The 72,089-nt window shown below is 38.0% G+C and overlaps 2 long non-coding RNA genes and 6 pseudogenes across 2 annotated transcripts; 7 read left to right on the top strand and 1 right to left on the bottom strand.

Annotated features, from left to right (window-relative positions):
- Positions 1-20,040: 20,040 nt before the first annotated feature.
- Positions 20,041-20,842, bottom strand: LOC132915584 (uncharacterized). Its single transcript, XR_009659920.1, has 3 exons — positions 20,715-20,842; positions 20,349-20,523; positions 20,041-20,275 (listed from the first exon to the last, which is right to left on the bottom strand). It is a non-coding gene; the product is annotated as an uncharacterized LOC132915584 (long non-coding RNA).
- Positions 20,843-29,570: 8,728 nt separating this feature from the next.
- Positions 29,571-29,689, top strand: LOC132915588 (5S ribosomal RNA; annotated as a pseudogene).
- A 576-nt stretch (positions 29,690-30,265) lies between these two features.
- Positions 30,266-32,219, top strand: LOC132915585 (uncharacterized). The gene is made up of 2 exons (XR_009659921.1): positions 30,266-30,297; positions 30,873-32,219. It is a non-coding gene; the product is annotated as an uncharacterized LOC132915585 (long non-coding RNA).
- A 5,514-nt stretch (positions 32,220-37,733) lies between these two features.
- On the top strand, positions 37,734-37,852 carry LOC132915598 (5S ribosomal RNA; annotated as a pseudogene).
- Positions 37,853-45,896: 8,044 nt separating this feature from the next.
- Positions 45,897-46,015, top strand: LOC132915587 (5S ribosomal RNA; annotated as a pseudogene).
- Positions 46,016-54,059: 8,044 nt separating this feature from the next.
- On the top strand, positions 54,060-54,178 carry LOC132915601 (5S ribosomal RNA; annotated as a pseudogene).
- An 8,093-nt stretch (positions 54,179-62,271) lies between these two features.
- LOC132915600 (5S ribosomal RNA) lies at positions 62,272-62,390 on the top strand (annotated as a pseudogene).
- An 8,047-nt stretch (positions 62,391-70,437) lies between these two features.
- Positions 70,438-70,556, top strand: LOC132915599 (5S ribosomal RNA; annotated as a pseudogene).
- Positions 70,557-72,089: the final 1,533 nt, after the last annotated feature.

Below are 72,089 nucleotides of genomic sequence, written 5' to 3'. Positions count from 1 at the left end.
GCCTCTCTAAGACCTTATTAATGGATATTCTGCATACAGCAAACTCATTGATCCGTACTTGGCTGGATTTGGTTTATTCTTATCCTTCCCCAGCAAGAGAACTACTTTCCCATCTTCCATATCTTAGAAAAGTATGCAAGTTCAAGAGATCATTGAAGATTAAGGTGAAGAGGAATGTGTACCTTTGCGGGAGCTATATTGGAACTGCGTTGAAAATATCGAAGTCAGATTACCTTGTGGCGACACATGAGTCATAGGACGAGGCGAAGCGAGAGCGACGCATGTTGTGCCTCGAATCACGGGTAGCGCTTCTACACACGAAATCTAGCCAAAAACATTGTCGCCGTTGAGGGCAACCTTCGTTCCAAACGGCATCTAAACCATCTGACTCCTCCCGACCAGTATAAATAAGCGGATACGATCGCGAACGAGATAATTGTCGAGCGATTACCAAGTTCTTTTCCGAGTTGTACGAATTATTATTAGAGAGATATTATCGAGTCATCCTCGAGGTCCATTCTATCTTGGGGAATACGTTGTACGAATGTCTATTGACGGTATCAATTATACTCATATTTAAATTATTTATGCTAAATAAACTTGACAGTTGCAGCAGAAATCATTCTCGTATTAGAGATATCGATCCATTCCTCATCTGCCATAATCTTTTCTCATTCAGAAACTTAAATTGAATCGTTAATGAATCTACCGATGTGAAATAATTTTCTGAGAGATCGGAGCCGAAGCGGTTACTAGCAGCGGTTACTACTGTTTCCTCGGGTGAAGATACAGACCTTGTTTCAGCGGCCCCGACTTAACGAAGATCCGAATTTTCCAGGTTATGAAATTTGGAAATCTGAGAAGACCATCATACACATTTTGGTGTACAATTCCAAAATTTGCTCCTAGTAGTCTTGTAGGATTCACGAAGCTTATCGCGCGGTAGAAAGGAGATCGGACAAACAATACCTCGCTACATACAAATAATAGGTGCTAAGTAATAGAAGTAACGAGCGATAAAAGTTTAATAAGTTTAAAGTGATAAAATAGCACGCGAGCACAATAGTAATTAAAGACCTGTTCGAAGAACAGTTTATAACTTGAAAGGAAGTCACGGCACACGATCGTGAGTAACAGAAGCACGTGTTGCGTACACGTTTATTCTTGGCATGTAATCGCATTACTAGTAAGTTCTGGGGAGCCGGCAACACCGGAGACGTCACGATCTCGACTCATTTGTCAGTTTGGTACCAATAACGACGCATCCCATGCTTTGTCAAACTAAGTTATTCAACTGTGAAAGACGGTAAGAATCGTCTGAAGAAAATTTGAGGGCGCCGATCAAGAGGTTAGCCCTGTTGCCTAGCACTCGTCTAACTTGCGGAAACATACTTTTGGAATCTTTAATTCTCTGGATCCAGAGAACTCAGGGATCTATCAGAATCCTTTCTGATACGTCTTTTTATGGTTGCATAGCACTTGTCGTGTTCAGTGAATGATGGGATACAGTAACATAGTTTGCAGAAGCGCTTCTTCAGATATTTGGTGTTTGTCTTGTAGCAAACCTCCGAAGTGGGAATCCAGATATCTCTCAACGTAACTGAAATCCCATGCGAGAGCTGAAATGGAGGCTCCTAGGACCGAAAGAATTTTATTATTTGTGGTCTGTAGGACGATCTCTATTTTGTGACTGTTGTCTCAGTGTTTTTATCCTCGTGGACAAAGGTATCAAATTCTGACAGCTCGGTGCAGAAAAACATCCATCTTTTCCGCGGGTACCAAATCCAAGAACGACTGCGCCTTGACAAATCAAATACCATCAAAATCAGTGTCAGTGAACTGGAGGACCATGTCCATCTATTATTCGTTACATCCATGTCACAGGTTCTCGTTTCTGTTATTATTTAACTTGCTGCTCCAGGGAACGTGTCTCGCGTTATAATCACCATCAAGCATGAAAAAATTTTATCGCACAGATAGAGTTTTTCGAAAAGCGTGTCTCATTCCGCGGCAAAGACGTAATAAGACATGTAATAAGACACAAGCTTAAGAGCCTGCAACGTAAATAGAGTAAACATAATATATGAAAAGCCGCGTTTTGTTTGCTAGGTTTATCGTGACAACTGAAAGATCCATTTTCCCTTTGTCTGTATGACTAGTGATTATTACTTCAAAGTTAAATGATATCGAAATGAATTAAATGATAAAGCGGTTCCGTCCCCGAACTTCGAGTTCAGATGGTCACATTCTTTCGAAATGAAAACCCTTGAACTGCACCTTATGCCTCTCCGTAATCTTAGTTTTTGCCAGCAGGGCCACCTCAAACGAGTGAACTTGCAAGGGCTGCAGCAGTAGTAACCTACGATTATTACATTACGAGACAATTAGTTTCAGCGCTTAGGGTCTGGCTACTGGCCGACCGTGCCATACCTAGAGTGGAAACTCATACTGGCGGCGCGTCAGGATGTTAGCGACTGTTTACTACTTTCTAGCGTCCATCGCCTCGGGTACGGCGCGCTGATGGTCTGCGCGCGGCTTGGAAAAACCCTGCCCTCCCCTTGCGGGTCACTGGACAAGTTGAACCTACCCTTTCGGGCGACAGCTCGCTTAGCCGGCGCTTCGCGACGCGTGCAGACGGCAACGTTGGAAGACCAGAAAAATAAAGCTGTTCTGTCTCACAAAAGAAAGATACGTACATATGTGTTTCCTTATTCTTTCAAATTTTGGCGCTGCTGCGCCAATTTACGGCTATTAAAATATGGAGAGGACTTGGAGAGGTATTATAAGGAACTTTATTCTAATATTCACGTAATTGCTCGCCACGTGTGATACTCGCCAGAGATCTAGGGCATAAGATTTTCACACTGCGCTTCTCTCTTTTCTCTCAACGGAGTCCTAGGCCATCGTACAACGCTCGCATACATACTACGAAGGGGATACATACTTGTGTGTGGTTGTGCTATACGTTACCTCCCTCTCGCGCGTACAATACAAATGTACCGTATGCCGCTCTTAGTTTGAAAAACCTGACTATGAAGCGGGAAAGGTGATAAATGATGAACTTTTGACAATACTGATAACGAGTCAACAGTTCAGTACTTTCCTCAGAATCTTGAGGGAGAAAAATTACCTAGAGAAAATAATAACAAATTTGTTAAGTTTATTAATATATTCACATCGTAGACCGTAGGCGATACATTGTATGTCCCCTGAGACATGCGACATGCCGCGAGACCAAGCGCCGATTTTCAAATTTTATAGTTGGACATGGATACACAACTATCTTGCGACTATACTATTATTATCAGTACCAGAAATGCGTTCGGTTGCCGTCGATCGTTTGGTAGTCGACATATTATCTTTGAAGAGAACGCTTTGTATATAGTAAGTATCTATACTAATAAATTACATGTATGCCTTTAACATTATTATTTTGTATAGTGCTTCTCCCTATAATATATATTAATATATAATATAAAATTTAAAATTTATTTCTGGTGAATTAAAGGACATAAGTATAACTTGTATGACTTGTGTATGGCTGTGCATTACGTTATTTGCAAATTAATTAACAACAGTAATTAATTTAAGTTTCTAGTATTATCGTAATATTAAATGATTATTCTTAGGAAGAAAATTACTCTGTACGTGCACATATCTTAAGTTGCTAAAAGTTAAATTACAACAAGACATGTAATGGATTAATAGTGTACGATAATTAAAAAGAGTGTCATTTTTTATAAATTACGAAAAAGTTACTTCTATCTGAACTAAGAAATGTCATAAATATCATAAAACGGAAGCAGAAGAAATAAAATTGAAAGATAGAATGAGAAAGAGTAATATTTTAAACTTGAAGGTTAGGTGTTAAATTCTACTCAAATCAAATAAAATATTTAATTAAATATGAAAAAAAGTTAAAGTATTTACTTAGTTATGTTTATTCCAAATTGTTTGTTTCGATATAATTTTTGCAAAATATTAAAGAATATATACTTATGTAAATAAGAATATTACTTTCAAAGTCGAAACAATCATATAAACATTGATGTACGTGCATTATAAATTCATAATTTTATTTTATATACTTTGTTTCAGATAGAGAAATGAATATTTTTTTGCTCATTAGCAGTTGGTAGATAATGATGTTAAATCATGTGACGTAATTTGATATGCTAGTTCCCTTAGATGGGAACACTATCATGCATGTATACAACTTTCCAGTGAAGCAAATAAGAAGAGAAACCTTTGTTTGAGTTAATGAATTAAAAACTATTTGAAAGTGGTCTGTAGAACAGTATAAATCAGAGAGATGACAACCGAAGTTACATAGTCACAACCTTTCGAAAACTTAAAAGAATTATTCGATAACGTGGGTAATTTGAAACCATGACCGGAAATTGAATAACTACGAGATTCAACTGATTATGTGTACAGTGGTTTAGAAATAAGCGCAGAAAGAACGCAGTTAGAAAAATTGGATAGAGAAGTACATCCTAAAACGTTGCTTCGTCATGATATGAAAGGTGGCTGCCTAGAAGACAGGTAATAGAAATCGCTATATTTATTAATTCATATATTATACATAATATACCCGTGATTTTTCAGATTTATATATCGATCAGAATCTTATGATTCTTACCTATTTTATCACTGGAGTGTTATTGACACGTTTGTGTATTCTAGTCATCATTTCATAACTGCGCCACCTTTTGTTATTTGTATGTAGCGAAGCATTCTTTATCCGGTCTCCTTTCTACCGCGCGAAAAGTTGCGTGAATCCCACAAGACCACTCGGGACAAATTTTGGAAGTGTGCGCCGAAATGTGTATGATGATCTTCTCAGATTCCCAAATTTCATAATCTTGAAAATGCAGATTTTCGTTGAGCCGCTGGAACAGGGATTAATGTAGCACATAATCATGGTGTAAAAGTTCTTGGTACTGTAATTACGGAAAGAGAAGGTATCTGGGATGTAATACTTGAATCTCAGGAAGAAGTAAGAAGATTTGCAGATGCACTAATACTTGTTGCAAAATTTTATAAATTCGATTTTATAAGTCTGGTTATTAAATATTGAAAATACCATTAAAAGTGAGCAAGTTAATAATTTAATTTATTTTGTAAAATATCTAACAGAAAATATTCATGAAGCAATTAGAAATTCTGAAATTATATGGTACGACGGCGTAACCAATGAAGGAAAATTAAATTGGCAAAATGAGCTTAATTACAATTGTTTCTGTTTGTAAATTTTATTTAATGTTCTGAATACAATGTTTCAGAGATTTCTTTTTAAACTGCGATGGCATTTACTTGAATTATAACTGGACGAAATCAAAATTGGAAAACGGTTTGGCACTTGCAAAAAATCACAGCAGAGATATTCATGATATTTATGTAGGACTTGATATTTGGGGAAGATGTTGTCCTGGTTGTGGTGGATTTAATTCAACATATGTAATTACAATATTACTTATTTTATTGTAGCATATAGTCATTTAATATTTCATTAAACCATTATAATCTACAGGCTTTACAAAAAATACGACACGAAGGACTTTCTGTAGCGCTTTTTGGTCCAGGTTGGACTCACGAATTTTTCGGATCTAAGACATTCGAAGAAATAGAAGATCTATTTTGGGCACAGTTGTTTCCTTGTTTATAGCAAACGGAAGTCAACACGAACCAATACTAGTTCTCGGCAATAATACCGGCTTAAAATTCATCGTTCATTATAAATCAAGGGAGTTGGTTGCCAACTGGAAAAGATGGTAAGTCTACAAAATATAAATTGAAATATTTGTAACATAAAAAACAAAAAATAATTAAACCTAAAAAACATTTTATTAGAAGAATAAAATAATTGTAGGGATATGTAATGTCATTACATTACATTATTATATTAAATATTTATATAGCATGAGTTATGATTATACTCTAAATAAATGTACCTCACACAGATATATTTTTCTTATTTAGAAAGCAGATATATATGTGTCTGGTTGACATTATGATTAGCTGCCTGTAAGGAATCTTCATTTGGACTAGACCAACCACAGTAGCCATACGGACGACGATGCGCTAGCCACTAGCACTGCAATCGACAAGCAATACACCATACCCAAAACAACAGCACAAGAAATTAGAAATATAATCGAAAAAACAAAAAACAACAAAGCACCAGGAATCGATCTAATCAATGGCAAAATATTGAAAAACCTCCCTCCAAAAGCGATACGACTAATCACTATAATATTCAATGCAATACTAAGAATACAATATTATCCTACATTATGGAAACAGGCACAAATCATAATGTTACCCAAACCAGGCAAAGACCCACATGAAGCAACATCTTACAGACCAATATCACTACTCCCCGTGCTCTCCAAAATACTAGAAAAAGTAATATACGCCCGACTAAAACCAATAATAGAGAAGGAAAAATTAATACCAGACCATCAATTTGGATTCAGAAACAAACACTCCACCATAGAACAAATGCACAGACTTGTCAACGAAATAATACACACAATAGAAAACAAACAATATTGTACAGCCCTATTCATGGACATAGAGAAAGCATTCGACAAAATAAACCACGAAAGCCTAATTCAAACAATCAAGAAACAATTCCCGGAAAAATATACCAAATAATAAAATCATACATAAGCAACAGAACCTTCACAGTAAAAATCAAGGACGCACACTCCGAAGCCAAAGACATCAAAGCAGGTGTTCCACAAGGAAGCGTCCTAGGACATATACTATACACACTATACACAGCCGTGCTAGTCTTATATGCTAAGTTTCTACCAAATAGGAGAATTCTTAATTTTACTGGTTGTTGTATATAATGAATTTCAACCAAATAGAACAGATCCACAATTTTTAGGTTCTTGTACATGCTAAGTTTCAAAATAGAACAGAACCCTAATTTCGTAGGTTCTTGTATATGCTAAGCTTCAACCAAGTAGGACAATCATTAATTGTAGTGATTCTTGTATATACTAAATTCAAACAAATAGAACAGATCCATAATTTTTAGGTTCTGGTACATGCTAAGTTTCATAATAGAACAGAACCCTTATTTCGTAGGTTCTTGTACATGCTAAGATTCAAAATAGAACAGAACCCTAATTTTATAGGTTCTTGTACATGCTATGTATCAAAATAGAACAAAACCCTAATTTCGTAGGTTCTTGTATATGCTAAGCTTCAACCAAGTAGGACAATCCTTGGGGAGCACGAGGCGGGTATGGGTTCTCAGTGCGCAGCATCATGCCCTGAGAAACCCAGATGTATCTGATGTTCACCTATAGTCGGGTGGCGGCTGGTCGGCGCTGTGGCGCCCGTCAGATCGCTGATCCGGTGCGGAGAACTTCGGAGAAGTTGGTGGGCCCATATCTGTCAAGACCACTCACCTCACCTTCACGTGGGACTCCCCGTCACCCTGCATCGGTCCCGACCGGGGTAGGGTGCGAAAGAGTGAGTGGCAAAGGAAACGAGGGCATTGCTCGTTAACCATGCAAACGAAGAAGGAATATGAATATGGAGTGCAAAGAGGAAGAAGTTTACGGTGCAGGGGAGGGATACTACAGTACCGGCGCAGGTGTGGGTGGTCAAGCGGGCCCCGCTGCGTCGTTAACCAATGACCGCGGCCGTTCGGGGGTAGGCCACCAGGCCCTCCTACGTGTCAATATGACTGGTGAAGAGGAAGGTACCGAGATGGAGGTGGTTCCGATGGATGGAATCCCCCTAGGGGTAGAAAACTCTGCGGTAGATAGCAGAGAGCGAAGCAAAGAAAGAAAGACGTAGAATGAAAGGACAAGGGATAGAAGCGGAAGCAGTAGTCGAGGGGGGAAAACATCATCATCATCCCTGCCCGCGTCCAGGGCACCTGTAGTCCCCTCCTCATCCTCCTCCTCTCCGTCTCCAGTCGATGATAGCGAGGTTTTCCGGATCCCCAGGGGGAAAAAGGAAAATCTAGAGAGGGAGGACGATCTAGAAATAGCTCTAGAGAGCATTCCCGGACAAGGAAAGGGTCGCTATCTGGAACCCGGTCGGAGGACGAGGAATCGATGGCCTCGGTTACCTCCCGCGGGAAGAAGAGAAAGATAACAAGCGTAACTCCCGAGGTGTCAGACCGCCTGAAAGCCACCATTCAGGGATCCTCACCGAGGGATATCAATGTAGAAGTGTTGCGCCACCAAGCGGAAGTACCATGGGTTGCTGTTACGTTCTCCAACCTGAAGGGGACGTATATCAGGACCCTAAGGGATGCGGCGGAGTACACGGTAGCCGCCTGGTCCCATCAAGTTGCATCTTCTCCGAAGCCGGATATGCTGGAGGAGAAAAAAGGAAGAGATGCCCTGGAAGCGGAGGTGGAGGCTCTCAAAAAGAAAAACAGAGAGCTGGAAAAGAAACTGGACAAGATCTAGAAGGACGTGGCAGGGGCAGCAGCTCCTTCTACGACAGATGGTCAGGCCAGCCAGGCGCAGGGCAAAGAAGACATGAGGTCGCGGATGGAGGCGCTTGAGAGGCAGGTCAGCGGCCTCGGCCCCTCTATTCTGGGAACCTTAAGGGGAGAAGTAAGGGCAATACTTGGGGAGTTAACGCAGTCGAAACAAGCGGAGGGAATGGCCGGGAAAGCAGGCCAACTACAACAGATCTCCCAGGCGACCTACCCCCGACCTCCGCCGCCCGCCCCAACCACAACCTCAGGGAATCGGGGGGACAGAGGAAACCGAATGGCAGACAGTGGTGTCCAGAAGGGCCAGAAGGAGGGCGAGAGAACCCGCACGGCTAGGAATGGGTTACAGGGCGCCTATCCCTATCACACCATCGGCGGCAGGAGCAGGAAGAACAGTAGTCCCAGCGGTGCTACCACCTCCTCTTCTCTATGGTCGAAGGAGGAGGAGAAGAAGGAATAGAGGGAAAGGCATAAGCTACGCGCAAATCGCAGGCACAGAGGCAAGAAGGGCAGCTGCGGCATGGCCAGTGCTTCCGCAGGCACCGAGTTCTTCGGCGGTGACCCTGACGCTCAACGACGGGTCCCCCAGATCATATTTAGAGATCCTGGCTAAGGCCAGAAGAAGCAAGGCCCTGAGAAATGCGGGCTTGAAGATGTACAGGTGAGGAAGGCTGTCACCGGGGCGATTGTGATCAACATCCACAACGACGCCAATAAGAGCAAGGCCACGAAATTGGCCTCTCACCTGACAGGGATATTAGATTCCTCAACAGTCAGAGTTTCGGCCCCAACAACCATGGCCGAACTCAAGATAGTGGGGATCGAAATTGAAAATCGAAATTGTTGACAATGTTCACCTGAAAATTGCGTAATGCTTGATGCAGATATGCGGGAATCGCTTGAAGAATTTATAATTTTTAATCGTGACCAAAAAAAAGAAAAGGATGAAAACCTCTAAAAGCAGAATAGTAATTATCAGCGCTTAATAGCTGTAATAGATGTCTTCTGTGTGATAGCCTTCGTCTATTAAACTTTTCTTGAAGAATTTATAATTTTTAATCGTGACCAAAAAAAAAGAAAAGGACGAATCATCACGTATAATTCATATCGATCAACAAATTCCGAATAAGGAAGAAAAGCTTAATAGGTAAAGGCGAAACACGTAGAAGACCGCGATTACGTGAAAGCCGAGTCTCTCGCGAGTCACGCGTTCGAAAATTTCATGAAACAGCCGATAATCTTTCTTTAAAAGTTCTCGTCGATTTCTTGATCCCTGGCACGGTTGAAAATATCGAAATCGTCTTCTGGTGCGTCCGATATATCTGATGCAAGTGGTATCTCGGGGAGAAGGGGCACGCAGTCCTCTGGCGAACACTCAGCGTGGCCCTCGGATCCACAGCTGCACTCATTGCAGTTTCCGTTCGAATGCGGAAGTGGCTCGCCCACACGGTATTCCCTTCCTGTAATCAGTGTTAAGGTTATTCGGTGTATGTGGAATTAAAGAAATGCGTGGGTAAATTGTAAGGTATTGAAAGTATATATATTGTGAGTAATAAAGTACAAAATGTGAAATACAATGTAAGCCGATCCAGATCCTCTCGCTAGCAACGTTACCCTGAGACTAAAAGAACCGCCGAAACCAACGTCGCACGTGTACCGCTTATGGTCTGTCATCGACGCATTCTTTTGTGCGCTATCTACGCGCTATCGATGACGTTAGCGCTTGAGAAACCGAAGACCAGATGTAGAGTTTTCTCAGAAGTGGCGATCACTTCAACAATAATAATAAACGAGAAGCATTCGAAACAGGTGATCCATCTATCTCCCAATATTACATTTATATTAGCAGAATGCGGAATTATTTTTTTTCTCGAAATAACTCTATTGTAATTTGATTGTAACTAGACTACTGAAACACCGGAATTACACAGAAGAAAACGTAGAGACGAATTAACATCTTCAAAAGGGACTACTCCTATATATGTATAATACGTATCGTAAGTGATTAATGTGCACTTGAGATTAGGAATGTCAACTATCCTCGAGAACTCACTCCGATTCTATGCTTCTGTTATTTAGACATTCGTTAGTTAATTCTTTCATTAAATCGTTTATCGTAAAAGATATAACTTAGAAAAAACGAAGCTGGCACCCCGCTGGGGGTAGCCACCCATATGCTATATTTATTTTTATTTTATTTTTTTTCACCAATAAGATATAACACTTCGCCAAATGTCCATAAGGACAAATTGTAAAAAACCAAAAAAAAAAAAATTTAATCGTTTACTATACTAACCGATTCATCTTAAAACTCTGGTATTTTCTCGCTGATAGTTTATTCATTCATGATATGATGCAAATGTACGAGATGTTCGATCTGGTTGACACGAATTTAATATTAATTGATTATATGTTTCGAATACGTATAAAATTAAATAATATTAATAAAATAATTTTACTATAAATTTTAGTTTCGACTGTTACGATTATTTAGATATATTTATGCCCGTAAATTGATAAAAAATTATTTTTTAATTAAATTAAAAGTCGTTATTCATTTTGCAATAGAACTGTGTGAAATGTATAATATTCCTTTGCAACGGTATTAACATTTACATACTTTCCCACTAATGTTCGCAGCCAAACAAAAAATATTCACTTGTTTAATAGAATAAATATTCTTATAGGTTGTAAACATAAATGAGTAATGAATTTAAATTCAGAATTTCAAGAAATTTCTAAAATTATCCAAATTTATTCGATAAAAAAGAATGTCTTTTTCATTAATTCAGATCTACAATAAAACATGCAAACAACAAAATTTTACAATCAAGTATTATTGACATCTTTGATAAGTTCTTCGATTTTAGATTTTTATTAGCGGTTTGAAATTTTTTACCTTGCTAAACAAACACGGAACATGATTTCTCGCCGATATCCAATTTCCAATATCAGCGAAACAGAAGCAAAAAGCACAGCTGGAACAATATTTTATACACAGTAGAGGCTAGATGGATCAGCTCGTGCAAAGATCGTTTCACCAGATTGCCAGCTTGCGAGCCACAAACCAATTGAGTTTGTTCAATAAGCTTTCTGAACGTCTCGTACAGGTCGTGATTTCTTCGTAGACTCAAGCTACAAGGCCGAACGTATCGACCGTGAACAGAATATATATGGTTACGTCTCAACTAGGATATGACGAAAGATATGAATGACACGAGTATCATCTATGATCTTATAACGAAGATCCAGAAATATTTAAGCTCTGTTATGCTTCTTCCCTTAAGACGGGTACTCGATCCCGAGACCGAACAGGCCGGGTTTCTCATACCCGACTTGTTAATTCGGACGTTGTAGGCTGACGTCTACAGAATTATATAGTTTTGTTCATCGTTTGTGTATCGCTAACATAGTGGGAAGTAACCGATTCCATTCTTCCATTCTTCTCGTAACGCGTACAACATACCGTACAACAGACAAGAGAACTACAACGATTCCTCATTTAGAGAATTAAAGCACGCGGGATTTATCGTTCAAACTTGCGTTCTAACATCTACGGGTGTCTACATCGAAAGCGTGTGGCCAAATTCGCCGAGAGTTCTCACTTAATCACGATACTTAGTGACGATCGTGGCGATGATTCGTCAGTATGAGGATAGATCGTCGGTAGAGAAAAATTGTACCGCTCAAGCAAGCTTTTTCGTACATCATTGTGAGAAATAAGAATACCCTGACCCACTTTCATGAAAATTAAACTATGATTCACGTATATATACAATACTAACTCTTCATTCGTCATTTTCAAAATCAGAAAAACCACACAAATTTAAACACTGACAACAAAAAGGGAAATTTCATGTTAAATAGAAAGAATATAGTATTACGAACATTAATACGAACGTGACTTTTTCGACGTTTTTAGAATTTCGAGATCACACATCAGACTATATTGGCATTTCTATGTATTGTATGATTTTGTTGAGAAAATCATAAACATACAAAATTTTTCTGTATATTCTGTAAATCTAAGAGACTCTTTTTGTTAAAATGTTCTTCCATTGAAAAAGATTGTTATTTTATAGAATTTAGAAAAGTTTATGTAATTTCAGAAAACGAATAAAAATAAGTTTACATAAATCAATAATTTGAATATTGTTTACTTCCTTTTTTTACATAGAATTAATAGTAATGTTATTGTTAATATTCTCCTGTGTGAATTTTTTTCAATTTAAATTGTCGTTTAAATAGAATATTTTTTTGCATTTATGCAACAGTTAAAAAAGATTATGAACTTAGACACCTTTTAAAAACTTCGAATTAATTTTCAAACTAAAGGTTTAATATATCTCCATTTACGATTTGAAATTTAAGATAATACCAGAACTATCCTTGTTAAAAGCACCACACTTTATAGCCTTTTATAGAAAGAAACTGAAACCAACAGTTCAACATACGATCATAATTTATCAACTACTATCTCTGATTTAATTTGCTTAATTCTCGACATTGAAATAGATGCTTTTCGTTTACTGTTATATAAGTTCTTAAAATATGCAAACGAAAAGTCTTGTTAATATTTCAAAATTTCACGTAATGCAATATACTTTCATTCGAAAATTTCGTTTTCTTAACTTAGAAGTTAGAAACTGTACTTTGTGTCTTATGTCGTAGTTCTAAGTACTTAAGCTCGAGCCCTAGTTTATCGTACTTTGAAATGGCAGATCCCAAGAGCATAGCACAATGAAAAATAGTCTTAAAGTTATATACTCCTGAGAATCATGTAATTTCAACACGTTCCTTATATTGAATAGTAGCAATTAATGGTAATAACTATTGCTAATTGTAATTAGTCCGTTTGTAGCATGTAACCAATTGCATTTATTACACTATATTCTGAGAAAATAGTATGAACAAATATTTAAAAATTATCAATTACAAGTATATATATGTCGGGTTGTAGGTAGGGGCGTATAATGAATCTTCACCAGGGTTGTTCATGGTTGTCGCACAGATATTTATTACACAAGTATGGCTGATACAAGATTGACGAGCGGACGCGGTAACTGGACGCTAATGACAATGGCCCTAGGTTCGATATAGCGAATCCACGGTCAACGGGATAACGAATATACTTTGCTTCAAAGTCTAAGTCGGACTCAACTTACTACTCGCGATACTAGGAACGCTTGGTTGACTCTTAGCTAATCAGATTGCCAGAAAAGAATGACTTTCCGTCGCGACGACGCTGCAGAGGAAAACTATGATGGGGTGTGCCTAAGGGCACGAGATCATCGGATTCGTCAAAGAAAGCCTCCACTCGGAGGGTGAGGGAAATAGACGCTGCTGTTAATTGGTCAATTTCTATGTTGGCGGTTAGAAAAGGATGCTAGCCGCCCTAGAGAGAGAGTTCCTAGCAGGCAACGTCGTACGTGACCAAATCAGGCTTTCCCATAACTTCCCGCAATAGGTGACAGATTTACAGGCTGATAGAATAAAGACTGTTTGTCAATCTGAAGGACATTAGTTAACTAAGTCCTAAGATTTGTAACGGTTCCTCAGGTTATCTGAACATAAACTGTAAACGATGCATCGGCATCTGGCGATCATCTGGCCCAAAGAATGGGGTCTGTGTGTGGCGAGCTGCGGGGCTGTTGGAATGTCTTATTGTCAAGTGTCTGTACTGCCAATTCTTTAAAGGAAAGCTATGTTACTTTATATCTCTGTTAGGTGGAATGTTTATCCCGTGACCGTGGCTACGCTCGGCGACCGGTTGTCGCCTCGAGCCTAAACTCATTGTCTCAAGTTTCGAATGACTGTGTCTGGGTTATTTCGTAAATGCTACAGTATTGAGGCTTTTCCAAATAATTCCAACGGGGGGGGGACCCGGTGTCCTTTCATCTCCGACACGGCCATCCTGACTATCACACGTCCTCGGGTGTATCTAGAATATTGGGTTTCCCCAATGTTAGATTCGATATAACTGTCGTTATTTACAATTTAGTTAAGTGTCAAAATAGGTCAAGGGTCCAGTTTGACAGCAAAAATTCTGGTCGGACGTTTGATAAAGAAAGAGTTAAAAGAGAGTGGAAATCCGTGATGTTACGATTGATATTCGAAGTGCTAGTCGCATTTTGTGAATTATCAGTCTGGGCGTAATGACATGATGGACCATTCTCGATCTCGCACCTAGACGGCCCTCAGTTCCCTGGATCATGATACCACACTGAGCTTTTGTTCAAACACTATGTTAGATGTTATCTCCGTAGTGTTAACGATACTTGAATTGAATTCGGTAACGGTGTGTTGATCCCGCACTTACTTTGTTTGGGCCGTATGCCCCCCGTAAGCGTATGTGAGCCACTATGTTCGATCCGACACCTGATTACCGCACTGGACATGTATGAAGACATTGTCCTTTGTCATATCGCCACACTGGGCGTTTGTTAGAACACTACGTTAGATGTTATTTCCATGATACTTGAATTGAATTCGGTAACGGTGTGTTGATCCCGCACTTACTTTGTTTGGGCCGTATGCCCCCCGTAAGCGTATGTGAGCCACTATGTTCGATCCGACACCTGATTACCGCACTGGACATGTATGAAGACATTGTCCTTTGCCATATCGCCACACTGGGCATATGCAAACTCTTTCTGCTAAGTGCTGTGGTCAGAATGATCCTCTGAGACCGAGGTACTTGCATCGTCATGGTCACTGTTCTCGTCATCACCGCAGACGTCCAATTCAGTAGGAACGCGACTATCTGGCATTTTATTTAACCTGTCATGGCTGTATTTATATGACCGTTTGCCGTCTAGTGTTTTTAAAATGTACCTATCTCCTTCCAAAATTTCTGCTATCACAAATGGACCCCTAAATTTCGGATCTAGTTTCGTTTGGTTCCTTTCCTCGTTTTTCTTTAATACAAAGTCACCGAGATTGAATTTAACTACTTTGGCTTTCGTTTTATCGAATCTTTCCTTATCATACTTAGCGCTATCTTCCATATTTCGTATGGCCTGTTGTCTTACGTTGCAGATATCTATTTCCTTTTCTTCGGTATTTTCAGACAGTAGTAACCCGTAGGGTCTCGCTGTTTTACCAATTAATAATTCTAGCGGACTCGATTTAGTCACAAGATGAGTGGTGCAATTTAAAGCTAACTGTATTTCGCCGATCGCGTCTTGCCACGATCGCCCGCTCGTTTACGAGGGTACCTAGTACGATGCGTAATCTTTCTAGAGCCTGGTCTACCGATTCAGCGATAATTAGGACGTCATCCAGGTAGACAACGACGTACGAGTGGGCGAGGCCGCCCAAGGCATTGAGTATAGCCCTCTGGAAAACGGACGGTGCGTTTTTCAATCCAAACGGCATCGTCGTATACTCGTATTGCCAGTCGGGGGTGACAAACGCTGTATATTCTGTCGAATTGGGATGAATGGGGATTTGATGGAACCCGCTGGCCATGTCGAGGCTAATGAAGTACTTTGCCCTTTGCAATCTCGAGATTTGATCCGCGATAAGAGGTAGAGGATATCGGTCCGCGACCGTATTTTTATTTAGCTCTCGAAAATCTACGCACAACCTATCCGAGCCGTCCTTCTTCTTTACGAGTAACATAGGGCTCGCGAACGGTGAGTTACTAGGCCTTATGATTTCTGCCTTAATTAATTCGCTTATTCGTTCGCGTACTATGCTTCGCTCTGCCTCGCTAAGCCTGTAGGGGTTTCTTTGTACGGTGATATTAAGATCAATCAAACGTATCTCTAACTGTCCCGTATTTACACGTGTACGCGGGAAACCCGTAATAAACGAACTCTTAAATTCTTCGAGGATGGAGATCAATCGGTCTTTATCTTTACCGAGCACCTCGGTGTCGACTCCATTAATATCGATTTTACTTTCGGCGGTTATATTGTAAACATTGGCAGCTTTTGCCCTGCAAATACTGAGACTATTTTGGGTAATATTTACGTTAAAACCTTGGCTCAAAATTTCGCGTCCTATCATGATGTCGTAATTTAGATAGCCGTCGGCAAGGATGTGAAAAATTATCTCCAACGCAAAACCATTAATACGTACTATGGATGCAATTTGAGACGTGCAATTAATACGGTGATTTCCTATCCCTCGCATTACTACTACGTCGGTCGTTCTTTTGCCGGAAAATTTCGAGGCTACGGACTCTTTGATTAGCGAACATTCGGCTCCAGAATCGAAATAAAACGAGAACGACTCACCCAGATGGCTTAATTTACCAGTTGAAGACTCCACCACGCAGGAGTTGACTCGACGTTCGTTATCGGGGTTGCGGTTTGTTTTCTGCAGCAGCGGGCAGTTGGGTGCGATGTGGCCCTCTCCGCGACACTTGAAGCATGACACCTTGGACGATCCAGCCGGTCGGCTTTTCTCTTGTCTCTCGGTTCTCATTCTCGTACGACACTCCGCTATCTTATGCCCGGGAATACCACAGTGACGACACTTGATCCGGGGGTCAGGTAGCTTCTGCCGTTTAACTTAGGGGCCAGCTGATGGATTTTCTGACGAAGGCGCCAGCCTCTTCTTCGCGTAGTGGAAAGCATTCATTTCCGTCAAAAATTGGTCCAGAGTCTTGATGTCGCTTGTAAGCGCTAGTTTCTCGACACGTTCGTCGCGCAGACTCAGGTGATGAAGAACGGTGGTGATACTTCCTTAGGTTCCGCACCCGCCTCTTGCTCTTTCAATTGACTCACGATGGCCAGAAGCTGCTCGGTAATTGTAGACGGTGGTGATCCCACTTCTGATGTCGGGTTGTAGGTAGGGGCGTATAATGAATCTTCACCAGGGTTGTTCATGGTTGTCGCACAGATATTTATTACACAAGTATGGCTGATACAAGATTGACGAGCGGACGCGGTAACTGGACGCTAATGACAATGGCCCTAGGTTCGATATAGCGAATCCACGGTCAACGGGATAACGAATATACTTTGCTTCAAAGTCTAAGTCGGACTCAACTTACTACTCGCGATACTAGGAACGCTTGGTTGACTCTTAGCTAATCAGATTGCCAGAAAAGAATGACTTTCCGTCGCGACGACGCTGCAGAGGAAAACTATGATGGGGTGTGCCTAAGGGCACGAGATCATCGGATTCGTCAAAGAAAGCCTCCACTCGGAGGGTGAGGGAAATAGACGCTGCTGTTAATTGGTCAATTTCTATGTTGGCGGTTAGAAAAGGATGCTAGCCGCCCTAGAGAGAGAGTTCCTAGCAGGCAACGTCGTACGTGACCAAATCAGGCTTTCCCATAACTTCCCGCAATAGGTGACAGATTTACAGGCTGATAGAATAAAGACTGTTTGTCAATCTGAAGGACATTAGTTAACTAAGTCCTAAGATTTGTAACGGTTCCTCAGGTTATCTGAACATAAACTGTAAACGATGCATCGGCATCTGGCGATCATCTGGCCCAAAGAATGGGGTCTGTGTGTGGCGAGCTGCGGGGCTGTTGGAATGTCTTATTGTCAAGTGTCTGTACTGCCAATTCTTTAAAGGAAAGCTATGTTACTTTATATCTCTGTTAGGTGGAATGTTTATCCCGTGACCGTGGCTACGCTCGGCGACCGGTTGTCGCCTCGAGCCTAAACTCATTGTCTCAAGTTTCGAATGACTGTGTCTGGGTTATTTCGTAAATGCTACAGTATTGAGGCTTTTCCAAATAATTCCAACGGGGGGGACCTGGTGTCCTTTCATCTCCGACATATATATGTAGAAGATGAAAGGACACCGGGCCTTCCCCATGGAATTCTTTGGAAAATTTCCCAACACTATCTTTATAAATTAAACCGATCATCATAAATCTGTAGTCATCATAAATCTTTATAAATTAAACTTATATCTTTTATGAGGTCTATTGGGTGTTTCCTTTTTAGTCTTCTTGCGATGTTTGTTGTGTTGCACGTTTCAGCTGCCAGCTGGTTCGGGTGTGTTTCTGTTCTTATTCTGCATCTTGTTGCGAATCTGGTAATCTCTTCCTTCACCGTTGGTATTCCCAGGTCTTTCCGTATGTCCTCGTTTCTAACGTACCACGGGGCGTTTACCATTGTTCTAAGGATTTTGGCTTAGATTGTTTCTATTTTGTTTATGTGGCTCATTGCTGCTGTTCCCCATAGTGGAATTCCGTATGTCCAGATTGGCTTTATGATTATTTTGTATATTTTCAGTTTGTTTTCTGTGCTTAGTTTGGATTTTCGCCTTGTTAGCCAGTGCATTTGTCTTCTTGCTATCTGTATTTTGTCTATTATTGATTTGATGTGCTGTTTCCATGTGAAGTGTGTATCTATGTGAAGTCCAAGGTATTTGACTTGCCTTGTTTGTGTTATTTGCGTGCCGTTCAGGAAGATGTTTGGTGTTATCTGTTTTCTCAATGTGAATGTAATGTGGTTGCATTTGTTAGGGTTAGCTTTGATTTGTTTGTCTTGTAGCCACTTTTCTATTTTTGTGATGTGCTCTTGCAGTATTGTGGCTGCAGTTACAGGGTTGGTGTGCCTGACTAGCACGGCTGTGTATAGTGTGTATAGTATATGTCCTAGGACGCTTCCTTGTGGAACACCTGCTTTGATGTCTTTGGCTTCGGAGTGTGCGTCCTTGATTTTTACTGTGAAGGTTCTGTTGCTTATGTATGATTTTATTATTTGGTATATTTTTCCGGGAATTGTTTCTTGATTGTTTGAATTAGGCTTTCGTGGTTTATTTTGTCGAATGCTTTCTCTATGTCCATGAATAGGGCTGTACAATATTGTTTGTTTTCTATTGTGTGTATTATTTCGTTGACAAGTCTGTGCATTTGTTCTATGGTGGAGTGTTTGTTTCTGAATCCAAATTGATGGTCTGGTATTAATTTTTCCTTCTCTATTATTGGTTTTAGTCGGGCGTATATTACTTTTTCTAGTATTTTGGAGAGCACGGGGAGTAGTGATATTGGTCTGTAAGATGTTGCTTCATGTGGGTCTTTGCCTGGTTTGGGTAACATTATGATTTGTGCCTGTTTCCATAATGTAGGATAATATTGTATTCTTGGTATTGCATTGAATATTATAGTGATTAGTCGTATCGCTTTTGGAGGGAGGTTTTTCAATATTTTGCCATTGATTAGATCGATTCCTGGTGCTTTGTTGTTTTTTGTTTTTTCGATTATATTTCTAATTTCTTGTGCTGTTGTTTTGGGTGTGGTGTATTGCTTGTCGATTGCAGTGCTAGTGGCTAGCGCATCGTCGTCCGTATGGCTACTGTGGTTGGTCTAGTCCAAATGAAGATTCCTTACAGGCAGCTAATCATAATGTCAACCAGACACATATATATCTGCTTTCTAAACAAGAAAAATATATCTGTGTGAGGTACATTTATTTAGAGTATAATCATAACTCATGCTATATAAATATTTAATATAATAATGTAATGTAATGACATTACATATCCCTACAATTATTTTATTCTTCTAATAAAATGTTTTTTAGGTTTAATTATTTTTTGTTTTTTATGTTACAAATATTTCAATTTATATTTTGTAGACTTACCATCTTTTCCAGTTGGCAACCAACTCCCTTGATTTATAATGAACGATGAATTTTAAGCCAGTATTATTGCCGAGAACTAGTATTGGTTCGTGTTGACTTCCGTTTGCTATAAACAAGGAAACAACTGTGCCCAAAATAGATCTTCTATTTCTTCGAATGTCTTAGATCCGAAAAATTCGTGAGTCCAACCTGGACCAAAAAGCGCGACAGAAAGTCCTTCGTGTCGTATTTTTTGTAAAGCCTGTAGATTATAATGGTTTAATGAAATATTAAATGACTATATGCTACAATAAAATAAGTAATATTGTAATTACATATGTTGAATTAAATCCACCACAACCAGGACAACATCTTCCCCAAATATCAAGTCCTACATAAATATCATGAATATCTCTGCTGTGATTTTTTGCAAGTGCCAAACCGTTTTCCAATTTTGATTTCGTCCAGTTATAATTCAAGTAAATGCCATCGCAGTTTAAAAAGAAATCTCTGAAACATTGTATTCAGAACATTAAATAAAATTTACAAACAGAAACAATTGTAATTAAGCTCATTTTGCCAATTTAATTTTCCTTCATTGGTTACGCCGTCGTACCATATAATTTCAGAATTTCTAATTGCTTCATGAATATTTTCTGTTAGATATTTTACAAAATAAATTAAATTATTAACTTGCTCACTTTTAATGGTATTTTCAATATTTAATAACCAGACTTATAAAATCGAATTTATAAAATTTTGCAACAAGTATTAGTGCATCTGCAAATCTTCTTACTTCTTCCTGAGATTCAAGTATTACATCCCAGATACCTTCTCTTTCCGTAATTACAGTACCAAGAACTTTTACACCATGATTATGTGCTACATTAATCCCTGTTCCAGCGGCTCAACGAAAATCTGCATTTTCAAGATTATGAAATTTGGGAATCTGAGAAGATCATCATACACATTTCGGCGCACACTTCCAAAATTTGTCCCGAGTGGTCTTGTGGGATTCACGCAACTTTTCGCGCGGTAGAAAGGAGACCGGATAAAGAATGCTTCGCTACATACAAATAACAAAAGGTGGCGCAGTTATGAAATGATGACTAGAATACACAAACGTGTCAATAACACTCCAGTGATAAAATAGGTAAGAATCATAAGATTATGATCGATATATAAATCTGAAAAATCACGGGTATATTATGTATAATATATGAATTAATAAATATAGCGATTTCTATTACCTGTCTTCTAGGCAGCCACCTTTCATATCATGATGAAGCAACGTTTTAGGATGTACTTCTCTATCCAATTTTTCTAACTGCGTTCTTTCTGCGCTTATTTCTAAACCACTGTACACATAATCAGTTGAATCTCGTAGTTATTCAATTTCCGGTCATGGTTTCAAATTACCCACGTTATCGAATAATTCTTTTAAGTTTTCGAAAGGTTGTGACTATGTAACTTCGGTTGTCATCTCTCTGATTTATACTGTTCTACAGACCACTTTCAAATAGTTTTTAATTCATTAACTCAAACAAAGGTTTCTCTTCTTATTTGCTTCACTGGAAAGTTGTATACATGCATGATAGTGTTCCCATCTAAGGGAACTAGCATATCAAATTACGTCACATGATTTAACATCATTATCTACCAACTGCTAATGAGCAAAAAAATATTCATTTCTCTATCTGAAACAAAGTATATAAAATAAAATTATGAATTTATAATGCACGTACATCAATGTTTATATGATTGTTTCGACTTTGAAAGTAATATTCTTATTTACATAAGTATATATTCTTTAATATTTTGCAAAAATTATATCGAAACAAACAATTTGGAATAAACATAACTAAGTAAATACTTTAACTTTTTTTCATATTTAATTAAATATTTTATTTGATTTGAGTAGAATTTAACACCTAACCTTCAAGTTTAAAATATTACTCTTTCTCATTCTATCTTTCAATTTTATTTCTTCTGCTTCCGTTTTATGATATTTATGACATTTCTTAGTTCAGATAGAAGTAACTTTTTCGTAATTTATAAAAAATGACACTCTTTTTAATTATCGTACACTATTAATCCATTACATGTCTTGTTGTAATTTAACTTTTAGCAACTTAAGATATGTGCACGTACAGAGTAATTTTCTTCCTAAGAATAATCATTTAATATTACGATAATACTAGAAACTTAAATTAATTACTGTTGTTAATTAATTTGCAAATAACGTAATGCACAGCCATACACAAGTCATACAAGTTATACTTATGTCCTTTAATTCACCAGAAATAAATTTTAAATTTTATATTATATATTAATATATATTATAGGGAGAAGCACTATACAAAATAATAATGTTAAAGGCATACATGTAATTTATTAGTATAGATACTTACTATATACAAAGCGTTCTCTTCAAAGATAATATGTCGACTACCAAACGATCGACGGCAACCGAACGCATTTCTGGTACTGATAATAATAGTATAGTCGCAAGATAGTTGTGTATCCATGTCCAACTATAAAATTTGAAAATCGGCGCTTGGTCTCGCGGCATGTCGCATGTCTCATGGGACATACAATGTATCGCCTACGGTCTACGATGTGAATATATTAATAAACTTAACAAATTTGTTATTATTTTCTCTAGGTAATTTTTCTCCCTCAAGATTCTGAGGAAAGTACTGAACTGTTGACTCGTTATCAGTATTGTCAAAAGTTCATCATTTATCACCTTTCCCGCTTCATAGTCAGGTTTTTCAAACTAAGAGCGGCATACGGTACATTTTTATTGTACGTGCGAGAGGGAGGTAACGTATAGCACAACCACACACAAGTATGTATCCCCTTCGTAGTATGTATGCGAGCGTTGTACGATGGCCTAGGACTCCGTTGAGAGAAAAGAGAGAAGCGCAGTGTGAAAATCTTATGCCCTAGATCTCTGGCGAGTATCACACGTGGCGAGCAATTACGTGAATATTAGAATAAAGTTCCTTATAATACCTCTCCAAGTCCTCTCCATATTTTAATAGCCGTAAATTGGCGCAGCAGCGCCAAAATTTGAAAGAATAAGGAAACACATATGTACGTATCTTTCTTTTGTGATACAGAAGAGCTTTATTTTTCTGGTCTTCCAACGTTGCCGTCTGCACGCGTCGCGAAGCGCCGGCTAAGCGAGCTGTCGCCCGAAAGGGTAGGTTCAACTTGTCCAGTGACCCGCAAGGGGAGGGCAGGGTTTTTCCAAGCCGCGCGCAGACCATCAGCGCGCCGTACCCGAGGCGATGGACGCTAGAAAGTAGTAAACAGTCGCTAACATCCTGACGCGCCGCCAGTATGAGTTTCCACTCTAGGTATGGCACGGTCGGCCAGTAGCCAGACCCTAAGCGCTGAAACTAATTGTCTCGTAATATAATAATCGTAGGTTACTACTGCTGCAGCCCTTGCAAGTTCACTCGTTTGAGGTGGCCCTGCTGGCAAAAACTAAGATTACGGAGAGGCATAAGGTGCAGTTCAAGGGTTTTCATTTCGAAAGAATGTGACCATCTGAACTCGAAGTTCGGGGACGGAACCGCTTTATCATTTAATTCATTTCGATATCATTTAACTTTGAAGTAATAATCACTAGTCATACAGACAAAGGGAAAATGGATCTTTCAGTTGTCACGATAAACCTAGCAAACAAAACGCGGCTTTTCATATATTATGTTTACTCTATTTACGTTGCAGGCTCTTAAGCTTGTGTCTTATTACATGTCTTATTACGTCTTTGCCGCGGAATGAGACACGCTTTTCGAAAAACTCTATCTGTGCGATAAAATTTTTTCATGCTTGATGGTGATTATAACGCGAGACACGTTCCCTGGAGCAGCAAGTTAAATAATAACAGAAACGAGAACCTGTGACATGGATGTAACGAATAATAGATGGACATGGTCCTCCAGTTCACTGACACTGATTTTGATGGTATTTGATTTGTCAAGGCGCAGTCGTTCTTGGATTTGGTACCCGCGGAAAAGATGGATGTTTTTCTGCACCGAGCTGTCAGAATTTGATACCTTTGTCCACGAGGATAAAAACACTGAGACAACAGTCACAAAATAGAGATCGTCCTACAGACCACAAATAATAAAATTCTTTCGGTCCTAGGAGCCTCCATTTCAGCTCTCGCATGGGATTTCAGTTACGTTGAGAGATATCTGGATTCCCACTTCGGAGGTTTGCTACAAGACAAACACCAAATATCTGAAGAAGCGCTTCTGCAAACTATGTTACTGTATCCCATCATTCACTGAACACGACAAGTGCTATGCAACCATAAAAAGACGTATCAGAAAGGATTCTGATAGATCCCTGAGTTCTCTGGATCCAGAGAATTAAAGATTCCAAAAGTATGTTTCCGCAAGTTAGACGAGTGCTAGGCAACAGGGCTAACCTCTTGATCGGCGCCCTCAAATTTTCTTCAGACGATTCTTACCGTCTTTCACAGTTGAATAACTTAGTTTGACAAAGCATGGGATGCGTCGTTATTGGTACCAAACTGACAAATGAGTCGAGATCGTGACGTCTCCGGTGTTGCCGGCTCCCCAGAACTTACTAGTAATGCGATTACATGCCAAGAATAAACGTGTACGCAACACGTGCTTCTGTTACTCACGATCGTGTGCCGTGACTTCCTTTCAAGTTATAAACTGTTCTTCGAACAGGTCTTTAATTACTATTGTGCTCGCGTGCTATTTTATCACTTTAAACTTATTAAACTTTTATCGCTCGTTACTTCTATTACTTAGCACCTATTATTTGTATGTAGCGAGGTATTGTTTGTCCGATCTCCTTTCTACCGCGCGATAAGCTTCGTGAATCCTACAAGACTACTAGGAGCAAATTTTGGAATTGTACACCAAAATGTGTATGATGGTCTTCTCAGATTTCCAAATTTCATAACCTGGAAAATTCGGATCTTCGTTAAGTCGGGGCCGCTGAAACAAGGTCTGTATCTTCACCCGAGGAAACAGTAGTAACCGCTGCTAGTAACCGCTTCGGCTCCGATCTCTCAGAAAATTATTTCACATCGGTAGATTCATTAACGATTCAATTTAAGTTTCTGAATGAGAAAAGATTATGGCAGATGAGGAATGGATCGATATCTCTAATACGAGAATGATTTCTGCTGCAACTGTCAAGTTTATTTAGCATAAATAATTTAAATATGAGTATAATTGATACCGTCAATAGACATTCGTACAACGTATTCCCCAAGATAGAATGGACCTCGAGGATGACTCGATAATATCTCTCTAATAATAATTCGTACAACTCGGAAAAGAACTTGGTAATCGCTCGACAATTATCTCGTTCGCGATCGTATCCGCTTATTTATACTGGTCGGGAGGAGTCAGATGGTTTAGATGCCGTTTGGAACGAAGGTTGCCCTCAACGGCGACAATGTTTTTGGCTAGATTTCGTGTGTAGAAGCGCTACCCGTGATTCGAGGCACAACATGCGTCGCTCTCGCTTCGCCTCGTCCTATGACTCATGTGTCGCCACAAGGTAATCTGACTTCGATATTTTCAACGCAGTTCCAATATAGCTCCCGCAAAGGTACACATTCCTCTTCACCTTAATCTTCAATGATCTCTTGAACTTGCATACTTTTCTAAGATATGGAAGATGGGAAAGTAGTTCTCTTGCTGGGGAAGGATAAGAATAAACCAAATCCAGCCAAGTACGGATCAATGAGTTTGCTGTATGCAGAATATCCATTAATAAGGTCTTAGAGAGGCTGATACAGAGACTCATACTGTTTCTTTTTAAAGAGGCTTCCATTCTTCCCCATCAACAATTTGACTTCCGGATTAAATACAGTAAGGTCCACGCAACAATAGAATTCGTGTCAGACATCTGCTAGTAGCAAAACTCTCTTTATAGACCTGGAAAGAGCTTTTGACATGTTTCGATGTAGCGGTTTGCTATAACAGCTGATACGATACGGTTTCCTTAAACATGTAGTTCCGATGATTTTGTCCATAATCTCCGGAAGGCGTTTCATACGATGGCGCAAGCTCGAATGTCGTCTTCGGGGTGAATGATGGGTGCAACAGGGAACATTCAACACCTCCATTCTGTTTAATTTGTATTTTAGTCATGCTTTGAACCTCTTCCATCTCAATAGCGACCTTAACCTTTGCGCGTTGGTATTTGCTGATGACCTAATTTTCACGGCTTAAATGTATTCGTCAAAAATTAATTCCACGCTACAGAAAGTTTTCGATCGAACTATGGTTTACTGTGGTAACTGAAAGTTCCGTATAAATACTACAAAGTGGGAGTCTATCCCTTTCGGGCTGTGCATGTCTAGACATTTTAATTTCAACCGTGATGTGACCCGACATTCACTCTGATATCTTATCATCGACAATAGCCCCTATCCGTTCCGCCTAAGAAGATGGTCAAATATCTCGGTACATATTTGTATTGCAAATTACAGATTACACGGCACATTAAGACGCAAATGTAAAATAAGTCAGAAAAGACTTTTATTGCAAAGAATGTTTCGTTCTTCTCGAAGCATCTCTGTGCGAAGTGTAGTCTTCTATTGTACAAATTGCTGGCAATAATCCTATCCCGACTTATGCCTGTCCGATTTAGCTCAATCTCACAACGAGCCATATAGACCAGCTCAGACGTTTCAAACGGAAATGCCCGAGGCATTGCATGAGGCTATATCGCTCGAGCTATTTTACATGCCAATACATATATTTTATATAATTGTATGTACTATATACGAATTACACATAGCTTTTAAATTCCTTGTGTCTGTAGGACGCGATGAGAGTGTCATGGACTCTCAGTTGACCTGTTTATGTCAGAATTAGCGAAGAATCATAGAGCCGAAGTACGTGTAATCGTCGATCAACTTTGGTGGAGATTTGTCTGATCCAAATCATTACTTATATCATTTTTTTAAATGAATTCAAAGTAGAGTATGCGCCATCTATTTCCCTTTTCAGGATTAATATTTCAATAAAACTGCGCACATGCACAAACAATGATAAATAATTTACGACTGCAACTATAATGTATTTTTATATGCTACTGAGAACACCTGCACTTCGTTATATGCAGTCTGATGGATCCTCGCGAAAGTACAAGAATTGTTGGAAATTTTAAGAATATTCACCATTTTGGCTAACTTGTCTGGAAGCTAATTTCTCTACGATTTGGATGATATTGAAATATGAATAATTTTTAAAACAAAAATTTTATAAACGCGTGTGGCACCGTAAAAAAGAGGAGAAAAGGAATACCAGAAATGAACGAAAAATTACAAAAAGGAGAAGCGTGCCTTCGCTCGTCTGCAAATGTATTAACCATAAAATGGCAAGATAAAAAAGAGATTTTCATAATTTCAACAATACGTACAGAAGAATTTGTGGATGTACCAAAAGACTATCATACATAAGAAATTTTACAGAAATCATCTTGTATACACGACTATAATAAATTGATGGGTGCTGTAGACACGGTCATCAGCACTATAAATTCTACTTGCAAAACAAGGAAATGATACAAAAAATATTTCTTCCATATGATTGATATGTGTTTATGGAATTCATATTGTCTGTACAAATTGAAAGTCAACAAAACAATATCAATTGCGAAATTTCAACTGAAATTAATAGATCAAATTTTAAATCAAATAAAAATAGGTCAAATTTATACCCATTAAATACGCTTATATCTTTTATGCAGAAATTATGAGTATATTGTTTTAAAGAAAAATCCCTTTTCTTCCAAGATAAACTGTCTGTTACGTCGCGTGAGATGGTCCGTGCGACGTCCCTCGTGGTCTGGCCGCCAAGGCCCACGAACGGTTACACAGACCCTCGATAAACTTAAGGAATCTGCATAAACAGAATCTTTCCAACGTAATTTCTAATCTTGCAAGTATTTTCGGTTTATGGGTGGTGCATATGGATCATTACCTAACTATTATCTCACTTTCCTAACGAAAAGTGTGAGCAACGAATCCGCGTTCTTAGTTTTAAAGACACACTCGCACTGAGCTTTCCTCCGTAATTGCATGAGAGCAGATTGCCAGTCATCTCAACTGTTTCTACGACTTTAGTTCAGTCAATACTCCGGAACCAAGTTGACAACTACCAAGTCATCGATGGATCAATCAGCTGCTTCTACTACATTCGAGCAAGATCAACATACGGACTCGATCTTCTTCATAGATCATTCCGCTTCTCAACACTGATTTTCTGACTTGAGAACAGTCAGTGTCACGCTACCGGGCCTTCACCCATCCAACAATCGTCTATAACACGTATATCTTACGCAACGACGTAATATTTGATTGCATTAAGTTGTTGGAAATAAAGTTAATATAAGCCGTCAATTGCAGTGTTATACCACCCCCCTATTATCCCAAAAGAAATAAGGGGATCGACCAGTTCGTGGTGTCGATTATTGTAATCGTAACGGGAATTTACGACTCCAGTTAACGTGCTTCCTCGCGAACGCGTCACCCCGCGACTGGAAGAAAATACACTTACGCCGCAGCCAGCTGGAGCGACATGCTGAATCGGAAAACAAAGAACATCTTAATAAGAAAGAAGATCGACGCAACCAGGTGAGCGGACAAGCCAGCCCCTAAGGAGAAGTGAATGGCTGGAGCGACGGGCACCTGAGCGGGGCAATGCATAAGAAATTTTTCAAAAATCATAATAATGTAAGATTCTATATGGAATTATTTTCTATCGTTCGCGCATAAGACCAGTACGTAACGTAGCTTGAGGGTATATAAAGCCACCATCAGACGCGCAACGTAGGCATTTGTCGAGTCGTCTGCAAGCGGAGAGGATCTTATTTTGCTCGACAGTTTCAAACATTTTGTGTGTTGTGTGAACCTGTTCTATCTTGTTCTACAACAATCACGAGCCATATACAGGTTAGTGTACTTATTATTATAATTTATTCATTAATTAGGTGAAATAGTTTAGGAAACAATAAGAAAACGTGAATATCGTAACATCGACACTGTGTTAACCTCGAAAAAGAGGACATTTGCATTCCTGCAAATTAAGAAAACTACGAAGCCGTCGTCATGGCAAAGTCTAAGAAGAGAGTTTGTGATATTGACGCCAAGCCAAGTAGTACTAAACGATTAGCATCTTGGATCAGAAGAATCCGCAGTAAAAAATCAAGGTATTGCCGAAATCGCAGACGCGATTTACGGATTGAAGCAATGCTGACGTGTGCTTTCTTCAAAGCTGAAAATGAATTACGCATCAAGCAATCATCTAAAGCTTTAAAATTGCAGAAACTTAAAGAAAAATTATTGAAGAAGGAAAATTGTATAAATTACGAACGCTGCGATGATGAAGGCACGTCTCAGCAGAGCAATCCCTGGAAAGAGCCTGATTTGTGTCCTGAATTGAGAAGTTTAGACGATTTCATGTCTAAGCTATCAGAAGTAAAAGTACCAGTACGACGCTGAAGTAGTGGGAAAAATGCAAACCTTCAGGTTATGAAGACCGGCCAACGCCCAAGACGCGTTGAGTGCACTCGTTCCCGTCCGATCACGAAAGTTAAGCAACGCCGGGCACGGATAGTACTAAGATCGGTGACCGCTTGGGAACTCCGCGTGGTGTTGGTTTTTTTCAGAAGGAGATCAGCCCAGTATTTGAACTGTCTAAGAAGATGACGCGAGCAGTAACTGCCCGAAGAGGAAGATACAGCGGGGCATGAAAGGACAACCCTGATGACTGCCGCCTGGTATTACCGGGGTTGTCTGCCCTCAAAGCAGAGGAAGAAGGAGGAGTGGTTTTTTTAGTGGGTATGGCAACAACATCCGCGCGAGTCCCACATAACCCAGTGATTCGGGTCACTGGGCATGCGTAACAGCATTTTCCCCTCCTCATGCAAAAAAAAAAAAAGGTTATGAAGACCTGGAAGCTTATGTGACTACTTTTACAAGAGGATAATTTCTCGCAACGTTTTATCCCCCAAATGCATAGAGATTTCAACAACAACTATATGCAATCTGGAGCGATTATGGAGCACCGTGTATCACGTCGGTGCTGCAGGAATAGAAATCGCATTACTATTCTGATGTATATAAGGATTTTTTTAATTTACAGCTTCACCGTTTGAGATGACATTTGGACAGACGGAGGGAGGGAGTTGGTGTTGTCAACGATGCTGAAGCGTACTACACGATTGGGGACCCCATGTTCTCTAGTCTCTGCACCTTTCATTGGTTTGGTTTGTAAACTGTATCGTGACCGATGCATTCGGGACCTTTACAATTTTTTGTGGTAATACAATTTTGTAGTAATATAATTTTGTAGTAATATAATTTTGTAGTAATATAATTTTGTAGAAGTATAATTTTGTAGTAATATAATTTTGTAGTAATATAATTTTGTAGTAATATAATTTTGTAGTAATATAATTTTGTAGTAATATAATTTTGTAGTATTAATGAGCGTTCGAAATATATTTGAAGAATGTTTGATTCGATATTTTTTATTTTCAAAAGTATGGCAATTTACACAAAACATTACGTATTTTGTATGTCTTAGCGTTTAAAGAAAATTTGTATTGCATGGTAACTTATAGATTTAATAGTACCGTTTCGAATATTCTCTCCATTATTCTGAACGTCGAGATTTTGTATATATTTCCTTAATGTTAATTAACAGTTTTGTAGACTTTTGAATAAATAAAAAGGAATTGATAAAATTTGGAAAATGTCTACAATTTTCCTGCGATCTTCTAATTCGCCATATTAGTCCTTTTCAGTCCAGCATACTACACATAACAAAATTCTGTCGCAGGCAAGAGATCCGCACATGTGTCCAGGCTGTTGGCCGTCATCGGCGACATTATTTCGCCTGTCTGTGTATGAGATAAGGAGTGACGACAGACGATTGGTAGGGGATAAGCAAAGGGGAAAATTGTTTGTTTTTAGCAAATCCTGCATGAAGTTTTCTGACTGACGATGAGTCGCACCATAATCACTTTGTACATAAACGTCTCATCACTCCGTGTTTCCGTATCTTGAACATCCAAGCATCAACTAATTCCAAAATCGTCTGACGCGCGATACACATAGGCTTATTGTGACAAGCTACAGCAAATTATAGCAAGTTTTATTTGGTGAGCTCTAATCTCTTTTGTTCGTTACCTGTGCACATGTGTTTTCTCAGGTCCAGAAAAGTTTTTTCAACGCTTGTACCACCAAGTTGTATGTGAGTTACTCTGGCTTGTCAATATGCCTTGTTCAAAGTTGAGAGCTGGATACTGTCACAGCTCTCTATCTTCCCATGTAATTATGATAATAGGAGCTTTATGAGGTATGGAGTAAATTGAATGCGTCTTTGTTGAATCTAGATGATCCAGAATGGCGAATTGTTACAAGTAGAACAACTAATCAAAGTAATAGACATACACATATATGAAATATGTTTCATATGGATAGGAAATTACTTTGAAATTTGACAAGCATTGCAATAAATATGTTGGTTCGGAAGTAATATTACTAGATACTTATTTTTACAGATTGCAATATTCTCTTCACTAATTCATAGATTGATCTTAGAACAAATGAAGAACTTTACATGTTATTGGATTAACAAATAAAATGTATTGTTCCTCACAAATGGTATGCAGAGGAGTAATGAAAATAAAAGACAGGTGTATATTACAGTTCAAGTGACGCGAGAGACTGAAATACTATTTATACAAATTGCGGATGGATGGATACTGTGAAAAATCTTTCACATACTGATTGTAGGAAAGCAGAGATGGAAAATGAAGCAACGTATTTTAAAATTGAATCCCTAAGTATAGCATGTAGATAATATTTTGAGTGTTGATGGAGGACAAAATTATGCACATTCCTTTTTCAATTCCAAGGAATTGCATCATCGATGAGTCGGTTGTCAAAACATGATGGAAATAGCTCATTGTTAATTGAACAAGTTTGATATAATTACACAACCTAAAGATTTAACTTGAAATTTGTTCGAAGAAATTTACTTTTACTTATACGTGATGTCAAGTGCGGTATTAAGTATCATGCTTTCATAACTATTGTTTTAAATATTTTTGTGTTGAAATATTGTCGTTTGGGTGTCTGTTCTGTACTACAGGAGTACCCGAAATAATTTTACTCGTCGTGTACAGTTAAACAACTACAGGCAGTTGATTCTATTCCTGGAACGCGTTGGATTCGTGTTTACGTGGTACGTTGATTAGAATGATTTAGAGGTGGTTTACTGATGCCAAGCAAGGTAGATATCATTTCCGAACTACCACTGGAGGTTTCGCACTTGTTACCTCGAAAATTGGATCCCTCCTCCCTGCAGAGCGCCGCGCTTGTCTCGCGCAAATGGTTGAACATATGCAGATCCGACAAGTGTCTTCGGCGGACAGCAAGAAGTCACATTCGGCGTACGAGAAAGGGGTTCAGGATGGGGTTCCTCGGAACCACAGCCGCTAAAGCTGCCGAACAACAATCAAGGAGTAGAGTACGAGGTGCGAGGAACCTACGACACGAAGTAGGCTTATCCACTGCTCGTACGACGGTCATCGTTGGAAGGTTACGTGGTCCTCCGAAAATTTCGATGCGAAATCGTCCTATCGATGTTGAACCGCTAAAATGTATTAGACTGTAATTGATAGTATGTACCTTAATTCGACAGTTTTATTTTGCGAGAACACGAAACTGCCTTGTCCTACGAAAATGATTCAGAACTGTAGCGCAAAGCTTGAAATAAAATGGTGCCATTGAGACGGCAATTTGTTTCAGCCGCGGCAGTTTTCTACAGAAATATCGACAATGTAACTCACATTGACGCTCAGTCGTGTACCGCGTTACACTCTATCTGTGGACTAGAAAGGGTCTTGGCCGCCTTCGTGAGAAAGCCGTACCGTCTTTCGTGTTAACGGTGCACTCGCTCTGACAAGTGGGTTTCAGGACGGGCGGCAAAGTTTCCTTCGAAGAGCTTGCCCACTTCATTACATAAGAGCATCGGGCGATACGAGGACGACGAGAACGTCGGTCGTGCCGCCCTTCAGAAGCTGTACCAGCCTCACCATGCGCTTTATCCGACGAGAGGCTCCCTCCCACTGACACCGTGAAATGAGTGTCGTAGCTTGGGGGCAATTATCCGCGTCCTCTCCGCTCATACCCGTCCGGAGATACCGTCCGTACCAGGCGCTACGTCACGGGAGGCTATCCTCGTCGTCCTGCATCTCCCCGCATGTTTATAGACTGACGGAGCGTCATACTCGATTTTGTGATGGCGTGAACGTTATTCAAATATGTAATAACGTTACCAAACCCACTATAACTATAAATTACTTTCCCACAGAACTTCGACTCATTCTATATCTTGGATAGTTCACAAGTACGTATGCGCGAGATATATATTTCATTATAGAAGCCCTGAATCAAGTATTGAATTTAAGAGGTAATGGTTTGTAGCCTTAAGTACTGAAACTTATTCTATAATGGGAGCAACTGCCACAAATAGGAATCTAATCATTCTAACTAAAGACAAATTCTATCGACGAAATATTTAGTATGTAATTATAATATAAATTATACAATCATATAGTATAGTTTAATGTCATCATTAATTTCTATATTCATACAATACCGCATATCATTTGCAAATGTATATTTTATACCAAGTAGTATTGCAATTGTGCCACTCGGAAGACAAACTTATTAATTCCATCTTCCGATATTACCTGTACTTATATAGAAATATAATACTAAATACTAAAATATATCATAAGTATTTCATATTTGAAACAACAGTAAACCGAACGGAATTAATCTGTTTGACTTCTATGCGGCTCAAGTCACGTATCAATATATGTACATTATTCTGTAGTTTTAATATTTTAAGCGTGCATTGTGCACAGGACAATTGTCTTCAATAAATTTTGCAAATCTGTTTATAGTAAGTGAGGGATCATTAGGCCAAAGAAAAATAAGGCGACTTTTAAAAGATGCAATGAAACTTGCTTCTGCTGAACATGGACTATGAAGGTCGAACATCTTCCCGTTTATTTTGCAATTAAATACATACTCGCCTTCCGCATTCTGGCCTGTGTGCCTGCTGGATCAGGCTGGCAAGCTGTTGGAGAGGATTGTGGCTGCCCGACTCGAGTCACATCTGTATCGACGTGCTCCGTCGATCGAAATATCTGATACTAGTTCCCCTTAAAACGCAACGAACTGAATCCATAATTAATGCGCTCATTGAACACTATATTTACATATTTTCGGCACCAAAAACGATCCTAACAGACCAGGGACAAAATTTTGTTAGCGATTTAATGACGAAATTTGAAGAAGCTTTTAAAATCAAACACATCAAAACAACTTCATTTCACCCACAGAGTAACGGATCTCTCGAAAGAACGCATGCCTCAGTTAAAGATTTAATTCGTACTGCATTACACGACAATGACAAAGAATGGGACGAAGTACTTAATTTCATTTGTTTAGGGTACAACACCGCGAAACATGAAGGAACAGGATTCTCTCCCTTTGAATTGACCTTTGGGCGAAAAGCTAACTTACCTTCCGCAATATCCAAATTCCCCACACTTACCTATGATGATATGTACTCACTTTGGCAAAAACAACTGAATAAATATTGGGAAACAGCTCACAAAACGCTTATTCAGAATAAGCAACGATACAAGCGAGACCAAGAAAGAAAGATTGTTAAAACTCAGACCGTGTTTAGAAAAGGAGACTTTGTTTTAATTCACAACGACCATAAAAGAGATAAGTTGCACATTGAATGGTTAGGACCTTACAGGATTAACGATGTGAAAACTCCTTATTACATTATTTCTATCGACAATGCTAAGAAAAAGATACATGGTAACCGACCGAAAGCGTACTTTTTTCAGGATAATGCTGACCCTAGCACTAGTAATAATACCCTTAATTAGATGCCTTGAATTCACGGGATAGGAATTACGCTTTGTAAACAAACCCAACCAATTCACGATCGAAAACTACAACATGATTACGCCTCAGAAATTGTTAGCTTCCCGAACACTAACAAATATTGTAAAATTGCTATATTTAAGATTAACGAAATAACTTTTGTACCATTACATGCAGAAAACCAATTCATAATGATCCCTAAAAAAAAGGGGGGGGGGTAAACATATCCTTCGATCTACATTTAAATAATTCCATTCTACTAAGATCTTAGAGGACCAAGATCAATCTAACCAGGGGGGTATGTCACGACCGGCTCACTTTAAAATCGGAGATAAAGATGTGGCGACACTCGGCGACAATGTATATCGCTGAAGTGCCTAATGAACCATCAACATCCCAACGGTCCTTCCACCGAAGGCTCTAGAAGAAAGAGCGCGTGGCAACGGCCGCGGACGCCTGGCAAATGCGTGGACGGTGGGGATGTTGAGGGATAACAAAAGAAAGCGATCGGATCCGATCGAAAGTAAAAAATCATAAGAGCTTCAGTCTTAAAAGGTCACGCTTAGAGCTCGGAAGTAGATTGTAAAACCAAGTGTTAGAAGAAAAATAAAGTTTCTTTTTTTTATTCTTTTTTGTTGTTCTTTTGCATAATTTTACGTGACACTAGCAACGTTACCCTGAGACTGAAACAACTGCCTAAACCAACGTCGGACGTGTACCGCTTATGGTCTTTCCTCGACGCATTCCTTTGTATATGCGCTTTCGAAGACCTTAGGCGGTTGAGAAACCGAAGACCAGATGTAGAGTTTTCTCAGAAGTGACGATCACTTCAACACTAATTAATTTTAAAATGATACTTAATTATCGATAGATAGTGCATTTTATGTTTATAAACGTGAAAAAAACAATTTTCGTTTCACCGAACTATGGTTATCCCACAATATATGTATCATTAATATATTATAAGGAACTATTCGAATATACGTACAAAATCGTTTTTATGCGTATTTTTACATACAACTTTTATTTACTTTAAATTATTCCAAATTTGAGGATAAAATTATGCAGACTATATACACAGAAGAAAGGGGATTAATTTTACCATATACTTCATTTGAATGAAAGTTGCGTGAACTTCTCATGACGTAAAGTGTAAAAATTTAATAGAATGTAGATACAGTTTTCTATTATCGTTACAGATAAGAAATTTGTTAAACACTGATAAAGTTAAAGCCATTAATAGTGGTTGCAGCAAAGATTTGTTATTAATTCAAGATGAATAGGTTTCAAACAAAAAATTCCAGTTACTACTTATAGATTTGATTTTATAAAAAAAACAAGAAATTAAAAATTTTATAAAAAAGTTTATTCGCATTAAAAATATTATATTTTATCGCATATCAGAATTTTAGATCTTACGTTTAAAATAGTTTTTTTTTACCTTTTTTTGCTTGTAAAGTTATTACATTAATAAAAATGTCAGGATCGGGTTAACTGAATTGATCGTGTAGTAAAATATCGATCCAAATATCTTGGAATCATTAAAAAAAATGCTTTTTTTATTGTGAAAAAATGGTACTTTATTACCGTTAATCATTTAACTGTAATATTGGCTATAATATTTAACAATAATATTTCTAGTACATCAACATTAATATACGTTCTAAATAATATGTGAAGAAATTTGAGGTTAGGTTGGAAGATATCTACACCGGAAATGACGCCTGCAAAATGGCGCACGTGATTGGTTAGAAATTAACCGCAGAACATCTTCATACGCTATTGATTATTTCCTGTAAATGAGGAATTTTAATATAATGTACAAAGTATATAAGATTTTGCATTAAAATTGTCGCAAATATTTTTAAAAATTAATTGGATTGTAGTATTTTTAAAAAATCATAATAATGTAAGATTCTATATGGAATTACTTTCTATCGTTCGCGCATAAGACCAGTACGTAACGACAAGCTTGAGGGTATATAAAGCCACCATCAGACGCGCAACGTAGGCATTTGTCGAGTCGTCTGCAAGCGGAGAGGATCTTATTTTGCTCGACAGTTTCAAACATTTTGTGTGTTGTGTGAACCTGTTCTATCTTGTTCTACAACAATCACGAGCCACATACAGGTTAGTGTACTTATTATTATAATTTATTCATTAATTAGGTGAAATAGTTTAGGAAACAATAAGAAAACGTGAATATCGTAACATCGACACTGTGTTAACCTCGAAAAAGAGGACATTTGCATTCCTGCAAATTAAGAAAACTACGAAGCCGTCGTCATGGCAAAGTCTAAGAAGAGAGTTTGTGATATTGACGCCAAGCCAAGTAGTACTAAACGATTAGCATCTTGGATCAGAAGAATCCGCAGTAAAAAATCAAGGTATTGCCGAAATCGCAGACGCGATTTACGGATTGAAGCAATGCTGACGTGTGCTCTCTTCAAAGCTGAAAATGAATTACGCATCAAGCAATCATCTAAAGCTTTAAAATTGCAGAAACTTAAAGAAAAATTATTGAAGAAGGAAAATTGTATAAATTACGAACGCTGCGATGATGAAGGCACGTCTCAGCAGAGCAATCCCTGGAAAGAGCCTGATTTGTGTCCTGAATTGAGAAGTTTAGACGATTTCATGTCTAAGCTATCAGAAGTAAAAGTACCAGTACGACGCTGAAGTAGTGGGAAAAATGCAAACCTTCAGGTTATGAAGACCGGCCGACGCCCAAGACGCGTTGAGTGCACTCGTTCCCGTCCGATCACGAAAGTTAAGCAACGCCGGGCACGGATAGTACTAAGATCGGTGACCGCTTGGGAACTCCGCGTGGTGTTGGTTTTTTTCAGAAGGAGATCAGCCCAGTATTTGAACTGTCTAAGAAGATGACGCGAGCAGTAACTGCCCGAAGAGGAAGATACAGCGGGGCATGAAAGGACAACCCTGATGACTGCCGCCTGGTATTACCGGGGTTGTCTGCCCTCAAAGCAGAGGAAGAAGGAGGAGTGGTTTTTTTAGTGGGTATGGCAACAACATCCGCGCGAGTCCCACATAACCCAGTGATTCGGGTCACTGGGCATGCGTAACAGCATTTTCCCCTCCTCATGCAAAAAAAAAAAAAGGTTATGAAGACCTGGAAGCTTATGTGACTACTTTTACAAGAGGATAATTTCTCGCAACGTTTTATCCACCAAATGCATAGAGATTTCAACAACAACTATATGCAATCTGGAGCGATTATGGAGCACCGTGTATCACGTCGGTGCTGCAGGAATAGAAATCGCATTACTATTCTGATGTATATAAGGATTTTTTTAATTTACAGCTTCACCGTTTGAGATGACATTTGGACAGACGGAGGGAGGGAGTTGGTGTTGTCAACGATGCTGAAGCGTACCACACGATTGGGGACCCCATGTTCTCTAGTCTCTGCACCTTTCATTGGTTTGGTTTGTAAACTGTATCGTGACCGATGCATTCGGGACCTTTACAATTTTTTGTGGTAATACAATTTTGTAGTAATATAATTTTGTAGTAATATAATTTTGTAGTAATATAATTTTGTAGAAGTATAATTTTGTAGTAATATAATTTTGTAGTAATATAATTTTGTAGTAAAATAATTTTGTAGTAATATAATTTTGTAGTAATATAATTTTGTAGTATTAATGAGCGTTCGAAATATATTTGAAGAATGTTTGATTCGATATTTTTTATTTTCAAAAGTATGGCAATTTACACAAAACATTACGTATTTTGTATGTCTTAGCGTTTAAAGAAAATTTGTATTGCATGGTAACTTATAGATTTAATAGTACCGTTTCGAATATTCTCTCCATTATTCTGAACGTCGAGATTTTGTATATATTTCCTTAATGTTAATTAACAGTTTTGTAGACTTTTGAATAAATAAAAAGGAATTGATAAAATTTGGAAAATGTCTACAATTTTCCTGCGATCTTCTAATTCGCCATATTAGTCCTTTTCAGTCCAGCATACTACACATAACAAAATTCTGTCGCAGGCAAGAGATCCGCACATGTGTCCAGGCTGTTGGCCGTCATCGGCGACATTATTTCGCCTGTCTGTGTATGAGATAACGAGTGACGACAGACGATTGGTAGGGGATAAACAAAGGGGAAAATTGTTTGTTTTTAGCAAATCGTGCATGAAGTTTTCTGACTGACGATGAGTCGCACCATAATCACTTTGTACATAAACGTCTCATCACTCCGTGTTTCCGTATCTTGAACATCCAAGCATCAACTAATTCCAAAATCGTCTGACGCGCGATACACATAGGCTTATTGTGACAAGCTACAGCAAATTATAGCAAGTTTTATTTGGTGAGCTCTAATCTCTTTTGTTCGTTACCTGTGCACATGTGTTTTCTCAGGTCCAGAAAAGTTTTTTCAACGCTTGTACCACCAAGTTGTATGTGAGTTACTCTGGCTTGTCAATATGCCTTGTTCAAAGTTGAGAGCTGGATACTGTCACAGCTCTCTATCTTCCCATGTAATTATGATAATAGGAGCTTTATGAGGTATGGAGTAAATTGAATGCGTCTTTGTTGAATCTAGATGATCCAGAATGGCGAATTGTTACAAGTAGAACAACTAATCAAAGTAATAGACATACACATATATGAAATATGTTTCATATGGATAGGAAATTACTTTGAAATTTGACAAGCATTGCAATAAATATGTTGGTTCGGAAGTAATATTACTAGATACTTATTTTTACAGATTGCAATATTCTCTTCACTAATTCATAGATTGATCTTAGAACAAATGAAGAACTTTACATGTTATTGGATTAACAAATAAAATGTATTGTTCCTCACAAATGGTATGCAGAGGAGTAATGAAAATAAAAGACAGGTGTATATTACAGTTCAAGTGACGCGAGAGACTGAAATACTATTTATACAAATTGCGGATGGATGGATACTGTGAAAAATCTTTCACATACTGATTGTAGGAAAGCAGAGATGGAAAATGAAGCAACGTATTTTAAAATTGAATCCCTAAGTATAGCATGTAGATAATATTTTGAGTGTTGATGGAGGACAAAATTATGCACATTCCTTTTTCAATTCCAAGGAATTGCATCATCGATGAGTCGGTTGTCAAAACATGATGGAAATAGCTCATTGTTAATTGAACAAGTTTGATATAATTACACAACCTAAAGATTTAACTTGAAATTTGTTCGAAGAAATTTACTTTTACTTATACGTGATGTCAAGTGCGGTATTAAGTATCATGCTTTCATAACTATTGTTTTAAATATTTTTGTGTTGAAATATTGTCGTTTGGGTGTCTGTTCTGTACTACAGGAGTACCCGAAATAATTTTACTCGTCGTGTACAGTTAAACAACTACAGGCAGTTGATTCTATTCCTGGAACGCGTTGGATTCGTGTTTACGTGGTACGTTGATTAGAATGATTTAGAGGTGGTTTACTGATGCCAAGCAAGGTAGATATCATTTCCGAACTACCACTGGAGGTTTCGCACTTGTTACCTCGAAAATTGGATCCCTCCTCCCTGCAGAGCGCCGCGCTTGTCTCGCGCAAATGGTTGAACATATGCAGATCCGACAAGTGTCTTCGGCGGACAGCAAGAAGTCACATTCGGCGTACGAGAAAGGGGTTCAGGATGGGGTTCCTCGGAACCACAGCCGCTAAAGCTGCCGAACAACAATCAAGGAGTAGAGTACGAGGTGCGAGGAACCTACGACACGAAGTAGGCTTATCCACTGCTCGTACGACGGTCATCGTTGGAAGGTTACGTGGTCCTCCGAAAATTTCGATGCGAAATCGTCCTATCGATGTTGAACCGCTAAAATGTATTAGACTGTAATTGATAGTATGTACCTTAATTCGACAGTTTTATTTTGCGAGAACACGAAACTGCCTTGTCCTACGAAAATGATTCAGAACTGTAGCGCAAAGCTTGAAATAAAATGGTGCCATTGAGACGGCAATTTGTTTCAGCCGCGGCAGTTTTCTACAGAAATATCGACAATGTAACTCACATTGACGCTCAGTCGTGTACCGCGTTACACTCTATCTGTGGACTAGAAAGGGTCTTGGCCGCCTTCGTGAGAAAGCCGTACCGTCTTTCGTGTTAACGGTGCACTCGCTCTGACAAGTGGGTTTCAGGACGGGCGGCAAAGTTTCCTTCGAAGAGCTTGCCCACTTCATTACATAAGAGCATCGGGCGATACGAGGACGACGAGAACGTCGGTCGTGCCGCCCTTCAGAAGCTGTACCAGCCTCACCATGCGCTTTATCCGACGAGAGGCTCCCTCCCACTGACACCGTGAAATGAGTGTCGTAGCTTGGGGGCAATTATCCGCGTCCTCTCCGCTCATACCCGTCCGGAGATACCGTCCGTACCAGGCGCTACGTCACGGGAGGCTATCCTCGTCGTCCTGCATCTCCCCGCATGTTTATAGACTGACGGAGCGTCATACTCGATTTTGTGATGGCGTGAACGTTATTCAAATATGTAATAACGTTACCAAACCCACTATAACTATAAATTACTTTCCCACAGAACTTCGACTCATTCTATATCTTGGATAGTTCACAAGTACGTATGCGCGAGATATATATTTCATTATAGAAGCCCTGAATCAAGTATTGAATTTAAGAGGTAATGGTTTGTAGCCTTAAGTACTGAAACTTATTCTATAATGGGAGCAACTGCCACAAATAGGAATCTAATCATTCTAACTAAAGACAAATTCTATCGACGAAATATTTAGTATGTAATTATAATATAAATTATACAATCATATAGTATAGTTTAATGTCATCATTAATTTCTATATTCATACAATACCGCATATCATTTGCAAATGTATATTTTATACCAAGTAGTATTGCAATTGTGCCACTCGGAAGACAAACTTATTAATTCCATCTTCCGATATTACCTGTACTTATATAGAAATATAATACTAAATACTAAAATATATCATAAGTATTTCATATTTGAAACAACAGTAAACCGAACGGAATTAATCTGTTTGACTTCTATGCGGCTCAAGTCACGTATCAATATATGTACATTATTCTGTAGTTTTAATATTTTAAGCGTGCATTGTGCACAGGACAATTGTCTTCAATAAATTTTGCAAATCTGTTTATAGTAAGTGAGGGATCATTAGGCCAAAGAAAAATAAGGCGACTTTTAAAAGATGCAATGAAACTTGCTTCTGCTGAACATGGACTATGAAGGTCGAACATCTTCCCGTTTATTTTGCAATTAAATACATACTCGCCTTCCGCATTCTGGCCTGTGTGCCTGCTGGATCAGGCTGGCAAGCTGTTGGAGAGGATTGTGGCTGCCCGACTCGAGTCACATCTGTATCGACGTGCTCCGTCGATCGAAATATCTGATACTAGTTCCCCTTAAAACGCAACGAACTGAATCCATAATTAATGCGCTCATTGAACACTATATTTACATATTTTCGGCACCAAAAACGATCCTAACAGACCAGGGACAAAATTTTGTTAGCGATTTAATGACGAAATTTGAAGAAGCTTTTAAAATCAAACACATCAAAACAACTTCATTTCACCCACAGAGTAACGGATCTCTCGAAAGAACGCATGCCTCAGTTAAAGATTTAATTCGTACTGCATTACACGACAATGACAAAGAATGGGACGAAGTACTTAATTTCATTTGTTTAGGGTACAACACCGCGAAACATGAAGGAACAGGATTCTCTCCCTTTGAATTGACCTTTGGGCGAAAAGCTAACTTACCTTCCGCAATATCCAAATTCCCCACACTTACCTATGATGATATGTACTCACTTTGGCAAAAACAACTGAATAAATATTGGGAAACAGCTCACAAAACGCTTATTCAGAATAAGCAACGATACAAGCGAGACCAAGAAAGAAAGATTGTTAAAACTCAGACCGTGTTTAGAAAAGGAGACTTTGTTTTAATTCACAACGACCATAAAAGAGATAAGTTGCACATTGAATGGTTAGGACCTTACAGGATTAACGATGTGAAAACTCCTTATTACATTATTTCTATCGACAATGCTAAGAAAAAGATACATGGTAACCGACCGAAAGCGTACTTTTTTCAGGATAATGCTGACCCTAGCACTAGTAATAATACCCTTAATTAGATGCCTTGAATTCACGGGATAGGAATTACGCTTTGTAAACAAACCCAACCAATTCACGATCGAAAACTACAACATGATTACGCCTCAGAAATTGTTAGCTTCCCGAACACTAACAAATATTGTAAAATTGCTATATTTAAGATTAACGAAATAACTTTTGTACCATTACATGCAGAAAACCAATTCATAATGATCCCTAAAAAAAGGGGGGGGGGGTAAACATATCCTTCGATCTACATTTAAATAATTCCATTCTACTAAGATCTTAGAGAACCAAGATCAATCTAACCAGGGGGGTATGTCACGACCGGCTCACTTTAAAATCGGAGATAAAGATGTGGCGACACTCGGCGACAATGTATATCGCTGAAGTGCCTAATGAACCATCAACATCCCAACGGTCCTTCCACCGAAGGCTCTAGAAGAAAGAGCGCGTGGCAACGGCCGCGGACGCCTGGCAAATGCGTGGACGGTGGGGATGTTGAGGGATAACAAAAGAAAGCGATCGGATCCGATCGAAAGTAAAAAATCATAAGAGCTTCAGTCTTAAAAGGTCACGCTTAGAGCTCGGAAGTAGATTGTAAAACCAAGTGTTAGAAGAAAAATAAAGTTTCTTTTTTTTATTCTTTTTTGTTGTTCTTTTGCATAATTTTACGTGACACTAGCAACGTTACCCTGAGACTGAAACAACTGCCTAAACCAACGTCGGACGTGTACCGCTTATGGTCTTTCCTCGACGCATTCCTTTGCATATGCGCTTTCGAAGACCTTAGGCGGTTGAGAAACCGAAGACCAGATGTAGAGTTTTCTCAGAAGTGACGATCACTTCAACACTAATTAATTTTAAAATGATACTTAATTATCGATAGATAGTGCATTTTATGTTTATAAACGTGAAAAAAACAATTTTCGTTTCACCGAACTATGGTTATCCCACAATATATGTATCATTAATATATTATAAGGAACTATTCGAATATACGTACAAAATCGTTTTTATGCGTATTTTTACATACAACTTTTATTTACTTTAAATTATTCCAAATTTGAGGATAAAATTATGCAGACTATATACACAGAAGAAAGGGGATTAATTTTACCATATACTTCATTTGAATGAAAGTTGCGTGAACTTCTCATGACGTAAAGTGTAAAAATTTAATAGAATGTAGATACAGTTTTCTATTATCGTTACAGATAAGAAATTTGTTAAACACTGATAAAGTTAAAGCCATTAATAGTGGTTGCAGCAAAGATTTGTTATTAATTCAAGATGAATAGGTTTCAAACAAAAAATTCCAGTTACTACTTATAGATTTGATTTTATAAAAAAAACAAGAAATTAAAAATTTTATAAAAAAGTTTATTCGCATTAAAAATATTATATTTTATCGCATATCAGAATTTTAGATCTTACGTTTAAAATAGTTTTTTTTTACCTTTTTTTGCTTGTAAAGTTATTACATTAATAAAAATGTCAGGATCGGGTTAACTGAATTGATCGTGTAGTAAAATATCGATCCAAATATCTTGGAATCATTAAAAAAAATGCTTTTTTTATTGTGAAAAAATGGTACTTTATTACCGTTAATCATTTAACTGTAATATTGGCTATAATATTTAACAATAATATTTCTAGTACATCAACATTAATATACGTTCTAAATAATATGTGAAGAAATTTGAGGTTAGGTTGGAAGATATCTACACCGGAAATGACGCCTGCAAAATGGCGCACGTGATTGGTTAGAAATTAACCGCAGAACATCTTCATACGCTATTGATTATTTCCTGTAAATGAGGAATTTTAATATAATGTACAAAGTATATAAGATTTTGCATTAAAATTGTCGCAAATATTTTTAAAAATTAATTGGATTGTAGTATTTTTAAAAAATCATAATAATGTAAGATTCTATATGGAATTACTTTCTATCGTTCGCGCATAAGACCAGTACGTAACGACAAGCTTGAGGGTATATAAAGCCACCATCAGACGCGCAACGTAGGCATTTGTCGAGTCGTCTGCAAGCGGAGAGGATCTTATTTTGCTCGACAGTTTCAAACATTTTGTGTGTTGTGTGAACCTGTTCTATCTTGTTCTACAACAATCACGAGCCACATACAGGTTAGTGTACTTATTATTATAATTTATTCATTAATTAGGTGAAATAGTTTAGGAAACAATAAGAAAACGTGAATATCGTAACATCGACACTGTGTTAACCTCGAAAAAGAGGACATTTGCATTCCTGCAAATTAAGAAAACTACGAAGCCGTCGTCATGGCAAAGTCTAAGAAGAGAGTTTGTGATATTGACGCCAAGCCAAGTAGTACTAAACGATTAGCATCTTGGATCAGAAGAATCCGCAGTAAAAAATCAAGGTATTGCCGAAATCGCAGACGCGATTTACGGATTGAAGCAATGCTGACGTGTGCTCTCTTCAAAGCTGAAAATGAATTACGCATCAAGCAATCATCTAAAGCTTTAAAATTGCAGAAACTTAAAGAAAAATTATTGAAGAAGGAAAATTGTATAAATTACGAACGCTGCGATGATGAAGGCACGTCTCAGCAGAGCAATCCCTGGAAAGAGCCTGATTTGTGTCCTGAATTGAGAAGTTTAGACGATTTCATGTCTAAGCTATCAGAAGTAAAAGTACCAGTACGACGCTGAAGTAGTGGGAAAAATGCAAACCTTCAGGTTATGAAGACCGGCCAACGCCCAAGACGCGTTGAGTGCACTCGTTCCCGTCCGATCACGAAAGTTAAGCAACGCCGGGCACGGATAGTACTAAGATCGGTGACCGCTTGGGAACTCCGCGTGGTGTTGGTTTTTTTCAGAAGGAGATCAGCCCAGTATTTGAACTGTCTAAGAAGATGACGCGAGCAGTAACTGCCCGAAGAGGAAGATACAGCGGGGCATGAAAGGACAACCCTGATGACTGCCGCCTGGTATTACCGGGGTTGTCTGCCCTCAAAGCAGAGGAAGAAGGAGGAGTGGTTTTTTTAGTGGGTATGGCAACAACATCCGCGCGAGTCCCACATAACCCAGTGATTCGGGTCACTGGGCATGCGTAACAGCATTTTCCCCTCCTCATGCAAAAAAAAAAAAAAGGTTATGAAGACCTGGAAGCTTATGTGACTACTTTTACAAGAGGATAATTTCTCGCAACGTATTATCCACCAAATGCATAGAGATTTCAACAACAACTATATGCAATCTGGAGCGATTATGGAGCACCGTGTATCACGTCGGTGCTGCAGGAATAGAAATCGCATTACTATTCTGATGTATATAAGGATTTTTTTAATTTACAGCTTCACCGTTTGAGATGACATTTGGACAGACGGAGGGAGGGAGTTGGTGTTGTCAACGATGCTGAAGCGTACCACACGATTGGGGACCCCATGTTCTCTAGTCTCTGCACCTTTCATTGGTTTGGTTTGTAAACTGTATCGTGACCGATGCATTCGGGACCTTTACAATTTTTTGTGGTAATACAATTTTGTAGTAATATAATTTTGTAGTAATATAATTTTGTAGTAATATAATTTTGTAGAAGTATAATTTTGTAGTAATATAATTTTGTAGTAATATAATTTTGTAGTAAAATAATTTTGTAGTAATATAATTTTGTAGTAATATAATTTTGTAGTATTAATGAGCGTTCGAAATATATTTGAAGAATGTTTGATTCGATATTTTTTATTTTCAAAAGTATGGCAATTTACACAAAACATTACGTATTTTGTATGTCTTAGCGTTTAAAGAAAATTTGTATTGCATGGTAACTTATAGATTTAATAGTACCGTTTCGAATATTCTCTCCATTATTCTGAACGTCGAGATTTTGTATATATTTCCTTAATGTTAATTAACAGTTTTGTAGACTTTTGAATAAATAAAAAGGAATTGATAAAATTTGGAAAATGTCTACAATTTTCCTGCGATCTTCTAATTCGCCATATTAGTCCTTTTCAGTCCAGCATACTACACATAACAAAATTCTGTCGCAGGCAAGAGATCCGCACATGTGTCCAGGCTGTTGGCCGTCATCGGCGACATTATTTAGCCTGTCTGTGTATGAGATAAGGAGTGACGACAGACGATTGGTAGGGGATAAGCAAAGGGGAAAATTGTTTGTTTTTAGCAAATCGTGCATGAAGTTTTCTGACTGACGATGAGTCGCACCATAATCACTTTGTACATAAACGTCTCATCACTCCGTGTTTCCGTATCTTGAACATCCAAGCATCAACTAATTCCAAAATCGTCTGACGCGCGATACACATAGGCTTATTGTGACAAGCTACAGCAAATTATAGCAAGTTTTATTTGGTGAGCTCTAATCTCTTTTGTTCGTTACCTGTGCACATGTGTTTTCTCAGGTCCAGAAAAGTTTTTTCAACGCTTGTACCACCAAGTTGTATGTGAGTTACTCTGGCTTGTCAATATGCCTTGTTCAAAGTTGAGAGCTGGATACTGTCACAGCTCTCTATCTTCCCATGTAATTATGATAATAGGAGCTTTATGAGGTATGGAGTAAATTGAATGCGTCTTTGTTGAATCTAGATGATCCAGAATGGCGAATTGTTACAAGTAGAACAACTAATCAAAGTAATAGACATACACATATATGAAATATGTTTCATATGGATAGGAAATTACTTTGAAATTTGACAAGCATTGCAATAAATATGTTGGTTCGGAAGTAATATTACTAGATACTTATTTTTACAGATTGCAATATTCTCTTCACTAATTCATAGATTGATCTTAGAACAAATGAAGAACTTTACATGTTATTGGATTAACAAATAAAATGTATTGTTCCTCACAAATGGTATGCAGAGGAGTAATGAAAATAAAAGACAGGTGTATATTACAGTTCAAGTGACGCGAGAGACTGAAATACTATTTATACAAATTGCGGATGGATGGATACTGTGAAAAATCTTTCACATACTGATTGTAGGAAAGCAGAGATGGAAAATGAAGCAACGTATTTTAAAATTGAATCCCTAAGTATAGCATGTAGATAATATTTTGAGTGTTGATGGAGGACAAAATTATGCACATTCCTTTTTCAATTCCAAGGAATTGCATCATCGATGAGTCGGTTGTCAAAACATGATGGAAATAGCTCATTGTTAATTGAACAAGTTTGATATAATTACACAACCTAAAGATTTAACTTGAAATTTGTTCGAAGAAATTTACTTTTACTTATACGTGATGTCAAGTGCGGTATTAAGTATCATGCTTTCATAACTATTGTTTTAAATATTTTTGTGTTGAAATATTGTCGTTTGGGTGTCTGTTCTGTACTACAGGAGTACCCGAAATAATTTTACTCGTCGTGTACAGTTAAACAACTACAGGCAGTTGATTCTATTCCTGGAACGCGTTGGATTCGTGTTTACGTGGTACGTTGATTAGAATGATTTAGAGGTGGTTTACTGATGCCAAGCAAGGTAGATATCATTTCCGAACTACCACTGGAGGTTTCGCACTTGTTACCTCGAAAATTGGATCCCTCCTCCCTGCAGAGCGCCGCGCTTGTCTCGCGCAAATGGTTGAACATATGCAGATCCGACAAGTGTCTTCGGCGGACAGCAAGAAGTCACATTCGGCGTACGAGAAAGGGGTTCAGGATGGGGTTCCTCGGAACCACAGCCGCTAAAGCTGCCGAACAACAATCAAGGAGTAGAGTACGAGGTGCGAGGAACCTACGACACGAAGTAAGCTTATCCACTGCTCGTACGACGGTCATCATTGGAAGGTTACGTGGTCCTCCGAAAATTTCGATGCGAAATCGTCCTATCGATGTTGAACCGCTAAAATGTATTAGACTGTAATTGATAGTATGTACCTTAATTCGACAGTTTTATTTTGCGAGAACACGAAACTGCCTTGTCCTACGAAAATGATTCAGAACTGTAGCGCAAAGCTTGAAATAAAATGGTGCCATTGAGACGGCAATTTGTTTCAGCCGCGGCAGTTTTCTACAGAAATATCGACAATGTAACTCACATTGACGCTCAGTCGTGTACCGCGTTACACTCTATCTGTGGACTAGAAAGGGTCTTGGCCGCCTTCGTGAGAAAGCCGTACCGTCTTTCGTGTTAACGGTGCACTCGCTCTGACAAGTGGGTTTCAGGACGGGCGGCAAAGTTTCCTTCGAAGAGCTTGCCCACTTCATTACATAAGAGCATCGGGCGATACGAGGACGACGAGAACGTCGGTCGTGCCGCCCTTCAGAAGCTGTACCAGCCTCACCATGCGCTTTATCCGACGAGAGGCTCCCTCCCACTGACACCGTGAAATGAGTGTCGTAGCTTGGGGGCAATTATCCGCGTCCTCTCCGCTCATACCCGTCCGGAGATACCGTCCGTACCAGGCGCTACGTCACGGGAGGCTATCCTCGTCGTCCTGCATCTCCCCGCATGTTTATAGACTGACGGAGCGTCATACTCGATTTTGTGATGGCGTGAACGTTATTCAAATATGTAATAACGTTACCAAACCCACTATAACTATAAATTACTTTCCCACAGAACTTCGACTCATTCTATATCTTGGATAGTTCACAAGTACGTATGCGCGAGATATATATTTCATTATAGAAGCCCTGAATCAAGTATTGAATTTAAGAGGTAATGGTTTGTAGCCTTAAGTACTGAAACTTATTCTATAATGGGAGCAACTGCCACAAATAGGAATCTAATCATTCTAACTAAAGACAAATTCTATCGACGAAATATTTAGTATGTAATTATAATATAAATTATACAATCATATAGTATAGTTTAATGTCATCATTAATTTCTATATTCATACAATACCGCATATCATTTGCAAATGTATATTTTATACCAAGTAGTATTGCAATTGTGCCACTCGGAAGACAAACTTATTAATTCCATCTTCCGATATTACCTGTACTTATATAGAAATATAATACTAAATACTAAAATATATCATAAGTATTTCATATTTGAAACAACAGTAAACCGAACGGAATTAATCTGTTTGACTTCTATGCGGCTCAAGTCACGTATCAATATATGTACATTATTCTGTAGTTTTAATATTTTAAGCGTGCATTGTGCACAGGACAATTGTCTTCAATAAATTTTGCAAATCTGTTTATAGTAAGTGAGGGATCATTAGGCCAAAGAAAAATAAGGCGACTTTTAAAAGATGCAATGAAACTTGCTTCTGCTGAACATGGACTATGAAGGTCGAACATCTTCCCGTTTATTTTGCAATTAAATACATACTCGCCTTCCGCATTCTGGCCTGTGTGCCTGCTGGATCAGGCTGGCAAGCTGTTGGAGAGGATTGTGGCTGCCCGACTCGAGTCACATCTGTATCGACGTGCTCCGTCGATCGAAATATCTGATACTAGTTCCCCTTAAAACGCAACGAACTGAATCCATAATTAATGCGCTCATTGAACACTATATTTACATATTTTCGGCACCAAAAACGATCCTAACAGACCAGGGACAAAATTTTGTTAGCGATTTAATGACGAAATTTGAAGAAGCTTTTAAAATCAAACACATCAAAACAACTTCATTTCACCCACAGAGTAACGGATCTCTCGAAAGAACGCATGCCTCAGTTAAAGATTTAATTCGTACTGCATTACACGACAATGACAAAGAATGGGACGAAGTACTTAATTTCATTTGTTTAGGGTACAACACCGCGAAACATGAAGGAACAGGATTCTCTCCCTTTGAATTGACCTTTGGGCGAAAAGCTAACTTACCTTCCGCAATATCCAAATTCCCCACACTTACCTATGATGATATGTACTCACTTTGGCAAAAACAACTGAATAAATATTGGGAAACAGCTCACAAAACGCTTATTCAGAATAAGCAACGATACAAGCGAGACCAAGAAAGAAAGATTGTTAAAACTCAGACCGTGTTTAGAAAAGGAGACTTTGTTTTAATTCACAACGACCATAAAAGAGATAAGTTGCACATTGAATGGTTAGGACCTTACAGGATTAACGATGTGAAAACTCCTTATTACATTATTTCTATCGACAATGCTAAGAAAAAGATACATGGTAACCGACCGAAAGCGTACTTTTTTCAGGATAATGCTGACCCTAGCACTAGTAATAATACCCTTAATTAGATGCCTTGAATTCACGGGATAGGAATTACGCTTTGTAAACAAACCCAACCAATTCACGATCGAAAACTACAACATGATTACGCCTCAGAAATTGTTAGCTTCCCGAACACTAACAAATATTGTAAAATTGCTATATTTAAGATTAACGAAATAACTTTTGTACCATTACATGCAGAAAACCAATTCATAATGATCCCTAAAAAAAAGGGGGGGGGTAAACATATCCTTCGATCTACATTTAAATAATTCCATTCTACTAAGATCTTAGAGAACCAAGATCAATCTAACCAGGGGGGTATGTCACGACCGGCTCACTTTAAAATCGGAGATAAAGATGTGGCGACACTCGGCGACAATGTATATCGCTGAAGTGCCTAATGAACCATCAACATCCCAACGGTCCTTCCACCGAAGGCTCTAGAAGAAAGAGCGCGTGGCAACGGCCGCGGACGCCTGGCAAATGCGTGGACGGTGGGGATGTTGAGGGATAACAAAAGAAAGCGATCGGATCCGATCGAAAGTAAAAAATCATAAGAGCTTCAGTCTTAAAAGGTCACGCTTAGAGCTCGGAAGTAGATTGTAAAACCAAGTGTTAGAAGAAAAATAAAGTTTCTTTTTTTTATTCTTTTTTGTTGTTCTTTTGCATAATTTTACGTGACACTAGCAACGTTACCCTGAGACTGAAACAACTGCCTAAACCAACGTCGGACGTGTACCGCTTATGGTCTTTCCTCGACGCATTCCTTTGCATATGCGCTTTCGAAGACCTTAGGCGGTTGAGAAACCGAAGACCAGATGTAGAGTTTTCTCAGAAGTGACGATCACTTCAACACTAATTAATTTTAAAATGATACTTAATTATCGATAGATAGTGCATTTTATGTTTATAAACGTGAAAAAAACAATTTTCGTTTCACCGAACTATGGTTATCCCACAATATATGTATCATTAATATATTATAAGGAACTATTCGAATATACGTACAAAATCGTTTTTATGCGTATTTTTACATACAACTTTTATTTACTTTAAATTATTCCAAATTTGAGGATAAAATTATGCAGACTATATACACAGAAGAAAGGGTATTAATTTTACCATATACTTCATTTGAATGAAAGTTGCGTGAACTTCTCATGACGTAAAGTGTAAAAATTTAATAGAATGTAGATACAGTTTTCTATTATCGTTACAGATAAGAAATTTGTTAAACACTGATAAAGTTAAAGCCATTAATAGTGGTTGCAGCAAAGATTTGTTATTAATTCAAGATGAATAGGTTTCAAACAAAAAATTCCAGTTACTACTTATAGATTTGATTTTATAAAAAAAACAAGAAATTAAAAATTTTATAAAAAAGTTTATTCGCATTAAAAATATTATATTTTATCGCATATCAGAATTTTAGATCTTACGTTTAAAATAGTTTTTTTTTACCTTTTTTTGCTTGTAAAGTTATTACATTAATAAAAATGTCAGGATCGGGTTAACTGAATTGATCGTGTAGTAAAATATCGATCCAAATATCTTGGAATCATTAAAAAAAATGCTTTTTTTATTGTGAAAAAATGGTACTTTATTACCGTTAATCATTTAACTGTAATATTGGCTATAATATTTAACAATAATATTTCTAGTACATCAACATTAATATACGTTCTAAATAATATGTGAAGAAATTTGAGGTTAGGTTGGAAGATATCTACACCGGAAATGACGCCTGCAAAATGGCGCACGTGATTGGTTAGAAATTAACCGCAGAACATCTTCATACGCTATTGATTATTTCCTGTAAATGAGGAATTTTAATATAATGTACAAAGTATATAAGATTTTGCATTAAAATTGTCGCAAATATTTTTAAAAATTAATTGGATTGTAGTATTTTTAAAAAATCATAATAATGTAAGATTCTATATGGAATTACTTTCTATCGTTCGCGCATAAGACCAGTACGTAACGACAAGCTTGAGGGTATATAAAGCCACCATCAGACGCGCAACGTAGGCATTTGTCGAGTCGTCTGCAAGCGGAGAGGATCTTATTTTGCTCGACAGTTTCAAACATTTTGTGTGTTGTGTGAACCTGTTCTATCTTGTTCTACAACAATCACGAGCCACATACAGGTTAGTGTACTTATTATTATAATTTATTCATTAATTAGGTGAAATAGTTTAGGAAACAATAAGAAAACGTGAATATCGTAACATCGACACTGTGTTAACCTCGAAAAAGAGGACATTTGCATTCCTGCAAATTAAGAAAACTACGAAGCCGTCGTCATGGCAAAGTCTAAGAAGAGAGTTTGTGATATTGACGCCAAGCCAAGTAGTACTAAACGATTAGCATCTTGGATCAGAAGAATCCGCAGTAAAAAATCAAGGTATTGCCGAAATCGCAGACGCGATTTACGGATTGAAGCAATGCTGACGTGTGCTCTCTTCAAAGCTGAAAATGAATTACGCATCAAGCAATCATCTAAAGCTTTAAAATTGCAGAAACTTAAAGAAAAATTATTGAAGAAGGAAAATTGTATAAATTACGAACGCTGCGATGATGAAGGCACGTCTCAGCAGAGCAATCCCTGGAAAGAGCCTGATTTGTGTCCTGAATTGAGAAGTTTAGACGATTTCATGTCTAAGCTATCAGAAGTAAAAGTACCAGTACGACGCTGAAGTAGTGGGAAAAATGCAAACCTTCAGGTTATGAAGACCGGCCAACGCCCAAGACGCGTTGAGTGCACTCGTTCCCGTCCGATCACGAAAGTTAAGCAACGCCGGGCACGGATAGTACTAAGATCGGTGACCGCTTGGGAACTCCGCGTGGTGTTGGTTTTTTTCAGAAGGAGATCAGCCCAGTATTTGAACTGTCTAAGAAGATGACGCGAGCAGTAACTGCCCGAAGAGGAAGATACAGCGGGGCATGAAAGGACAACCCTGATGACTGCCGCCTGGTATTACCGGGGTTGTCTGCCCTCAAAGCAGAGGAAGAAGGAGGAGTGGTTTTTTTAGTGGGTATGGCAACAACATCCGCGCGAGTCCCACATAACCCAGTGATTCGGGTCACTGGGCATGCGTAACAGCATTTTCCCCTCCTCATGCAAAAAAAAAAAAAGGTTATGAAGACCTGGAAGCTTATGTGACTACTTTTACAAGAGGATAATTTCTCGCAACGTTTTATCCACCAAATGCATAGAGATTTCAACAACAACTATATGCAATCTGGAGCGATTATGGAGCACCGTGTATCACGTCGGTGCTGCAGGAATAGAAATCGCATTACTATTCTGATGTATATAAGGATTTTTTTAATTTACAGCTTCACCGTTTGAGATGACATTTGGACAGACGGAGGGAGGGAGTTGGTGTTGTCAACGATGCTGAAGCGTACCACACGATTGGGGACCCCATGTTCTCTAGTCTCTGCACCTTTCATTGGTTTGGTTTGTAAACTGTATCGTGACCGATGCATTCGGGACCTTTACAATTTTTTGTGGTAATACAATTTTGTAGTAATATAATTTTGTAGTAATATAATTTTGTAGTAATATAATTTTTTAGAAGTATAATTTTGTAGTAATATAATTTTGTAGTAATATAATTTTGTAGTAAAATAATTTTGTAGTAATATAATTTTGTAGTAAAATAATTTTGTAGTAATATAATTTTGTAGTAAAATAATTTTGTAATAATATAATTTTGTAGTATTAATGAGCGTTCGAAATATATTTGAAGAATGTTTGATTCGATATTTTTTATTTTCAAAAGTATGGCAATTTACACAAAACATTACGTATTTTGTATGTCTTAGCGTTTAAAGAAAATTTGTATTGCATGGTAACTTATAGATTTAATAGTACCGTTTCGAATATTCTCTCCATTATTCTGAACGTCGAGATTTTGTATATATTTCCTTAATGTTAATTAACAGTTTTGTAGACTTTTGAATAAATAAAAAGGAATTGATAAAATTTGGAAAATGTCTACAATTTTCCTGCGATCTTCTAATTCGCCATATTAGTCCTTTTCAGTCCAGCATACTACACATAACAAAATTCTGTCGCAGGCAAGAGATCCGCACATGTGTCCAGGCTGTTGGCCGTCATCGGCGACATTATTTCGCCTGTCTGTGTATGAGATAAGGAGTGACGACAGACGATTGGTAGGGGATAAGCAAAGGGGAAAATTGTTTGTTTTTAGCAAATCCTGCATGAAGTTTTCTGACTGACGATGAGTCGCACCATAATCACTTTGTACATAAACGTCTCATCACTCCGTGTTTCCGTATCTTGAACATCCAAGCATCAACTAATTCCAAAATCGTCTGACGCGCGATACACATAGGCTTATTGTGACAAGCTACAGCAAATTATAGCAAGTTTTATTTGGTGAGCTCTAATCTCTTTTGTTCGTTACCTGTGCACATGTGTTTTCTCAGGTCCAGAAAAGTTTTTTCAACGCTTGTACCACCAAGTTGTATGTGAGTTACTCTGGCTTGTCAATATGCCTTGTTCAAAGTTGAGAGCTGGATACTGTCACAGCTCTCTATCTTCCCATGTAATTATGATAATAGGAGCTTTATGAGGTATGGAGTAAATTGAATGCGTCTTTGTTGAATCTAGATGATCCAGAATGGCGAATTGTTACAAGTAGAACAACTAATCAAAGTAATAGACATACACATATATGAAATATGTTTCATATGGATAGGAAATTACTTTGAAATTTGACAAGCATTGCAATAAATATGTTGGTTCGGAAGTAATATTACTAGATACTTATTTTTACAGATTGCAATATTCTCTTCACTAATTCATAGATTGATCTTAGAACAAATGAAGAACTTTACATGTTATTGGATTAACAAATAAAATGTATTGTTCCTCACAAATGGTATGCAGAGGAGTAATGAAAATAAAAGACAGGTGTATATTACAGTTCAAGTGACGCGAGAGACTGAAATACTATTTATACAAATTGCGGATGGATGGATACTGTGAAAAATCTTTCACATACTGATTGTAGGAAAGCAGAGATGGAAAATGAAGCAACGTATTTTAAAATTGAATCCCTAAGTATAGCATGTAGATAATATTTTGAGTGTTGATGGAGGACAAAATTATGCACATTCCTTTTTCAATTCCAAGGAATTGCATCATCGATGAGTCGGTTGTCAAAACATGATGGAAATAGCTCATTGTTAATTGAACAAGTTTGATATAATTACACAACCTAAAGATTTAACTTGAAATTTGTTCGAAGAAATTTACTTTTACTTATACGTGATGTCAAGTGCGGTATTAAGTATCATGCTTTCATAACTATTGTTTTAAATATTTTTGTGTTGAAATATTGTCGTTTGGGTGTCTGTTCTGTACTACAGGAGTACCCGAAATAATTTTACTCGTCGTGTACAGTTAAACAACTACAGGCAGTTGATTCTATTCCTGGAACGCGTTGGATTCGTGTTTACGTGGTACGTTGATTAGAATGATTTAGAGGTGGTTTACTGATGCCAAGCAAGGTAGATATCATTTCCGAACTACCACTGGAGGTTTCGCACTTGTTACCTCGAAAATTGGATCCCTCCTCCCTGCAGAGCGCCGCGCTTGTCTCGCGCAAATGGTTGAACATATGCAGATCCGACAAGTGTCTTCGGCGGACAGCAAGAAGTCACATTCGGCGTACGAGAAAGGGGTTCAGGATGGGGTTCCTCGGAACCACAGCCGCTAAAGCTGCCGAACAACAATCAAGGAGTAGAGTACGAGGTGCGAGGAACCTACGACACGAAGTAAGCTTATCCACTGCTCGTACGACGGTCATCATTGGAAGGTTACGTGGTCCTCCGAAAATTTCGATGCGAAATCGTCCTATCGATGTTGAACCGCTAAAATGTATTAGACTGTAATTGATAGTATGTACCTTAATTCGACAGTTTTATTTTGCGAGAACACGAAACTGCCTTGTCCTACGAAAATGATTCAGAACTGTAGCGCAAAGCTTGAAATAAAATGGTGCCATTGAGACGGCAATTTGTTTCAGCCGCGGCAGTTTTCTACAGAAATATCGACAATGTAACTCACATTGACGCTCAGTCGTGTACCGCGTTACACTCTATCTGTGGACTAGAAAGGGTCTTGGCCGCCTTCGTGAGAAAGCCGTACCGTCTTTCGTGTTAACGGTGCACTCGCTCTGACAAGTGGGTTTCAGGACGGGCGGCAAAGTTTCCTTCGAAGAGCTTGCCCACTTCATTACATAAGAGCATCGGGCGATACGAGGACGACGAGAACGTCGGTCGTGCCGCCCTTCAGAAGCTGTACCAGCCTCACCATGCGCTTTATCCGACGAGAGGCTCCCTCCCACTGACACCGTGAAATGAGTGTCGTAGCTTGGGGGCAATTATCCGCGTCCTCTCCGCTCATACCCGTCCGGAGATACCGTCCGTACCAGGCGCTACGTCACGGGAGGCTATCCTCGTCGTCCTGCATCTCCCCGCATGTTTATAGACTGACGGAGCGTCATACTCGATTTTGTGATGGCGTGAACGTTATTCAAATATGTAATAACGTTACCAAACCCACTATAACTATAAATTACTTTCCCACAGAACTTCGACTCATTCTATATCTTGGATAGTTCACAAGTACGTATGCGCGAGATATATATTTCATTATAGAAGCCCTGAATCAAGTATTGAATTTAAGAGGTAATGGTTTGTAGCCTTAAGTACTGAAACTTATTCTATAATGGGAGCAACTGCCACAAATAGGAATCTAATCATTCTAACTAAAGACAAATTCTATCGACGAAATATTTAGTATGTAATTATAATATAAATTATACAATCATATAGTATAGTTTAATGTCATCATTAATTTCTATATTCATACAATACCGCATATCATTTGCAAATGTATATTTTATACCAAGTAGTATTGCAATTGTGCCACTCGGAAGACAAACTTATTAATTCCATCTTCCGATATTACCTGTACTTATATAGAAATATAATACTAAATACTAAAATATATCATAAGTATTTCATATTTGAAACAACAGTAAACCGAACGGAATTAATCTGTTTGACTTCTATGCGGCTCAAGTCACGTATCAATATATGTACATTATTCTGTAGTTTTAATATTTTAAGCGTGCATTGTGCACAGGACAATTGTCTTCAATAAATTTTGCAAATCTGTTTATAGTAAGTGAGGGATCATTAGGCCAAAGAAAAATAAGGCGACTTTTAAAAGATGCAATGAAACTTGCTTCTGCTGAACATGGACTATGAAGGTCGAACATCTTCCCGTTTATTTTGCAATTAAATACATACTCGCCTTCCGCATTCTGGCCTGTGTGCCTGCTGGATCAGGCTGGCAAGCTGTTGGAGAGGATTGTGGCTGCCCGACTCGAGTCACATCTGTATCGACGTGCTCCGTCGATCGAAATATCTGATACTAGTTCCCCTTAAAACGCAACGAACTGAATCCATAATTAATGCGCTCATTGAACACTATATTTACATATTTTCGGCACCAAAAACGATCCTAACAGACCAGGGACAAAATTTTGTTAGCGATTTAATGACGAAATTTGAAGAAGCTTTTAAAATCAAACACATCAAAACAACTTCATTTCACCCACAGAGTAACGGATCTCTCGAAAGAACGCATGCCTCAGTTAAAGATTTAATTCGTACTGCATTACACGACAATGACAAAGAATGGGACGAAGTACTTAATTTCATTTGTTTAGGGTACAACACCGCGAAACATGAAGGAACAGGATTCTCTCCCTTTGAATTGACCTTTGGGCGAAAAGCTAACTTACCTTCCGCAATATCCAAATTCCCCACACTTACCTATGATGATATGTACTCACTTTGGCAAAAACAACTGAATAAATATTGGGAAACAGCTCACAAAACGCTTATTCAGAATAAGCAACGATACAAGCGAGACCAAGAAAGAAAGATTGTTAAAACTCAGACCGTGTTTAGAAAAGGAGACTTTGTTTTAATTCACAACGACCATAAAAGAGATAAGTTGCACATTGAATGGTTAGGACCTTACAGGATTAACGATGTGAAAACTCCTTATTACATTATTTCTATCGACAATGCTAAGAAAAAGATACATGGTAACCGACCGAAAGCGTACTTTTTTCAGGATAATGCTGACCCTAGCACTAGTAATAATACCCTTAATTAGATGCCTTGAATTCACGGGATAGGAATTACGCTTTGTAAACAAACCCAACCAATTCACGATCGAAAACTACAACATGATTACGCCTCTGAAATTGTTAGCTTCCCGAACACTAACAAATATTGTAAAATTGCTATATTTAAGATTAACGAAATAACTTTTGTACCATTACATGCAGAAAACCAATTCATAATGATCCCTAAAAAAAAGGGGGGGGGGGTAAACATATCCTTCGATCTACATTTAAATAATTCCATTCTACTAAGATCTTAGAGGACCAAGATCAATCTAACCAGGGGGGTATGTCACGACCGGCTCACTTTAAAATCGGAGATAAAGATGTGGCGGCACTCGGCGACAATGTATATCGCTGAAGTGCCTAATGAACCATCAACATCCCAACGGTCCTTCCACCGAAGGCTCTAGAAGAAAGAGCGCGTGGCAACGGCCGCGGACGCCTGGCAAATGCGTGGACGGTGGGGATGTTGAGGGATAACAAAAGAAAGCGATCGGATCCGATCGAAAGTAAAAAATCATAAGAGCTTCAGTCTTAAAAGGTCACGCTTAGAGCTCGGAAGTAGATTGTAAAACCAAGTGTTAGAAGAAAAATAAAGTTTCTTTTTTTTATTCTTTTTTGTTGTTCTTTTGCATAATTTTACGTGACACTAGCAACGTTACCCTGAGACTGAAACAACTGCCTAAACCAACGTCGGACGTGTACCGCTTATGGTCTTTCCTCGACGCATTCCTTTGCATGTGCGCTTTCGAAGACCTTAGGCGGTTGAGAAACCGAAGACCAGATGTAGAGTTTTCTCAGAAGTGACGATCACTTCAACACTAATTAATTTTAAAATGATACTTAATTATCGATAGATAGTGCATTTTATGTTTATAAACGTGAAAAAAACAATTTTCGTTTCACCGAACTATGGTTATCCCACAATATATGTATCATTAATATATTATAAGGAACTATTCGAATATACGTACAAAATCGTTTTTATGCGTATTTTTACATACAACTTTTATTTACTTTAAATTATTCCAAATTTGAGGATAAAATTATGCAGACTATATACACAGAAGAAAGGGGATTAATTTTACCATATACTTCATTTGAATGAAAGTTGCGTGAACTTCTCATGACGTAAAGTGTAAAAATTTAATAGAATGTAGATACAGTTTTCTATTATCGTTACAGATAAGAAATTTGTTAAACACTGATAAAGTTAAAGCCATTAATAGTGGTTGCAGCAAAGATTTGTTATTAATTCAAGATGAATAGGTTTCAAACAAAAAATTCCAGTTACTACTTATAGATTTGATTTTATAAAAAAAACAAGAAATTAAAAATTTTATAAAAAAGTTTATTCGCATTAAAAATATTATATTTTATCGCATATCAGAATTTTAGATCTTACGTTTAAAATAGTTTTTTTTTACCTTTTTTTGCTTGTAAAGTTATTACATTAATAAAAATGTCAGGATCGGGTTAACTGAATTGATCGTGTAGTAAAATATCGATCCAAATATCTTGGAATCATTAAAAAAAATGCTTTTTTTATTGTGAAAAAATGGTACTTTATTACCGTTAATCATTTAACTGTAATATTGGCTATAATATTTAACAATAATATTTCTAGTACATCAACATTAATATACGTTCTAAATAATATGTGAAGAAATTTGAGGTTAGGTTGGAAGATATCTACACCGGAAATGACGCCTGCAAAATGGCGCACGTGATTGGTTAGAAATTAACCGCAGAACATCTTCATACGCTATTGATTATTTCCTGTAAATGAGGAATTTTAATATAATGTACAAAGTATATAAGATTTTGCATTAAAATTGTCGCAAATATTTTTAAAAATTAATTGGATTGTAGTATTTTTAAAAAATCATAATAATGTAAGATTCTATATGGAATTACTTTCTATCGTTCGCGCATAAGACCAGTACGTAACGACAAGCTTGAGGGTATATAAAGCCACCATCAGACGCGCAACGTAGGCATTTGTCGAGTCGTCTGCAAGCGGAGAGGATCTTATTTTGCTCGACAGTTTCAAACATTTTGTGTGTTGTGTGAACCTGTTCTATCTTGTTCTACAACAATCACGAGCCACATACAGGTTAGTGTACTTATTATTATAATTTATTCATTAATTAGGTGAAATAGTTTAGGAAACAATAAGAAAACGTGAATATCGTAACATCGACACTGTGTTAACCTCGAAAAAGAGGACATTTGCATTCCTGCAAATTAAGAAAACTACGAAGCCGTCGTCATGGCAAAGTCTAAGAAGAGAGTTTGTGATATTGACGCCAAGCCAAGTAGTACTAAACGATTAGCATCTTGGATCAGAAGAATCCGCAGTAAAAAATCAAGGTATTGCCGAAATCGCAGACGCGATTTACGGATTGAAGCAATGCTGACGTGTGCTCTCTTCAAAGCTGAAAATGAATTACGCATCAAGCAATCATCTAAAGCTTTAAAATTGCAGAAACTTAAAGAAAAATTATTGAAGAAGGAAAATTGTATAAATTACGAACGCTGCGATGATGAAGGCACGTCTCAGCAGAGCAATCCCTGGAAAGAGCCTGATTTGTGTCCTGAATTGAGAAGTTTAGACGATTTCATGTCTAAGCTATCAGAAGTAAAAGTACCAGTACGACGCTGAAGTAGTGGGAAAAATGCAAACCTTCAGGTTATGAAGACCGGCCAACGCCCAAGACGCGTTGAGTGCACTCGTTCCCGTCCGATCACGAAAGTTAAGCAACGCCGGGCACGGATAGTACTAAGATCGGTGACCGCTTGGGAACTCCGCGTGGTGTTGGTTTTTTTCAGAAGGAGATCAGCCCAGTATTTGAACTGTCTAAGAAGATGACGCGAGCAGTAACTGCCCGAAGAGGAAGATACAGCGGGGCATGAAAGGACAACCCTGATGACTGCCGCCTGGTATTACCGGGGTTGTCTGCCCTCAAAGCAGAGGAAGAAGGAGGAGTGGTTTTTTTAGTGGGTATGGCAACAACATCCGCGCGAGTCCCACATAACCCAGTGATTCGGGTCACTGGGCATGCGTAACAGCATTTTCCCCTCCTCATGCAAAAAAAAAAAAAAGGTTATGAAGACCTGGAAGCTTATGTGACTACTTTTACAAGAGGATAATTTCTCGCAACGTTTTATCCACCAAATGCATAGAGATTTCAACAACAACTATATGCAATCTGGAGCGATTATGGAGCACCGTGTATCACGTCGGTGCTGCAGGAATAGAAATCGCATTACTATTCTGATGTATATAAGGATTTTTTTAATTTACAGCTTCACCGTTTGAGATGACATTTGGACAGACGGAGGGAGGGAGTTGGTGTTGTCAACGATGCTGAAGCGTACTACACGATTGGGGACCCCATGTTCTCTAGTCTCTGCACCTTTCATTGGTTTGGTTTGTAAACTGTATCGTGACCGATGCATTCGGGACCTTTACAATTTTTTGTGGTAATACAATTTTGTAGTAATATAATTTTGTAGTAATATAATTTTGTAGTAATATAATTTTGTAGAAGTATAATTTTGTAGTAATATAATTTTGTAGTAATATAATTTTGTAGTAAAATAATTTTGTAGTAATATAATTTTGTAGTAATATAATTTTGTAGTATTAATGAGCGTTCGAAATATATTTGAAGAATGTTTGATTCGATATTTTTTATTTTCAAAAGTATGGCAATTTACACAAAACATTACGTATTTTGTATGTCTTAGCGTTTAAAGAAAATTTGTATTGCATGGTAACTTATAGATTTAATAGTACCGTTTCGAATATTCTCTCCATTATTCTGAACGTCGAGATTTTGTATATATTTCCTTAATGTTAATTAACAGTTTTGTAGACTTTTGAATAAATAAAAAGGAATTGATAAAATTTGGAAAATGTCTACAATTTTCCTGCGATCTTCTAATTCGCCATATTAGTCCTTTTCAGTCCAGCATACTACACATAACAAAATTCTGTCGCAGGCAAGAGATCCGCACATGTGTCCAGGCTGTTGGCCGTCATCGGCGACATTATTTCGCCTGTCTGTGTATGAGATAAGGAGTGACGACAGACGATTGGTAGGGGATAAGCAAAGGGGAAAATTGTTTGTTTTTAGCAAATCCTGCATGAAGTTTTCTGACTGACGATGAGTCGCACCATAATCACTTTGTACATAAACGTCTCATCACTCCGTGTTTCCGTATCTTGAACATCCAAGCATCAACTAATTCCAAAATCGTCTGACGCGCGATACACATAGGCTTATTGTGACAAGCTACAGCAAATTATAGCAAGTTTTATTTGGTGAGCTCTAATCTCTTTTGTTCGTTACCTGTGCACATGTGTTTTCTCAGGTCCAGAAAAGTTTTTTCAACGCTTGTACCACCAAGTTGTATGTGAGTTACTCTGGCTTGTCAATATGCCTTGTTCAAAGTTGAGAGCTGGATACTGTCACAGCTCTCTATCTTCCCATGTAATTATGATAATAGGAGCTTTATGAGGTATGGAGTAAATTGAATGCGTCTTTGTTGAATCTAGATGATCCAGAATGGCGAATTGTTACAAGTAGAACAACTAATCAAAGTAATAGACATACACATATATGAAATATGTTTCATATGGATAGGAAATTACTTTGAAATTTGACAAGCATTGCAATAAATATGTTGGTTCGGAAGTAATATTACTAGATACTTATTTTTACAGATTGCAATATTCTCTTCACTAATTCATAGATTGATCTTAGAACAAATGAAGAACTTTACATGTTATTGGATTAACAAATAAAATGTATTGTTCCTCACAAATGGTATGCAGAGGAGTAATGAAAATAAAAGACAGGTGTATATTACAGTTCAAGTGACGCGAGAGACTGAAATACTATTTATACAAATTGCGGATGGATGGATACTGTGAAAAATCTTTCACATACTGATTGTAGGAAAGCAGAGATGGAAAATGAAGCAACGTATTTTAAAATTGAATCCCTAAGTATAGCATGTAGATAATATTTTGAGTGTTGATGGAGGACAAAATTATGCACATTCCTTTTTCAATTCCAAGGAATTGCATCATCGATGAGTCGGTTGTCAAAACATGATGGAAATAGCTCATTGTTAATTGAACAAGTTTGATATAATTACACAACCTAAAGATTTAACTTGAAATTTGTTCGAAGAAATTTACTTTTACTTATACGTGATGTCAAGTGCGGTATTAAGTATCATGCTTTCATAACTATTGTTTTAAATATTTTTGTGTTGAAATATTGTCGTTTGGGTGTCTGTTCTGTACTACAGGAGTACCCGAAATAATTTTACTCGTCGTGTACAGTTAAACAACTACAGGCAGTTGATTCTATTCCTGGAACGCGTTGGATTCGTGTTTACGTGGTACGTTGATTAGAATGATTTAGAGGTGGTTTACTGATGCCAAGCAAGGTAGATATCATTTCCGAACTACCACTGGAGGTTTCGCACTTGTTACCTCGAAAATTGGATCCCTCCTCCCTGCAGAGCGCCGCGCTTGTCTCGCGCAAATGGTTGAACATATGCAGATCCGACAAGTGTCTTCGGCGGACAGCAAGAAGTCACATTCGGCGTACGAGAAAGGGGTTCAGGATGGGGTTCCTCGGAACCACAGCCGCTAAAGCTGCCGAACAACAATCAAGGAGTAGAGTACGAGGTGCGAGGAACCTACGACACGAAGTAGGCTTATCCACTGCTCGTACGACGGTCATCATTGGAAGGTTACGTGGTCCTCCGAAAATTTCGATGCGAAATCGTCCTATCGATGTTGAACCGCTAAAATGTATTAGACTGTAATTGATAGTATGTACCTTAATTCGACAGTTTTATTTTGCGAGAACACGAAACTGCCTTGTCCTACGAAAATGATTCAGAACTGTAGCGCAAAGCTTGAAATAAAATGGTGCCATTGAGACGGCAATTTGTTTCAGCCGCGGCAGTTTTCTACAGAAATATCGACAATGTAACTCACATTGACGCTCAGTCGTGTACCGCGTTACACTCTATCTGTGGACTAGAAAGGGTCTTGGCCGCCTTCGTGAGAAAGCCGTACCGTCTTTCGTGTTAACGGTGCACTCGCTCTGACAAGTGGGTTTCAGGACGGGCGGCAAAGTTTCCTTCGAAGAGCTTGCCCACTTCATTACATAAGAGCATCGGGCGATACGAGGACGACGAGAACGTCGGTCGTGCCGCCCTTCAGAAGCTGTACCAGCCTCACCATGCGCTTTATCCGACGAGAGGCTCCCTCCCACTGACACCGTGAAATGAGTGTCGTAGCTTGGGGGCAATTATCCGCGTCCTCTCCGCTCATACCCGTCCGGAGATACCGTCCGTACCAGGCGCTACGTCACGGGAGGCTATCCTCGTCGTCCTGCATCTCCCCGCATGTTTATAGACTGACGGAGCGTCATACTCGATTTTGTGATGGCGTGAACGTTATTCAAATATGTAATAACGTTACCAAACCCACTATAACTATAAATTACTTTCCCACAGAACTTCGACTCATTCTATATCTTGGATAGTTCACAAGTACGTATGCGCGAGATATATATTTCATTATAGAAGCCCTGAATCAAGTATTGAATTTAAGAGGTAATGGTTTGTAGCCTTAAGTACTGAAACTTATTCTATAATGGGAGCAACTGCCACAAATAGGAATCTAATCATTCTAACTAAAGACAAATTCTATCGACGAAATATTTAGTATGTAATTATAATATAAATTATACAATCATATAGTATAGTTTAATGTCATCATTAATTTCTATATTCATACAATACCGCATATCATTTGCAAATGTATATTTTATACCAAGTAGTATTGCAATTGTGCCACTCGGAAGACAAACTTATTAATTCCATCTTCCGATATTACCTGTACTTATATAGAAATATAATACTAAATACTAAAATATATCATAAGTATTTCATATTTGAAACAACAGTAAACCGAACGGAATTAATCTGTTTGACTTCTATGCGGCTCAAGTCACGTATCAATATATGTACATTATTCTGTAGTTTTAATATTTTAAGCGTGCATTGTGCACAGGACAATTGTCTTCAATAAATTTTGCAAATCTGTTTATAGTAAGTGAGGGATCATTAGGCCAAAGAAAAATAAGGCGACTTTTAAAAGATGCAATGAAACTTGCTTCTGCTGAACATGGACTATGAAGGTCGAACATCTTCCCGTTTATTTTGCAATTAAATACATACTCGCCTTCCGCATTCTGGCCTGTGTGCCTGCTGGATCAGGCTGGCAAGCTGTTGGAGAGGATTGTGGCTGCCCGACTCGAGTCACATCTGTATGGACGTGCTCCGTCGATCGAAATATCTGATACTAGTTCCCCTTAAAACGCAACGAACTGAATCCATAATTAATGCGCTCATTGAACACTATATTTACATATTTTCGGCACCAAAAACGATCCTAACAGACCAGGGACAAAATTTTGTTAGCGATTTAATGACGAAATTTGAAGAAGCTTTTAAAATCAAACACATCAAAACAACTTCATTTCACCCACAGAGTAACGGATCTCTCGAAAGAACGCATGCCTCAGTTAAAGATTTAATTCGTACTGCATTACACGACAATGACAAAGAATGGGACGAAGTACTTAATTTCATTTGTTTAGGGTACAACACCGCGAAACATGAAGGAACAGGATTCTCTCCCTTTGAATTGACCTTTGGGCGAAAAGCTAACTTACCTTCCGCAATATCCAAATTCCCCACACTTACCTATGATGATATGTACTCACTTTGGCAAAAACAACTGAATAAATATTGGGAAACAGCTCACAAAACGCTTATTCAGAATAAGCAACGATACAAGCGAGACCAAGAAAGAAAGATTGTTAAAACTCAGACCGTGTTTAGAAAAGGAGACTTTGTTTTAATTCACAACGACCATAAAAGAGATAAGTTGCACATTGAATGGTTAGGACCTTACAGGATTAACGATGTGAAAACTCCTTATTACATTATTTCTATCGACAATGCTAAGAAAACGATACATGGTAACCGACCGAAAGCGTACTTTTTTCAGGATAATGCTGACCCTAGCACTAGTAATAATACCCTTAATTAGATGCCTTGAATTCACGGGATAGGAATTACGCTTTGTAAACAAACCCAACCAATTCACGATCGAAAACTACAACATGATTACGCCTCAGAAATTGTTAGCTTCCCGAACACTAACAAATATTGTAAAATTGCTATATTTAAGATTAACGAAATAACTTTTGTACCATTACATGCAGAAAACCAATTCATAATGATCCCTAAAAAAAAGGGGGGGGGGGGTAAACATATCCTTCGATCTACATTTAAATAATTCCATTCTACTAAGATCTTAGAGGACCAAGATCAATCTAACCAGGGGGGTATGTCACGACCGGCTCACTTTAAAATCGGAGATAAAGATGTGGCGACACTCGGCGACAATGTATATCGCTGAAGTGCCTAATGAACCATCAACATCCCAACGGTCCTTCCACCGAAGGCTCTAGAAGAAAGAGCGCGTGGCAACGGCCGCGGACGCCTGGCAAATGCGTGGACGGTGGGGATGTTGAGGGATAACAAAAGAAAGCGATCGGATCCGATCGAAAGTAAAAAATCATAAGAGCTTCAGTCTTAAAAGGTCACGCTTAGAGCTCGGAAGTAGATTGTAAAACCAAGTGTTAGAAGAAAAATAAAGTTTCTTTTTTTTATTCTTTTTTGTTGTTCTTTTGCATAATTTTACGTGACACTAGCAACGTTACCCTGAGACTGAAACAACTGCCTAAACCAACGTCGGACGTGTACCGCTTATGGTCTTTCCTCGACGCATTCCTTTGCATGTGCGCTTTCGAAGACCTTAGGCGGTTGAGAAACCGAAGACCAGATGTAGAGTTTTCTCAGAAGTGACGATCACTTCAACACTAATTAATTTTAAAATGATACTTAATTATCGATAGATAGTGCATTTTATGTTTATAAACGTGAAAAAAACAATTTTCGTTTCACCGAACTATGGTTATCCCACAATATATGTATCATTAATATATTATAAGGAACTATTCGAATATACGTACAAAATCGTTTTTATGCGTATTTTTACATACAACTTTTATTTACTTTAAATTATTCCAAATTTGAGGATAAAATTATGCAGACTATATACACAGAAGAAAGGGGATTAATTTTACCATATACTTCATTTGAATGAAAGTTGCGTGAACTTCTCATGACGTAAAGTGTAAAAATTTAATAGAATGTAGATACAGTTTTCTATTATCGTTACAGATAAGAAATTTGTTAAACACTGATAAAGTTAAAGCCATTAATAGTGGTTGCAGCAAAGATTTGTTATTAATTCAAGATGAATAGGTTTCAAACAAAAAATTCCAGTTACTACTTATAGATTTGATTTTATAAAAAAAACAAGAAATTAAAAATTTTATAAAAAAGTTTATTCGCATTAAAAATATTATATTTTATCGCATATCAGAATTTTAGATCTTACGTTTAAAATAGTTTTTTTTTTACCTTTTTTTTGCTTGTAAAGTTATTACATTAATAAAAATGTCAGGATCGGGTTAACTGAATTGATCGTGTAGTAAAATATCGATCCAAATATCTTGGAATCATTAAAAAAAAATGCTTTTTTTATTGTGAAAAAATGGTACTTTATTACCGTTAATCATTTAACTGTAATATTGGCTATAATATTTAACAATAATATTTCTAGTACATCAACATTAATATACGTTCTAAATAATATGTGAAGAAATTTGAGGTTAGGTTGGAAGATATCTACACCGGAAATGACGCCTGCAAAATGGCGCACGTGATTGGTTAGAAATTAACCGCAGAACATCTTCATACGCTATTGATTATTTCCTGTAAATGAGGAATTTTAATATAATGTACAAAGTATATAAGATTTTGCATTAAAATTGTCGCAAATATTTTTAAAAATTAATTGGATTGTAGTATTTTTAAAAAATCATAATAATGTAAGATTCTATATGGAATTACTTTCTATCGTTCGCGCATAAGACCAGTACGTAACGACAAGCTTGAGGGTATATAAAGCCACCATCAGACGCGCAACGTAGGCATTTGTCGAGTCGTCTGCAAGCGGAGAGGATCTTATTTTGCTCGACAGTTTCAAACATTTTGTGTGTTGTGTGAACCTGTTCTATCTTGTTCTACAATCACGAGCCACATACAGGTTAGTGTACTTATTATTATAATTTATTCATTAATTAGGTGAAATAGTTTAGGAAACAATAAGAAAACGTGAATATCGTAACATCGACACTGTGTTAACCTCGAAAAAGAGGACATTTGCATTCCTGCAAATTAAGAAAACTACGAAGCCGTCGTCATGGCAAAGTCTAAGAAGAGAGTTTGTGATATTGACGCCAAGCCAAGTAGTACTAAACGATTAGCATCTTGGATCAGAAGAATCCGCAGTAAAAAATCAAGGTATTGCCGAAATCGCAGACGCGATTTACGGATTGAAGCAATGCTGACGTGTGCTCTCTTCAAAGCTGAAAATGAATTACGCATCAAGCAATCATCTAAAGCTTTAAAATTGCAGAAACTTAAAGAAAAATTATTGAAGAAGGAAAATTGTATAAATTACGAACGCTGCGATGATGAAGGCACGTCTCAGCAGAGCAATCCCTGGAAAGAGCCTGATTTGTGTCCTGAATTGAGAAGTTTAGACGATTTCATGTCTAAGCTATCAGAAGTAAAAGTACCAGTACGACGCTGAAGTAGTGGGAAAAATGCAAACCTTCAGGTTATGAAGACCGGCCAACGCCCAAGACGCGTTGAGTGCACTCGTTCCCGTCCGATCACGAAAGTTAAGCAACGCCGGGCACGGATAGTACTAAGATCGGTGACCGCTTGGGAACTCCGCGTGGTGTTGGTTTTTTTCAGAAGGAGATCAGCCCAGTATTTGAACTGTCTAAGAAGATGACGCGAGCAGTAACTGCCCGAAGAGGAAGATACAGCGGGGCATGAAAGGACAACCCTGATGACTGCCGCCTGGTATTACCGGGGTTGTCTGCCCTCAAAGCAGAGGAAGAAGGAGGAGTGGTTTTTTTAGTGGGTATGGCAACAACATCCGCGCGAGTCCCACATAACCCAGTGATTCGGGTCACTGGGCATGCGTAACAGCATTTTCCCCTCCTCATGCAAAAAAAAAAAAAAGGTTATGAAGACCTGGAAGCTTATGTGACTACTTTTACAAGAGGATAATTTCTCGCAACGTTTTATCCACCAAATGCATAGAGATTTCAACAACAACTATATGCAATCTGGAGCAATTATGGAGCACCGTGTATCACGTCGGTGCTGCAGGAATAGAAATCGCATTACTATTCTGATGTATATAAGGATTTTTTTAATTTACAGCTTCACCGTTTGAGATGACATTTGGACAGACGGAGGGAGGGAGTTGGTGTTGTCAACGATGCTGAAGCGTACCACACGATTGGGGACCCCATGTTCTCTAGTCTCTGCACCTTTCATTGGTTTGGTTTGTAAACTGTATCGTGACCGATGCATTCGGGACCTTTACAATTTTTTGTGGTAATACAATTTTGTAGTAATATAATTTTGTAGTAATATAATTTTGTAGTAATATAATTTTGTAGAAGTATAATTTTGTAGTAATATAATTTTGTAGTAATATAATTTTGTAGTAAAATAATTTTGTAGTAATATAATTTTGTAGTAATATAATTTTGTAGTATTAATGAGCGTTCGAAATATATTTGAAGAATGTTTGATTCGATATTTTTTATTTTCAAAAGTATGGCAATTTACACAAAACATTACGTATTTTGTATGTCTTAGCGTTTAAAGAAAATTTGTATTGCATGGTAACTTATAGATTTAATAGTACCGTTTCGAATATTCTCTCCATTATTCTGAACGTCGAGATTTTGTATATATTTCCTTAATGTTAATTAACAGTTTTGTAGACTTTTGAATAAATAAAAAGGAATTGATAAAATTTGGAAAATGTCTACAATTTTCCTGCGATCTTCTAATTCGCCATATTAGTCCTTTTCAGTCCAGCATACTACACATAACAAAATTCTGTCGCAGGCAAGAGATCCGCACATGTGTCCAGGCTGTTGGCCGTCATCGGCGACATTATTTCGCCTGTCTGTGTATGAGATAAGGAGTGACGACAGACGATTGGTAGGGGATAAGCAAAGGGGAAAATTGTTTGTTTTTAGCAAATCCTGCATGAAGTTTTCTGACTGACGATGAGTCGCACCATAATCACTTTGTACATAAACGTCTCATCACTCCGTGTTTCCGTATCTTGAACATCCAAGCATCAACTAATTCCAAAATCGTCTGACGCGCGATACACATAGGCTTATTGTGACAAGCTACAGCAAATTATAGCAAGTTTTATTTGGTGAGCTCTAATCTCTTTTGTTCGTTA

This window comes from Bombus pascuorum, unplaced genomic scaffold, assembly GCF_905332965.1.
Source record: "Bombus pascuorum unplaced genomic scaffold, iyBomPasc1.1, whole genome shotgun sequence".
NCBI lineage: Eukaryota > Metazoa > Arthropoda > Insecta > Hymenoptera > Apidae > Bombus > Bombus pascuorum.
Note: the sequence above shows the minus strand (reverse complement) of the source record. Positions and strands in the feature narration are given on the sequence as shown.